This window comes from Medicago truncatula, chromosome 4 (genome assembly GCF_003473485.1).
Source record: "Medicago truncatula cultivar Jemalong A17 chromosome 4, MtrunA17r5.0-ANR, whole genome shotgun sequence".
In the NCBI taxonomy this organism is placed as follows: Eukaryota; Viridiplantae; Streptophyta; class Magnoliopsida; order Fabales; family Fabaceae; genus Medicago; species Medicago truncatula.
Window position 1 is genome coordinate 27,007,673 of NC_053045.1, and position 55,312 is coordinate 27,062,984.

The 55,312-nt window shown below is 35.6% G+C and overlaps 5 protein-coding genes, 1 non-coding gene and 1 pseudogene across 7 annotated transcripts; 4 read left to right on the forward strand and 3 right to left on the reverse strand.

Annotated features, from left to right (window-relative positions):
* The first annotated feature begins 1,890 nt into the window (after positions 1–1,890).
* On the forward strand, positions 1,891–6,506 carry LOC25492253 (bifunctional nitrilase/nitrile hydratase NIT4A-like; annotated as a pseudogene).
* A 2,388-nt stretch (positions 6,507–8,894) lies between these two features.
* LOC25492254 (bifunctional nitrilase/nitrile hydratase NIT4A) lies at positions 8,895–12,507 on the forward strand. The gene is made up of 5 exons (XM_013600336.3): positions 8,895–9,105; positions 9,330–9,509; positions 10,124–10,417; positions 10,836–11,117; positions 12,069–12,507. The coding sequence occupies exons 1-5, from the start codon at positions 8,961–8,963 to the stop codon at positions 12,218–12,220; spliced, it is 1,053 nt and encodes a 350-aa protein (XP_013455790.1). The 5' UTR covers positions 8,895–8,960; the 3' UTR covers positions 12,221–12,507.
* Positions 12,508–13,370: 863 nt separating this feature from the next.
* LOC25492255 (uncharacterized protein At5g41620) lies at positions 13,371–16,977 on the reverse strand. The gene is made up of 3 exons (XM_013600337.3): positions 15,961–16,977; positions 15,762–15,863; positions 13,371–14,866 (listed from the first exon to the last, which is right to left on the reverse strand). The coding sequence occupies exons 1-3, from the start codon at positions 16,450–16,452 to the stop codon at positions 13,541–13,543; spliced, it is 1,920 nt and encodes a 639-aa protein (XP_013455791.1). The 5' UTR covers positions 16,453–16,977; the 3' UTR covers positions 13,371–13,540.
* Positions 16,978–21,959: 4,982 nt separating this feature from the next.
* LOC25492256 (photosystem I subunit O) lies at positions 21,960–24,054 on the reverse strand. Of its 2 annotated transcripts, none has more exons than XM_013600339.3 (4): positions 23,887–24,054; positions 23,732–23,810; positions 23,242–23,421; positions 21,960–22,309 (listed from the first exon to the last, which is right to left on the reverse strand). In XM_013600339.3, exons 1-4 carry the CDS (start codon positions 23,945–23,947, stop codon positions 22,213–22,215), a joined length of 417 nt encoding a protein of 138 aa, XP_013455793.1. In that variant the 5' UTR covers positions 23,948–24,054; the 3' UTR covers positions 21,960–22,212. The 2 variants fall into 2 exon arrangements, with proteins under 2 accessions (XP_013455793.1, XP_013455794.1); XM_013600340.3 differs by having other exon boundaries at positions 23,242–23,424; positions 23,887–24,049.
* TRNAQ-CUG (transfer RNA glutamine (anticodon CUG)) lies at positions 22,438–22,509 on the forward strand. The gene has a single exon. It is a non-coding gene; the product is annotated as a tRNA-Gln (tRNA).
* A 4,707-nt stretch (positions 24,055–28,761) lies between the features above and the next one.
* Positions 28,762–29,806, forward strand: LOC25492258 (uncharacterized). Its single transcript, XM_024781910.2, has 2 exons — positions 28,762–29,511; positions 29,597–29,806. Exons 1-2 carry the CDS (start codon positions 29,074–29,076, stop codon positions 29,600–29,602), a joined length of 444 nt encoding a protein of 147 aa, XP_024637678.2. The 5' UTR covers positions 28,762–29,073; the 3' UTR covers positions 29,603–29,806.
* Positions 29,807–35,925: 6,119 nt separating this feature from the next.
* LOC25492259 (F-box protein At2g27310) lies at positions 35,926–37,181 on the reverse strand. The gene has a single exon (XM_013600342.3). The coding sequence runs from the start codon at positions 37,033–37,035 to the stop codon at positions 36,001–36,003; it is 1,035 nt and encodes a 344-aa protein (XP_013455796.1). The 5' UTR covers positions 37,036–37,181; the 3' UTR covers positions 35,926–36,000.
* Positions 37,182–55,312: the final 18,131 nt, after the last annotated feature.

Here is a 55,312-nt window from a genome sequence, read left to right on the forward strand (position 1 = left end):
CTGACAGTTTAATTTTGTATATAATATTTTTCATCTTTACAGTCAAAAGTATAGAGTCATCAATTTGACTTATGACCTGGTAATTTCTAAATTTACTTAAAATCTAATATATTTTTAAAGCACTTGTTGTCTTATTCACATGTTTAATAAGAAATAATATCAAATTACCCTAATTTATTATACATGTTATATAGTTATGTTTGAGACATGGATCATAATTAATTTGACCTATCTTCCATCTTATTTATATTGAAAAGACGAAAAGACGTAAGAATGAAGCTTACTTGATTATTAAGTTTATTAATTTGATAGGAATGGGGTGTGTTATAGTGTGTTGAAGGCTCGTTATGGGGAAGAAGGGGGGCAACTTAAGGACGGTGGCAGGACTAGTTCAGTTTGGTGGAGGGGTATGGTTGGTATTCACGATGGTATAGGTATAGGAGTGGGGAACTGGTTTGATGAAAATATTTCTAAGATAGTTGGAGATGGTCGAAGTACTTTTTTCAGGATGGATAATTGGATTGGGGAAGTCCCTTTGTGTGTTAGATTTAGTCGCTTATTTGATTTGGCTAAGAATCAAACTTGTTCAGTAGCTGAGATGCAGCAATTTGGGTGGGATGAGGGGCGTAGAAGTGGAGGAGAATGCTTTTTGCGTGGGAGGAGGATCTTCTTAGGGCCTGCTGTTTTTTGCTTCATAACAATTTTCAGTTTGGTGTAAATGATCGTTGAAGATGGTCTCTTGACCTAAGTAACGGCTACTCAGTTAGCGGTGTTTATCAAATGTTCACAACACCAGATCCGCTAGTTGTGCGGGCTAATTTGGATACTATTTGGCATGAACATGTTCCTCTCAAGGTTTCTTTATTTGTCTGGCGTCTTTTTTTCGTAACCACCTCCCAACAAAGGATAATCTCTTGCGGAGGGGAATTATCCAATGTGAGGCCGCCGTTTGTTCCGGTGGGTGTGCGGTTCAGGAGTCTGCGGATAATCTCTTCATCACTTGCAGCCACTACAGTCAGCTTTGGCCTCTTATTCAAGATTGGTTAGGTCTCTCTTCAGTTGATACATCTTGCGCTCTCGATCATTATGTGTAGTTTGGGCAGCTAGGTGGGTTCCCTCGTCAAACTCACTCTTTTTTTAAACTAATTTGGTTCTCCTGTGTTTGGACAGTTTCGAAAGAACGAAACAATCATATTTTCAATAATTCAACTTTGGCGCTTCCACAGTTGAGTGATAAAGTTAAGTTACTATGATTTTCGTGGTTAAAGGCAAACATGCCTAGCTTTGTTTATACTTATCACGAGTGGTGGCGCCGCCCGCTCCCTTGTATGGGCATCACTTTGTAATTTTATTGTTGTTTTTCGGCAAGCTTTCCTGTGTTTTTGGCTTTGCCATTTTTGTAATAACTCTTGATGACCTTTCTTAGCACACCTTCTGCGAAGGACGGTCTCTTGCATTCTTGTTAATATATATATATATATATATATATATATATATATATATATTTCATTTTGCCTTCTTAAAAAAAACTATGAAGAAATTAGTAAGTAAACTTAACCACCAAAGGAAGATTAACCAAGAAGTTTACTTAACCATGTAGATATCAAAAAGTAAATTTAGCCAAAAAAAAAACTTAACCATTAAGAAGACATAGCCAACAAGAAACCAATGAAATAATAAAAAATAAATAAAAATTATATTTCTACAATATTTTTGAGGGAATATTTCTACAATTATTTATGGATAACATTTTTTTACAAATTACCTTTTCATCCCTTTTTAATAATAAAAAATAATAATTTCTTTGTACTCTCTTGGTCATTGCCCCTTCCTAGAAAGTAAGAGTAAAAACAAAATAAAAAATAATATTCCTTTTTTCTTACATAAGTAGCCTACCTTTATAATGAAGAAATGAAAGAATAGGAGAAAACTTGAATTCTGAAAACATAAATGGCACTTGCAACAAAAACTCCAACCTTCAACGGTTGGCCGGTCTTCCCTAATGACGACATTGGTTCCGATTTTAAAGCAGTCACCGTAAGAGCCACCGTTGTTCAGGCCTCCACCATCTACTATGACACACCTGCCACTTTAGGTGCTTTTACTTCCCCACTTTGATTCATTAAACACAATGGTTATCATTCTTTTTGAATTTTTTTGACTTAATTTTAATTTTGTTTCTAGATATTATTGTGCATTTGTGGTAAATTTAGCGTCTAATTTTGTTTACACATAAAAATGTCTTACACTATAACAATCTGAGTCTCCAAGAGTGCATCGTCAACACTATACTTGTTCTGAGTTGACACTATGACTATTTTTTGTACAAATAGTGATAGTCGATAAGTTAACTGATAGTTAATAAATTCATGAAAATGCATTTATACACGGTGTTAACTTTCATCTATGTCTTCGTGTCGGAAGTGCCCTTTGTGCTGCGAACAAATGAAAATCTTTTGGCTTGAATGCTTGTTTTATTATTTGCAGTTAAGGCTGAAAGATTGGTGGCTGAAGCAGCTGGAAATGGGTCTCAACTAGTCGTATTTCCAGAAGCATTTGTTGGTGGCTACCCGCGCGGTTTCGTTTATGGTGTTTCTATGGCATACCACACAACCAATGGCAGAGAACATTTCAGAAAGTATCATTCAGCAGCCATTGATGTGCCTGGTAGGAGCTTAATTCACTTGTATGCTTAGTACAAAATATTTGACTGTGTAATACTATCAACACATTTTCTTCTTGTCAAATAATCTAGTGACGAGAATCTCGCACAGTAAAAAATTGTAAATTCGAACTTCCGTCCGAACACAACAAATGTCTTTAGAGCTATCATATGAAGAGTGCATACAAGGTCAATACAATTTTGTATGCAAAAGTATTTAAGATATATCATCAAACTTAATTTTTGTTGAAGAGTCTCACATTGATTGAGAGATGATTTGAATAATTAAGTGTTTATAAGTGAAGGCAATCATCGTCTCACAAGTCGGTATTAAGAGTTGTCTTAAGTCTAACCACATAAACTAAGATTGTTTACCAAGTGTTGAGAAACAATCTTACACGTGTTTACCAAGTGGACCCACTGTCCTCCGATGAGAAAAAATTTCGACAAACCGTGTTTCATTTTTGATTTGCCCCTCCTATATTGCCATGTTAGGCCTAACTACATATTCTAAGACAATATCTACAGCCTGTTGAGATATGTCCTTACACCGTGTTTACCTAATGGAACCACTGTGAGTTTTTTTTTATATAAACCATGTTCATCTCCGGTTTGCCCCTCGTATATTGTTCTTACACATTCCAGCATTTGTTTCAACAAATTTTCAGCCATATATCAACCAACTGTCGCCGCACCCGCTCACACGTGTCGATAACCTTCATGCACATGATTCTCATGCGCTCTGTTTCAACCACGCGTGCAAGGCGTCCGTGCGCCGTCCCTTTTCGGTGATCTTTACGCCGGCATACTTGTCTCCTTTGTGCATTTCCAACAAGACAACCTATGTTCCTAAGATTTTGTTTTGTGGGATTGTGTTAGGCCTAATCGTAATTTCTATATTATGGTATTAGAGTCTCCTTTAAGATCTATAAGGTCACCTGCCATCAGGTATCTAATATCGTACCACCCCATTCATAGCTTTGAACCAAGCATAATAGTGTTGGACATGAGAAAGTGTGTTAAAGAGTCCTACATTGATTGAGAGATGACGTGGATAACTGTTTATAAGCAGGAACAATCATCACAAGTCGGTTTTTTTAGTTGTGTTATACCTAACTATACATATTCTAAGAATTTTAAATCTCAGTTACATCCACCATCTTTTTCTTCTTTTTTTATCAAAGTTAATCTTCTAGCATTAATACTAAAGCTTAAGAAAAAATACTATATTTAATCAATAATAAGCACCAAAACAAATGTATTCTCTACGAACAAGTCAGTAATGATTAAATAAATTGTCAAATATAAAAAAAATAATATCATTTGATTTTTATATATTAAAAGATAAGTGTATTCTCTACGAACAAATTGGGTTGTTAGAAAATAAAATCTAAACTAATTTAATAAAAATATATCACTAAATAAGGAGAAATTAGTTGATATTTTTCAAGTAAAGTTTCATCACTAAATTTCCACTCATTAATTCTAACTAATTAGTCGAAGTTCATATGGGCACACACTCTTTTTATATATTAGGATTGAATGACTTTGTGGAAGAAAAGTCGGCACGACTTTCTCTCTATCTCTTTCTTATATTTCTTTCTCTCATCTTATATGTCATTTCTTTTTCATCTGTCACTCATAAAATACTCGAAAATACACTAAAATCATCATAAATTTCCCTCCATAAAATCACTCAATGCAACTCTCTCTTTTCACTAACAAAATATATATATATATATATATATATATATATATATATATATATATATATATATATATATATATATATATATATATATTACACTTACTTCTGTAGGTCCAGAAGTGGATAGATTGGCAGCAATGGCAGGAAAGTATAAAATACATTTAGTGATGGGTGTGATAGAGAGGAATGGCTACACACTTTACTGTACTGTTCTATTCTTTGATTCTCAAGGTCATTACCTAGGAAAGCATTGGAAACTCATGCCAACAGAAGCCGAAAGGCTTTTCTGGGGATTTGGTGATGGATCAACCATTCAAGTTTTTGAAACTCAAATTGGAAAACTAGGTGCTGTAATTTGTTGGGAGAATAAGATGCCACTATTAAGGACAGCAATGTATGCTTAAGGTTGGAATTTTAAACTTTAATTTTTAGTGTTCAAGTATACATACAATGTTTAATTAGATAGATATTAATCATAAAAAAATCCAACTAATTTTCTAAATTAATGCCTATTTTTGAACTTTTTTACACATTAGAGGTAAATTGTGGTTGTCACTCAATTAAGTTTTGCTATGCTTATGTCTAACCTCGTCAAAAATTAAGATTTAATTGTACTTTTGGCCCCCTATCTTTTCAAAAGTTGCGATTTTGGCCACCTAACTAATTAAATTACAAAACAGCCCTTATGTATTGGATCTTTGGCAGTTTTGGCCCGAAGCCACTTTTGACTTAGTCTTCGCTGACGTGGCACCCACAATGGCCGACACGTGGCACCTCACTTAAGGGATGTGGGTGCCACGTCAGCGAAGACTAAGTCAAAAGTGGCCTTGGGGCACAAAACTGCCAAAGATTCAATACATAGGGGTCTGTTTTGTATTTTAATTAGTTAGGGGGTCAAAATCGCAACTTTTGAAAAGATTAGGGACCAAAAGTGCAATTAAGCCAAAAATTAAATGTCTAAATCTAGCATGTAGTCTGCGATAAACTTATTTTTATGTTTGAGATTCGCTTTTTCCAAAGTTTGATATAACATGTATTTAATATGAACATATTTAAATAAGTAATTTGAATTCTATATTTTTATATATACTAATGCGTTAATAGATCAATGAAGTTAAATAATAACAAAGATCAACGAAGTTAAAACTATTGTGGGGCTTTGGTTTTAACAGGTGTGGAAATATATTGTGCACCAACAGCTGATTCTTCGAATGAGTGGCAAGCTTCAATGATCCATATTGCTATTGAAGGTGGATGTTTTGTCTTGTCAGCAAACCAGTTTTGTAAAAGAAAGGATTATCCACCCCATCCGGAGTATGTTTTCGCTAGTGCTGAAGAGGACCAAACACCAGATACTGTTGTATGTCGCGGAGGTAGTGTCATTTTATCTCCATCAGGGACTGTTTTGGCTGGACCAAATTATGATGGGGAAGCATTGATATCAGCAGACCTAGGTACTTCATTCCTCGCTAACGAGTATTTCTGGACATTCTTTAAATTGGAGTATTATATTATTAATATTTGGTTCTCTTAAAGCATTTTTGATTTAAGAGAACCAATTTTAAGCTCAAACAATGCTAGCAGTTGTATTTTTAGGTTGAATTTGAATCAAATGCATCTTTTGCAATTTTTTAATACATGTTAAAACACTTTTAATTTTCTATAATTATATACTCAAAAGTAATTTTGAACTAAAGCATAGCTTCTAATTATGCTACACCCTAATTGTTGAAATTTTTTTGCACAGATATTGGGGAAATAGCAAGAGCTAAGTTTGATTTTGATGTGGTTGGACACTATGCAAGACCTGAAGTGCTAAGCTTGATTGTCAATGACCAACCAACAAATCCAGTTACTTTTGCTTCCACGTCAACAAAAATTGAAGAGAAGTCCAAATAGTGTCTTTCTTTCATTGTCAACAACTTTCAATCCTTAAATTCTTCACACGTCCATAACATTGGATTCATCTATTTATGATTATCTAAATGTACAATAACCAGTTGCATAGAGGTTTAATTTATCATCAATGTAGCTGCAAATGTGATCTGTCTCCCATACTGATAGCTATTCTTTCATGGCCAGCTACCCCACTTTTATTGAGTAAATAGTCAATTTCTTCCTTGTAAGTTTCATCAATTATCCCCCTGAAATTTCACAACGTTAGTCAATTTATCCCCTCCGTCAAATTTATCTGTTAGTGAACATGACGTTTTGCAAATACCCCCCTGAAGTTTTGCAGTTATGTGCAAAATGCCCCCCAAACTTAAAAATTTATATTATTTTTTTCTTAAAAACAAACAATTAATAGTTAAATATTAAAGCTAACTATTAATTTTGGAGTTTGGAAAAACTACATACATATTTACATCAAAATAGGGAAAAATGTGTATTTTTAAAGTGACAATAGTGGTTATTTCTAATAGACAAATTATTATTTTTAGAGGTTTATAAACAAATTAATAATCAGATTTAAATTTATATTTTCTCCTTCACCATCTTACTCTTTTAACTCCTCCAACTCCTTCAACAATTTGCTCAAACCATTTAAACTACACAACCCCCAATATTGATCCACAAATCATCCCATTATTGTCACTTTAAAAAATACATATTTTTCCCCATTTTGGAGCCTATTTTGATGTATATATGCATGTAGTTTTCCCAAATTCCAAAATTAATAGTTAGTTTTAATATTTAACTATTAATTGTTTGTTTTTAAGAAAAAAATAATATAAAATTTTTAAGTTTAGGGGGCATTTTGCACATAAGTGCAAAACTTCAGGGAGGTATTTGCAAAACGTCATGTTCACTAACAGAAAAATTTGACGGAAGGGGTAAATTGACTAACGTTGTGAAATTTCAGGGGGTAATTGAAGTTTTGTTAATTTCCGAAAAGTAATTGATGAAACTTACAATTTTAAGGAGAAAATTGACTATTTACTCCACTTTTATTTATAGTACCTGTTCCAAACATTCCTCAATTTGTATCTCCATTCAAAAATATTATACAATTCACTAGCTCCATTCTAATCTCAATTGCCACTTCCCTAAGTACATGAAGATGTAATACATATCCAACAATTCTTTTTACGAAATTTTTTTATTCATAACAAATTTTTGTTTAAGATGAACAAAGATCAGTAAGATTTGAATCAACATTAAAAAAGATGTTATATATAGGCGGAACATCTAAAAGATAAAACCAAACACCTCGTACGACATAAACACCAATAAAGATACCATCCAAATCAAACCCCCACACAACAGCATAAACAAAACTTGAGTCAAATCCATTAAAACTCCTTCACAAATGACCTCATAAACATCTAAAAACATCTATCGCCTACTACTCATGCATATCCAAAAATTACAATTGCATCACTAAAATATTAGTGGTATCGTCTACAATCGAAGTATCATTCATTTTGGAAACTATTTTTCCTCTATTTGTTTATCAAGTTTGGTTGTTAGACTTGTCGGACTAAAAGTATCAATTTGTACGTTGGTCACGGCTACCGTAAGTTCAATTGTTATTTTTTTATAAAATAAGTTAAATTGGAAATGAGAAGCAAGTGGAAGAAATAGAATACATTGGAATGAGAGGGTTTTGGAGCCTAAAACTGACGTCTTCTATTTCTAGTTCCTTTTTTCCAAAACCCTCCTCTCCCCTCCCCTCCAAACTCCCAAACAAAGTCTAAAACTCTGTCTAATAAGGTTCACTCTAATTGGAATCATGTCACGGAGAAGTTTCAAATAAAAAACTTGGACTTTGAAAGGACAATAATTAGATTTATATTTCTTTATATTTTTTGTATGGTTCTTTACCTAACCTTTTTTTTTTCTTCTTCTTTATAACAAACTTTAAAAAAGTTGTGGATTTTTGTCTTAATAAAATATAAGCTTAATTACATTTTTGATCCTCACATTTTAACTTACTCACGAAAACGGTCTTGCCTCTTTCAAATCGAACAAAATCGTCCTTAAACTATCATGTTTTTGCAGTTTTAGTTCTACCTCCTTATTTTCAACTCTAGAAACGCATATAAATGACAGTTTTAGTCCAACTATGCTCAACCATGAAATAAATAAGGAATAAAGCATGTGGGTACAAGGAATCTATTTTATTCAGCAGATTAACCTAATTACTAAGACATGTTACATACCTGAAACATGTCTTAGAAAATTGAGTTTTTTTTTGTTAATGTGCTGAATAAAGTAGATTCCTTGTACTCACATGTTTTATTCCTTATTTATTTCATGGTTGAGCAGATGTGGTTGGACTAAAACTGTCATTTATGTGCGTTTATGGAGTTGAAAATAGGGGAGTATGACTAAAACTACAAAAACATGATAGTTTAGGAACGATTTTGTTCAAATCAAAAAAGGCATGACCATTTTTGTGAGTTGATCGCAAAGATCAAAAGTGTAATTAAGCCTAAAATATAAAAATAAAAAAAAATAAAAAACACGATTGGCTGGGAATTTGTTGTCTAATTTTATTACAAGTTGTACAAGTAGTAATACCTTCATCCCTGTAAATGAAGGAACTAGAAAGAAGTAAAAACACACTTGACTTCTCAAGAGAAAACCATGGCACTTGTAACAACCACTCCAACCATCAATGACGGACCACTCATCTCCGAAGTTGACATGGGTTCCGATTTCAATGCTCTCACTGTCCGAGCCACTGTTGTTCAAGCTTCTACCATTTTTTACGACACTCCCGCCACTTTAGGTCCTCTTACTTCTCCCTCTGTTCACCTTAGAATTAGTTACGATTAAAGTCAAACATTTTTAATGATATGACGATTATGATCGATTAACAATGTAAAAATCTTTACACTGACAGTCTGTATAAGTTAAATTTAAATCTTTTTACTTGATTGGCCTTTTATTGATAATGTTTTTCAGTATGAGCTTTCTAGAACGCTGAATTTTCGGTGTTGAGTTGGTTTACAGATAAGGCTGAGAGGTTGCTGGCTGAAGCTGCTAGCTATGGTTCCCAGCTTGTTGTGTTTCCAGAAGCATTTATTGGTGGATATCCACGTGGTTCTGGTTTTGGTGTTTCCATTGGTAACCGTACTGCTAAGGGTAGAGAAGATTTCAGGAAGTATCATTCAGCTGCTATTGATGTGCCTGGTAAGAGCTTAATTTGAAGAATAAGTTACCATTGATGTTATGTATCTTTGATGTTATGTATACTTTATCGATTTTATGTAAAATTAATGTGGTAGAGATGAAGATGTTGCGTTGGATGTGTGGTAAGATTAGACAAAATAGGATTATAAATGACAACATTAAATGGAGAGCTATAAAGCAAGGATACGGACACAACACGTGTCCGACAACGGGATACGCCTAATCTAAGGAGTGTCCGTGCTTCATAGACGGAGAGACTTGAGGTAACACCTATCGTATAAAAGATGGTGGAAACTCGGATTAGAAGACTTATTAATTTAGGTAAGATGGAGGATAGTTCAATCACTAGAGGTAGAAGAAGACCTAAAACAACTATAAGAGAAACTATTAAGAAAGATCTACAGATTAGTGAGCTGGATTGAGATATGATATATGACAAAACATTATGGCGCCGTTTGATTCATGTAGCCGACCCCACTTTGTGCGATAAGACTTCGTCGTTTTTTTATTGATTTTATGATAAAGTTTCAAACATTAATTTTAACCGATCAAATCAAAGTTGTGGGGCACATGCATTTTCAAGTAACTAATTTTGTAATATTGTTGTATTGTAGGTCCTGAGGTGGATAGATTGGCAGTAATGGCAGGAAAGTATAAAGTACATCTAGTGATGGGTGTGATAGAGAGGGATGGCTACACACTTTACTGCACCGTTCTCTTCTTTGATTCTCAAGGTCATTACCTAGGAAAGCACAGGAAAATCATGCCAACAGCACTGGAGCGCATTATCTGGGGATTTGGGGATGGATCAACCATTCCCGTATTTGAAACTCAAATTGGAAAAATAGGTGCTGCCATTTGTTGGGAAAACAAGATGCCGCTATTAAGAACAGCAATGTATGCTAAAGGTTAGAAAAGTTAACCTTTGAGTTTTTGTCATTCGATTACACCCTATTTGGAATGACCAACATTGTATAGTACGTATTAGGGTGTTGTATTTACTTGCTTGAGCTTGTGAAACTATTTTGGCGAACTTATGGAAACAACTATGACATGTTTGCAATCTGTTTTCAACTTATTTCTATAAACTCCTCAGGATAGCTTATGAAAAAAGTTTATTTTACCGTTTGATATAGAAATAGCTTATACATAAGCACTTATTCGATAAACATGTTACATGTATGCTGTAAGAATTTAATTGAGATGTTCATCCAAACAGGGCCTTTTTGCATATATTCATCTTAATTAGTAGCATTAGATTGCCTATTGCCGGTATTGGATTTGGTTATTTACATTGATAAATCAATGGATCTTTGGTTTTAACAGGTGTGGAAATATATTGTGCACCAACTGCTGATTCCAGGGAATTGTGGCAAGCATCAATGACCCATATTGCACTTGAAGGTGGGTGTTTTGTTTTGTCGGCAAACCAGTTCTGTAGGAGGAAGGATTATCCACCTGCTCCGGACTATGTTTTTGAAGGTTCAGAAGAGAACCTTACACCTGATTCTGTTGTATGTGCTGGAGGTAGTGTCATTATATCGCCATCAGGGGCTGTTTTGGCTGGACCCAATTATGAGGGGGAGGCACTAATATCAGCAGACCTAGGTATGTCTGTCATTTATGGTTGATATTTACACCTAATGGTTGAACTGTATTACAAAGAGCATTGTTTTCTTTAAATGTGTGTATAGCCGCCCCGCGAGTAAGCACAGATGTTTACCTGGCATGTTTCTGGTACACTATGCCAGACTACTGGGTTGGTACCTGGTATGAGTATTAGGAATTTAGGATATAGAATTTGAATTATTTTAGGTTTGTTATCTTATTAGGATGGCTGGACCAGCTATGTTAAATAGAGGCTATAGTGGTGCTATAGCTTTATAGCATACAGAATTTGAGCAAATTGTTATAGTTCTGAGTTACACTATTTAGTACAAAATGTTGTCAAATAGCGGCTATAACACTATTGCATAGCGTAATTTGAACAAAGTACTATTTCCTGCAGTCCACGATTGACACCACTGGGTGCACTTACATTAGTACGACAACTCTTATATGTGACATAGATTAATAATTTACTATTACATGCTTCTGTTATATATTCAAATTTGTTATTTTGATGCACTAATAATTTCAGGACTTAGTTTTATTTTATCCTGTTTTCATCCTTTTTCATCTAACCTTGTTGGCTACAATGTCAACAACCTATAAGCATGACTATGTTAGAAATTTGTGTGAAGTATTTGTGGCCTCCATTCTTTGTTTCAGTATTTTGAAGTTTAGTCGGATTAAATGTTATATTATAAAGAAGATAGTAATTCTACTTAAACTAATGGACATGATTGAGGTTGTTTGATGTTTGGCTCAAGAATTTATCAAAGGTGGTTCAAATTCAATCCGTGTTTACCAAACACTTAGGACTAATAATGTATCTTGGGCTTTCTTGAAGGTCTTTTATGATGAATTACTTTCTCTGTCTTCCATGGTTTCACTGTCATTAAGAATTTGCCATTATGAATTGAATGCTACGCCCTGATTCTTGAAAATTTTGCACAGATCTTGGTGAAATAGCAAGAGCGAAGTTTGATTTTGATGTGGTTGGACACTATGCAAGACCTGAAGTGCTAAGCTTGATTGTCAAGGACCATCCAACAAATCCGGTTACTTTTGCCTCGGCATCAACAAAAACTGAAGAGAAGACCAAGTAGTTTCTTCCTTTCATGGTCAGCAACTTCCAAACCTCCAGTTATGGATCTGTAAATTAAGCATTTGCACATAGGTTTGATTCAGTTGAACTTGTTAAAATGACTTTGGATAATTGGAATATTCTACTACAGAAGCATTTAATAAAAAAATCACATATTTCATTTATAAAAAGTGATAAATGCTCTAGTATATGTTTGTAATCTGTATGGTTATTCAAACATACTGTAAGCTTTCACAAAAGGCAAAGCAATTCAAATGACCCTTGTTTCTATAAATTATTTATTACTGATGTTTATTTAGCTTGCTTATTCTAAGTCACAGCATCTTATAACATATTTGGCTCTCTGTTGGAAAAGTTTGCAAATCACACAAATGAGTGAAAATGTTATGTTGGGAAGGTTTCAAACCACTTTCAATAAAATTAGAGGATTGTTTTTGTTTATATGTGATCTGCTGATTTACCTAATAAAAAAACTAAACATGTAATCAAGATATAGAAAAACATTTGTTTATACTGTGTATTAGGTACCTGAATAGATTGAAGTAGTCTCCTAACAAGTGTAAATGTCCTTTCTTATTTTCATAACTCATGTGTTTGTTCTCTTAGAGGGTAACCTTGGCGCAACTGGTAAAGTTGTTGTCATGTGACCGCACTTTAACCTGCATTTTACGAATACTTTTTTTCTTTCTTTCTGTTATTTCTTCATCATAAACACCGCTTTATTGTGTACAATTCTGAGGGGAAGGGTAAAAATGGAAATAAGGGGTATGTTTAATAGGTTTAGGGGTCCACCTATAAAAATTCTTGTTGTTCTAAAACAATGTGAGTGGTCCACTTACACATGGTTGATCTAAAGATCCAAACGGAGGCTACATAAGGTTACAGAATTCAAATATTTGAATAGTTATATAGAGTTGGAACTATCCTATAATAATGTTATCTGGTACAGGTTGTCACAGTCAATATTTACTTCATTTAAATCAGAACCATACATTTTAAATATAATTGAGTCCCTATAATTTCTTTAGGTAGTAGAGTCCTTTGTTCTTAGTTCATTTGTATGTAACCCAAAATGCTACATTATTATTTTTTTTCTTTTGGAACTATTAAGGAAATCACATGTGTAGTGGCTACTCAATAATTTTCATGCCGGTGGATCAAACAACTTGTTCAATATGTACATGTTTGTTTCTTGCTATATAGCTTTAACAAATATATTAGCAATGATAAGTTTTGAACATATTCAATACATGAAAGACAACATTTACAATTTGGAACAAAAATAAAAATAATAGTAGCTATCAATGATAATAAGTTACTACTAACTATCACTATCTAAACTTTTTAAGTAACATTTTGATTTTCTTCCTTCAGCTTCTTGCTTCAAATTTTCACCCTTAAAGACAAGAAGAGAATTTTCTCTTGCTTCTTCACTAGTACACTGCAAAGTTAACTGATTATCATTTCTCTGAACATGATTAGCACTTGAAATAGACCTATTGCTCGTTGTTTCGTCCTCATCATCTTGTATCCGAGCTCGAGAGAGAAATTCAATTGAACTATCGGGACGAGAATGATCTCGACCTTCTTGAATATTTGTATCCAAATCCCTCTTCTTGAAACTGGAATTTCTCTTGTTGAAGCAAATACTTCCCCATTGAATTCTCTCATAAGATTTCCTCCCTGTACTTTCTTTGTCAGTTGAAACTCTTTTTGAGTCTTTTTGAGCATCCTTTTCGCCTGGATAACTCCACTCCGATCCTCTATTGTCGTTATTCATGTTCAATTCAATTGATTGGAGATCACTGTCATCCTCATCTGAGTCATTTTGTCCTTCATACTCTGCATTTTGGAATCTCTGACAAACTTTGTTGAAATAAGACTCAAGATCGTTGAATTTCGTACACTCTGGAGAAGCATCCCCGTTTTCTTCATCTCTAGTTCTCATAAAGTCTTCAAGCTCATTTCTTAGCTTTTCTACAAAATCATTTTTCTCTTCGAATTGATACTTGGCCTCTGAAAGCTTCATCTGGACTCTCTCCTCGCGCAAAACATCCGCTAACTGAAGCATTTCCCTCTCCTTTTCCACCTCTTCACGAACTTTAACCGACTCCTTTTTCATTTCCTCCACCTGTGCTCTGTCTTCCCCAATACCTCTAGCTAGTTCATCACAAATTTGTTCGAGAATCTCTTTTGCACGTTTCTCCCTTTCAAGCTCTTCGCATACTTTCAATTGTGAAGCTTTTACACTAGCCATTTCTATGGCAATCTTCTTATTCAACCTTTCAGTTTGTTTCCTTAACTTCTTCTCCACTGTAAGCTCTTCAGCTACATTTTTAATGGCATCGTGAATCTTTTCTTTTTCTCTGCTTTTCCATGCAGCCTTTTCTTCTGCAAAACGTTTTACCATATACTCAATGTCTTTCTGGTTAGAGTTCGAGCGCTCATCTTGTATCAGTTTGTCAAGTAGGCCGCAAACCCGATCAAGCTCACTTCCGAGAGCCAAGGTGAGGGCCATTGTCGATGATTGCTTCTCTCTATGACACATTTGATTTAAAACCTTAAGAATCTTCTTCGATGTCGATAGACTACTTCTAGCTTCCTTGAGACGACTCTTCACTCCAACAGCGCATTTGCCACTATTTTTCTGCATTTCAATTTTTAAATGTAGTTCAGTTCTATCCTTTCCAACCACCAAAACATGTAATTTTAAATTAATTAGTCAGATCTATCTATATATTTTCCCTGCTGTTACTTTTTCAATTGAAATGATACATGAAACAATGAAAAAGAAATATCATACTACTAGATCAGAGTGAATAATAGTGACAGTTTAATCTTAAAAAATGATGAGATTAGTGATTTCTGAGGAGCCATGAGGTCATGGTTATTAATTACTAGTACTTTCAATTTCAAACCAATGTACCTGAAAAGCTACTAAAAATTAATTTTATTGTAAGAAAATAGGTTCTCTCAAATAAATATCTAACGGTCTCAAACTCTCATGGAAACTACTTGTGTTAATGCCATTATTGCAATCCATCTTCCTTTTCAACTGCTACAAATTAAAGCCCCCAAATTTTGACAAGAAATAAAAAAAAGGTTGAATAACTAGGTTGATGATCATGAAAATGATGAGCCAATTTTTATTTTCTTTGTTAACCATGTTATTGCCGTGAAGTATTCATCAACTTTGCCAATGATTAATCTCTATCAGGAAACTTGGTTGGCCACGTTTAGTGGAGTTTCATCCACAAGACTTGAATTTGAAACCTTGCTTAAGGGATCCCGGTCCAGTTCCAATCATACAAGCGCAATGTTGGACCAATACGATATGCTCACCACATTTCTAATTTAGATGTTATTTGAAAATTAAATAACACCGTATGTGCTTATCTCTATCTCTCTTTTACTTTTATCTTAGACATTTCAAAAGTACACATAAAAATTAAAGAAAAGTGTATTTGACATCAAAACTTTTGTATACAAAAATCATCTCTTTCTAATTAGTATGACAAATTTACATACTATAAACACTTTACCTCATTTAAACTGTCACTGGTATGGGCGTCCATACCAGAACGAAGTGGATGAGATAACCCTGACACTGTTCTGTAACCATCACTTTCAAATCCTTTCATTCTCTGCATAATCAAAAGCAAAACAAGAATCACAAAACATCATACAAACCCAATAACAAAATACAAATGAAAAAGTAAACTTTTTTTCATAGAAATTTACCTCTGAAATAGGACTGTTACATGGATCTGACATAAGTGGCCTCAACAAACCTGATCTAGACAAGCTCTTAGCTTTTTCTCTGCTTCTGTTACTTGTTTCCTTGCAGCTTCTCATTTGTTCAGCCTCAAATTCCTTCTTGACCCTTGAAGGATGCAAATCATTGATTTCCCACAAAGAAGCAGCAAGTTTTCTAGCTGAAACAGAAACCTCCTTCTCTTTATCTTTGGAGGGTAACCCTGAAGCTGAAGAATACAAAAGATGTTGTGTAGTGTTCTCCATAGAAGGTGAAGATGTAGTACTTGTCTTCCACAGTGGAACTGGTGTGGTGGACCCTCCTTTCTTTCCAACCAAAATAGCTCTCTTGAATCTGTATCTTCTTGCTAAAGAAGATGAAGATGAGGATGAACAGTTTCTCTTCCTGATTTTGTTGTGTGAAATCTCTCTAAAACCTTCTTTAAGGTTATTGTTTGTTTGATTATGACAAGAGGACATGTTGATGAAAATTGTGTGTGGAATTTGAAGTAACCAAGTTTAAGATTTACATGAAGATTTGGACATGTGATAGGTGATAGTTGTTACCATCATAGTTTACTTACTTTTTGTGTTTTTTTCAATGTTGTTTTTGTAAGATGCATATGAAAGAAAAGTGGGTCATGAAAGATTTCTTCTTCTTCTTTTTCTCTCTTGTGGTGTGTTATATGATGTTTGAAGGAGTAAAGAAATTTGGAACATGCCAAAAAATGGAAAGAAAAGGAAACTACATGTGCTAAGAAGTCTTGTGAGAGGGAAAGAAATAGTGAGAAATTTTGGTCACTTTTTTGGGTGAAAAGTAAGAGAAATCTTGTGAAGGGGAAGAGTGTAAACGGTTTAGTTTAATGGTTATTTTGATTCGTTGGAAAAGTCCCTTAAAAAGACGGAAAGAGAGGATTTGGCAGACACGTGAGAGCAGGTGCATTAAATGAGGGACATGCATGTGTTTTTTCTAGGTTCATAGAAATGTTCATCCATACTAGCATGTGGTGTGAGTGTGTGTGCAAATAATTAAATTGAAACTATAAGGTAGTAGTATTATTGACTTGATTCTTTGTATTGCATTTCATTCACTCCACTATATGATATTAAATTTATATTGTATATACTCCGTTTTGATGATATTATTTGAGTCTCTTTTAGTTTAATCAGATGTATTAATTTTGATGATATTGTTTGAGTCTCTTTTAGTTTAATCAGATGTACTAAGTTTGATCTTAATCTTTGAAATGCAACAACGTTATAATTTTTGAAGGAAAATTTTGTCGCTTTTGTAGTCCTACTCGGATCAACAAATTAGCATATACAGTTGTGTATAAAGGACATCTTGATTTTTAAAGAATTTGAATTATTTGTTAAAAAAAAAGGAATGTGTATTAGTACATTTCAATTAATCAGTTCCTTGTCCCTCATCTCACCTGGAATGTTCGTCAAATCTGTCATCAATTCATCTGTAACAGCGTTTACTTCTTGTCATTACTCCTCGAAGACATAAATTTATTCTAATTATAGTTTATAAGATCAATCATATCACTTTTTTTTACATAATTCCAATTTCCAAGATGATTAATTTGTAACCTAAAGGCTAATCATTGTCACGTGTCATATATAGATGCACTGTGAATGTTAAGTTATTACTAGTACTCTTAACTTAATGGGTTTTAACACATGGATGATTAACTGTTTTTGTTATTTGAAGGATAGAAAAACTAGGGTTTATATTTTTATATAGTAAACAACTTCATTCAATTGCTAAAGTATAGATTACAAACAAGGTGAGCCAACAGTGTAGGGACATTCCTGTATAGCAAAACAAGGATATTCAGAAGGCTTCAGAAGGCATGTGCTAAATAATCCCTTCATTCATCCAAACAAACAAATTGTTATTATTCTAGCAGAGTAGGGACTTGGATCCAGTAGTTGGAACTATCTCAAAATCACTCACACTGTCATTTTTTTATTTTTATTTATGAGCAAATGATTGTATTCTGACTTGACAAATTTGATCTTAGATATACAGTTAATTTTTGTTTTAAAACTGAAAATTTCATTGAGACTTCGGAAGTCATGTGATCTTGATCATAAGGTGCAAAAGAATGTAAATTTTAATCGTATAGCTTAAAATACCGTAGGTTGAATCGGGATAGTCCAATCTTAATTGAATTACTATCAATGTTACGAATGCGTGAATATAGAGAATCTTTGATTACAAGGGAGTTTGGTTGAAGTTTTACAATAACCACTTTCATTGATAGTTCACTATATGGACCAATACTTTTGAATTGTCCGAAATATAAACGCAATCGATGTTGTCGTTCAAATCAAAAGTTTGCGGTTGGGTTTTGAGACACATATCTGCATTTTCTTATTTTTGTTAAATTAACAATTATGAGTGACTATTTTAAACACTACAATGTAGAGAACCGTAAACTTTTAATTATGAAAGCTTATGATCATAACAGGATCGAGAAGTTGGCTCCGAAGAAGATAGAACAACATCTCATTGTATGTTGATGATGAGTGGTACCTACAAGCATTTTGGCATCAAGTAATTGTAAGGTGAGAAACGGTAAACATTTAAAGAGGTACTTATAAGAGGATTGAGGAATTTTGAGGAGTTGGAACGTTAGTTTTCAAGATCATAACGATAGAAAACTAACGTTCTTCCTTGACCTCCTCATTTGTCCCTGCCTCTATCTGTATAGTTGTTTCTACCAGCTGTTGTTGCTTTGATGGAGAAGCTTTGATCAAATTATGACCTTTTACTTCGACTAAGTTTTTTATGGATTCGGCTTAGACCCAATACAAAATTGTTGAGTCACAACGGACCAAAACCATAAGACATTGTACTTATGAGTCTACCGTTGGAACACTTTATCAAAAAGATTTTCAATACAAAGAGTCAAATGAACCTTTGGACTCGGTGCAACCGCGCAAGTGAGTTCGAGGATCAACATTGAACTCAGAGCAGCTGCACAATTGAGTTAAACACCACATATTTATCCAAAATCTTACGTGTTGAATTTATAGATCATCTCATTTATAAAGTGTTCAACCTCCACTTTTTCACACAATGTCATATTTATAACTTACATTTACTTCACAACAAAAACAACTTATGTATGTAAATCATTTTCAAATTTCGAACCACATTTTAACTACTACAATACAAAGTAGTACAAGCTTGCCATCAACAAGTCACCGACTTCCTTCACAAACAGATTGAAGAGAGAAGAAAAGAATACCTGGTGGGGGCCCTAACAAACGGCTCAATATGTTTAAGCAAATCCAATGGTCATTAATGCATCAATAGTTCATACTGCATGAGGGGCCCCACCATGGTTTATTTTGCCCGTTCTTATTAATATTCTTTCACTGAAATGGGAACATACGGTGTGGTTACATAAGGACATTTGGCCGTTATGTCTGGAAGTATATGCGGCAATATACACGGCTATTATATTAATAACAATTGTTCATGGGCCAAGCAGCTTTTAATGTTTACATTACTGCTTGCTATGTTGATATTGCCTATGATTCAGATCCATTGTATTCTCCTCAGATATACCCCGCAAGGACAGAACTTAAGAGAGCTTTTTGTAGGGAAAGGAAAATAAGAAGTTGGGACCTCTTTGTTTCATTTGGAGGGAAAATGACAAAAAAAAGGAAGGGGAGAAAGGAAAATATAGGAACCAACCGAGATTTGCTGCTACAGACCATGACTGCACGCATTTACGTAGTCAGTCGTTATGTAATCGTTTGATTGAGATCAGACAGTTCAGATTCAATTTTTAAAGGAAATCAAAATCTGCTTTAAATTTGCAACAACTAATCTCAAAAGTTATCACCAATGCATAGTAAGAACCTATCTGTTACGGGTCAAACTACAACAAAGGCAATGGACCCAAGCACTCACAAGAATGAAAAACCCAAATATGTGACTAGAAAGCCTATTTGCTGGTCTAATTATAATTAAGTCACTTAATTATTATGTTTCTAGAATTTTGTTACTATATTCCAATATATTTGAGAATGAAATAAACATGAATAAAGTTGATCCAATTCCTTATCTGATATTCTGTTTTCCTATCTTGATTTCTGAATTTTGCAAGTTCTTAAATTTTCACTTGAAACACTACCCTAACATTGGTGCTTTCATTGAGAGAGTTTGACCATGAAAAAGACTACATATAGGTTGGATTAAGGTGCTTTACCGAATACTGATAAGTGAGTGAAGCCGCAAAAAAGGGAAAGGTTATCATCGGGCTAGTGTCGATAGAGTGAATGTTGTCGTAGATGTAGGCACTTAAATGACGTGGCACATTAGGAGTCCCATATCGAGCAGATAAAAGTGTTCGACGTGGTACTTAAGCGATAAGTCTTTCTAACATAATAGACTAGTCTTTTCGGTTGAGCTCTCCTCATAGGCCTCATAACAATTGGTGCTTTCGTCATACCTACAACATGATTGGATAGGTCTTAAACTGTAATTGGAATTCCATTACAGTCCCTGATTGACGAAGCTTGAATAACACCACTTATGATTCATGTTTAGAAAGACCAAAACGGAGTTCCAACACAGTGTGAAGGTATCCCAAGTGGTGATTTGATTAGTAGTGCGTAGCAATTTGAACCACCCTAAGATTGTCTGACCTTGCATGAAAAACACACTCAAAAACAAATGTTGATGAGGAGGAAACTCAAAATACTGTTCAGCTTGAAAACCTCAATCTAATGGATTGGATCCATTAAAACGGAAACAACTTGATTTTTGCGGTCCTGGGTGTTGTGTGATTGGTATTACCATTCTGCTAAATTTGTTGCAGAGCTAGCAGAATAGATGTCGTAAGTTGTTCACGGAGGGTCGCAATTTTTGTGTATGAGATCCGACTTTTGGCGTTCAAATTCTGAGGTCATGGAATTGCGTTGTTCCTCGAGATTCAGCTTCATCTCACGCATCTAGGTCAAGCGTTGAAGGTCATGCACGAAAAAAAAATGGTTCAAGCATAAGGGAGTTTGATAACTACATTATTGTTTTGTTTAGTAAGGTTGTGTTTTTATTTAGTAATGTTTGTTTAATAATGTTTTGTTTAGTAAGGTTTATTCCATAAACTCATGTTTTGTGCTTTTCCTTTTGGCAGTTGAATCATCTTTGGGTAATTTCCATTCAATTTGAGGCTAGTGAGTGTATTGCACGAATATTGTTATGCTTGGCATATAAATTGGCTTCGGCTTTTTTGGTTTGACACCACTTACCACCAAAAACCTCTTGTACTTGCATTGTTGTTTTAATAGAGTTTTCTTATTTTTACTTTTTGCATTCTCTTTATTTTGTTTAGGTAGCTCATTCTCTTTATTTTTACTTGATGATTGAATAGTCTACATTAGTCTTGAGGTCATGGAAAGTATTCTTATGAAAAATTTCTATAATCTTTATTTCTTTTCTTTTGCTTAAGAAATGCATTTGCCTAATCTAGTTTTATAGTACTTAATCAAAATCATAGGCAACCTTCCGATAAGTGAAAGTTTGAAGCGTGAGAATATCCTACAATTTTTTGGAATGTAAAAATGGATTTTCGGATTTAATGGGTCTCACTAACAAGTAAACCATCAGAATAAGGAGCATTGTTTAAGAGACACTTCTTTGTTGTTAGAGATATAGTAAATGATACAAAAATGAATATCTCATCTTTATACTTGTATTTCTAAGGCAAAAGGAATGAATAGAAATTTAGAGTGTTTGTTATAATGATGAACTCTAATGATTTGAAGGCATTTTTCATCAATGCATGTTTCCAAAACAAAAATCAAATCATTTAACAATCAACTTGCATTCTATATATATATATATATATATATATATATAGAAACCAAAATCATTTCTTTATTTGCATACTTAGATTAGTTGTTACTTCTTTACTTAAATTAGCCTGTGAAAAAATTGCAAAACAAAAAGTTGGGGCAGCAACTAATACAAATAATAATTTACAACATTCATTATGAAGACAATATTACACCAATTTTTCCTAGTACAAGAGAAAAGGTGCCAAGTGTTCTACAAGGTTTTTTTTTTTACTCATGGTAGTAGATTACAAGGCTGAAAGTAATATAAAGGGAAAAGAAATTAATAACAGACCATAAGTTATTATGAATTAAAAATCAGAAGTACACCTGAGTTTAATTCATAGTAATAATAACTTATGAATTAAAGTTGTTATGATTTCATTTCTGAAAGTAATCTTCAGTCCTTCCTTTGAAACCAATTTGGCCAAAAGTGAGAGAGATGAACAGTCCAAGGTGCCAACAGATCAGCCATAACCTGTTCAATTCATCATGTTTATCTTAGATACATTTTTATGTCTAATCCAAAAAATATATTGAAAGACAAACAATAACTATATGTTTGTTTTAGTTTAGATAGTTTAAGTCGGTAAATGTATACAAAACGGTTCCATGGTCTAGCGGTTAGGACATTGGACTCTGAATCCAGTAACCCGAGTTCAAGTCTCGGTGGAACCTTTGTTTTATTTTATTTTTAATTCATTTTCAAAAGTTTCTTGTTTTTCTTCAAGTAGTTTAATGGTAAAAAAATTATCTTTTATGGTGAATAAGTAGGTGTACAAGGTTCAAATCCAACTGAGTAATTTTCACATGACCATATTAACATCTGAGTTAATTAAATAAAAAAAAAATTCTACTTTGACTTTAATTAAACTTTGTAGATATTTTCTATATTATATATCATTCATGAATTAAAGTTAAAATATGCAACATTCAACGACCAAGTTTTCTCTTTTACTAGGACAAGCTCAGAAGATCTAACACCTCTATCTGATTTCTTCATATCATATTTTCATTACTTTTTTTTTGTTGTTGTTAAATCATAGCTTAATTTCTCATCTTTGATTTCACTTTTATTATTATAATTATAATTATTACTTTAATTAGTAGCACTTGCTTGTGACATAAATGGATGCATTTAGCTGTTGGAAGGCACTTTGATGTGTGAATTTTTTTTTTTATTAAAATTGGCATTCTTAAACAATGAAAAAAGCAAAACTCATGCGCTCGGATCATCTGGTTGCCAACAATTCATACACTGGGTTAGTCAATACAAAATTTTGTTCTGATTTCAATTAGACTCGTTGTTAGTAGACGGTAGGATTGATCACTCGAATTAGTCAATAGAATACCAAGTTAAAAAAATAAAATGAAAGAAGCAAAATAAGATTTTTAATGGAAATGACTAACCAGAAGGGTGAAGTAAGAGCAGGAGGAGTTGGGAAGTGAGCAAGTTCAGTGCCAATGCTATCAAAGAAAAGTCCAGTCAAACTTTTACCATCTATAGCTGGTATGCTAGATGGTGCCAACCAACCTATCAACCCAAATCCAATCACATTGAAATCCCTCCTCAACCAATCCCTTTGGAAGCTACTATACACCATAACAATTCACAAAATAATGTCACAATTTATTTATCATCATAATTCTATAGTGCATAAGTAAAATACTTGCTGCATAAGTAAGATAGTGTTGCATCGTGCATAATGAGTTTGATCATATTTCACTTGATCTAACGATATGACTTATTGATCAAATAATAAAAACAAATTTGTGTATGGTAGAACGTATACTTCACTTTCGTATACTATAAAACTAGCCCAAGATAAATATTCATATGGATCAAAATTTATTATATTTGAAAACCATATATACAAATCAATCTTATAATAAAATTTACCATGTGACTCTCCCACCATTTCCAAGTGCCATAGCTTGCTTCAAAGGATTCCTAGCAATCACTTGCGGTTTCACAAATCCTACAAACAAATTACAATTAAAATAAATAGAAACATATCATAAAATCATGTTTATTATATCTTAATGACAAAATACCGGAGGTGAGACGTGATGCACCAGCCATTCCTAGGACGGTTGGAAAGGTTGTTGCTGCCATTTCAGCTGTAATCTATGATTTTGGTGTTGACAATGCAAAGAGATATGAATCAAATATGTGTGCAAAGTAGTGGTGATTTTTGTGGTTCCAATTATTATTGTTGTTTTCTACGAATAAAATAAGATTGGGTTTGGATTGCGTTTTCGTGGATGTGCTAGTTACTCAATGACATTGTGCCACATTGGAGAATTTGGGATAAAGTAGGGTCTACATTAATCCTTTGATTGGTCTCTCCTTCGACCAAGGATTGCTAAATAGGATTCACGATCCTTTCATGTTAAAACTAAAATGAAGAAATAATCTTGGAGGATATTGATCTTTAAAGAGTCTTGTTAAAAAAATTATAAAAAAAGTTAAAATTTCAATTCTCAATACATTAATTAAATAAATTTAAAAAAGAATTACTAATTAGAGGTCTTAAATAGTGTTCTCTCAAGAACACTCGTCAACGTATCTTATTTTTAAAATAGGATTTAATTACATGTTGTGTCTTATTTTAAAAATTACTTGTTGTCTCTTATCTTTAAATTGGGCATAACTCATCTTAAAATCCGACTTTTAAACACAATCAGATGTGGGACACTTTAACACATTCCCTCACGATCAACATTATTGGGTTTGGTTCATGAAAATAAGTGATGGGCGGTCAGATAGCGGAAACGTGATAGCATGTGGTCCAATGGGCCTTAACAAGGATTTGATATCATCTTAAAATTGAGCATAACTCATCCTTACAAAACCGACTTGTGAGGTGGGGATTCCACTTATAAACACATGTTCATGTTATCTTTTATTTGATGTGAACTCTTTAACATCTTATGTTCAGGCTATCAAAGGGTCATGCATAGTAATGTCATGTCTCTAGGTCCATGAATGTTGTGTTTACGATGATTGGTTTGCCATCCAAAATGGTCTGGGAAAGAAGCTTGTTACATGTTTGCCTTCTTTCATGTGTAATTAATCTTTGATATATAAATGATATAAAAACTCATTAACTTGTTTGGAAAAAAAATTATATAGACAAAATAACAAAGTCTTTAGAAACTCACATGAATAAAGGAGTCAAAACAAGGTTCGAATTCTGATCATGACGTTCGACTTAATAATTTCGATATTTTTGTCGATTATGTTTCTAAAATATAAAAATGGACAACCAACTATTTATTTAATAAAAATGATATTTTTTTGATAAAATAAAAATGATAGTTAATTTATAGATTTATGAAGTAAGAGTATGGTACACCTTAATTTACAAGTGTACTATAGAAATCTCAATTTTGCAAAGGAAAGTTTGGCAAACTTTTTAAGAAAATGACTTAAGAGATTATTTGAGGTGTGTGTGTCTTAACTGTTGGAAATATTAATAAGAAAAAGAATAGATCTCAGATAATTAGGAAAAACATAAGAGAATTGTTGTATTGTGACAAAAGTCATTGCACTAAAAGCAAATTTTCGATAGACCTCCGATATAATCCCATATTCGATTTTGCTCCTCAAAGGTTACGTAACTATGTGTCTGACCCGTGCACTCGAGGTCAACACATTGGAGCTTCACAAACAATACCCAAAAATGGTTGAGAGTATAAGAAAAAGCATTGGCTTTTATCTTTGATCATATACCCTCTGCCTAGCTATGTGTCTATATATATTCATTTATATAAGTCCCCCGTGCATGTATCATAAGCTAATCAATATATAGATTTCTCATTCTGCCCGTTGTAGGTAGCACTTCCTCCTAAATAAATGAGATTATCATGGCATGATACTAATGACAATAAATTGAGGAAGTGGTCCATTGGTTAGTAATGTTTAAGGCAGTTATCAAATGGACTTGGTGAACTCAATTATTGTTGTAAGAAGGAAATATAATTAAAGGAATATAAGATAATTGATTTTCATTATATCCAACAATCCCTCACTAATAGCCATTAAGGAAATGTTTTTTCATGCTTAAGTGTTAATGTCACGTAGTGAATTACTCTTGAACTTAATAGATTAAAGATGAGACCCCCCACGATACACGCTTTTACCTTTAAAATTGTGATAGCTCCACGATAATTATTTTCATCATAATTAAGACTTTTATCATCTTGGGCTGCTAATGAGTGCTCTAGAAAGATTGCCGAAGTCTTTCATAAAAGGTGGTCTAAACCTTCACACTAATGTAGGTAGATACATGTGCGTCTCTATAGCACCCTGCATCCATTAAGAGCTAAAAGCTCATCCTCGCATTAAGCACTACCACACGCCACAGGGATGAAATATGTAGTGCATGTAGGAGTATTCATATGACTTTGTTTGACCTCAAATTAGGTATCCACCATATTTTCCTCCACTCAAGGCTTTAAATTCATCCCCCACAACATATCCAGGACAAATTTCCTAGGTAATCCTTTCACATAAGGATCTTAAATTATAAAAAAATAAAAAATTCTCTTTTCTTTTCTCACTTCTCATATAGCGAGATAACATTATTTTTAGTTCCTTTTACAAAAGGATTTGTCTCGTCTCTCATAGACACTATTATTAGTCACATAGCTTATAGCTTGTTATCACAAGATTTAGAAGGCTTGTATATCCTCCATAAAGGTATCTCAGTCACATTGGGTCTATCAACATTATTGCTTCATGATCTGCAAATTCAAGAGCTGAAACTTTTGATTTCATTAGTAAATTTTCTCTATTTACTAGTTATCATGTAGAGATAGAATATTGTCAGAAATTGTGGTCTTCCCTTATCTCAAATTCCATTGTTTAGTAGCTTGATGAGTCATTTAATATCTATTTTTATATGTTATTTAGTTTAGTTTTAAATAAATTTTATTTTATATTAGTATTATTTCCTTTTTGAGTTAGTTTACTACAAATTGCACGTTATTATATTTCAGGAACGAATATTTGATGGATTGAGTCTTGGAGCAAAAGAAAGGGACTTGGAGCTGATTTAGTACGAAAATACGAAAATTCAGAGACAAAAATATGTCTCCCCAAAGTCAGAAGCTTGGCACGGCCCGTGCTAGCATTGGCACGGCCGTGCCACCCTCCAGAGTCACTTTTGCTGCTTTTGCTTAGATTTTAAGCTACTCTATTTTAGCCCGCAGTTTCTTGTGGAACATTCCAGTAATGTAATTGCTTAGATTTTAAGTCGAATGTATGCTATAAATAGAGTAGCTATCCATCACAAATATTCATCTTTTCTTGGAATTCAATGAGTGACAATTGCTTTTCTAATAAAAGTTCTTTTCTTTTCCTTTATTTTCTTGTCATTTACTTTTATGCTTTCTCTCTTCTTCCCCGTCCCGTGTCTACGATGAACATGAGTGAGTAGACTTCTCTTTGTCTTGGGATTGTTGGATAAGTCTAAATGACATAATCCTAATCAAACCAAGCTCTAAGCCTTAATCTTATGTAACCCTAATTTCTTATCTAAATTCACCGCTTTAACATGGATCAACCATTATCAAACTGTGGAAACGAAAGTGGAGGGTTTGATAATTGTTTATCCATTATCTCAAATATCAATTCATAAAACGAAAGTGGAGCTTTGATATTCGAACAAGTGAATTTAGACAAGGATTGCAAAGGCAGCGAAATAGTCTTTGCAATCTTTGAGACATATAGTTTCGATCTTCAAGGGAACTAATAATGATCAAGTCAGCGAAATAGGCTTGGTTGTTAGAGGAACCAAAATCTAATAGTAATCAAGTCAGCGAAATAAGCTTGGTTGCTAGAGGAACAAAAGAGAAACTGTCTTGAGAAATTAGGTCTAACATAAAGTTATAAGCTTATAGTTTGGTTTGTGAAGGACTTGTTATTTAGATGAACCAATGATCCCAAGGCTCCTTTTATTATTATTATCTTTCAATCGCTTGAAAACCCCAACTTACAACTCTTTTCTCCTCTAATCATTATCAAAGGTTAATTGAATTAAACGACTCCATGTCGGAACGATACTCTTTTCATACTACTTCGGTAAGACCGTGCATTTGCGGTTTTATCTCATCATAGCTATATGGTCGATTTCATGGTTCATATATCAGAGCCTAATTTGAGGAACCTGTGTGATATGTCTTGAACTTGTCATGTTGCAAGAATACAATTATTGGCTGTAAAGTCTCCTTCTAAAGGGGCACAACTAACTTGGCATGAGTTTTAAAGTCTCTTATATCTTTCCATATATACTCATCATTACATTCTCAAGCAGCATTACAAATCATTCACAATCACAAATAGAACTTCAAAATTTTCTTTCTTTCTTTCATACACAAGCTGTTGTATTCATCATTACTGTGTTGCAAGTATTAATAACAATACGGGATTCTGTTTACCTGGTATTAGAAGGTCATCCTCTTCCGATGTTGTGGATGATGTTCCACAATGAAGTTGTTTGTGATTTCCATTTCATTATTGAATCAACCTTAATTATGCGCTATTTCCCATCAGTCAATGTAGAATAGCGCCTACGACAAATATGTGGTATGTATTGGCCAAAAAATTGGTTTCGAGCCAAAACAAATGTTTCCTAGGCAGTGATGTTTTCAGCCAAAATCCCTAGCTATCCATTTCATCTGAAATCCCTTCGTCTACGAACCATTCCCTCAAAGAAAGGCACCTGTTTGTTTGAGGTTTGAAAAAGGAATGAATGAGATGCACGCTTGTAATTTGTACCATCTATTGTCTGTGCTAGTCAAAGGATGAGATCAAGGTAAACATTGAAATACAATTAGACAGTAGTAATAATTGTTATGAAATCTGTTTTTCAAAAGAATTACTGCACTTCGTGATACATATTAACTCGAATTTTATTACAGTAATGATAATGTTGTGTATATTAAAATTCTAGGCACTTGGCAAAAGCTAGAAATGATTTTACAATGTCTTGTCATGTCACAATATTCTCATTCTGGTAACATTTTTCCATACAAAAAAGAAGCAAAATGAAAAGTTATCACCATAGAAGATAGTGTCTTCTGTAGAAATTTTCATCAACTAACTTATCTCAGTCTCTATATTACTATGATCAACAACTCATTCAAGTTTGAAGTAAACAATTTGCCACTCACACTTACTTTACGACCAAAGTTCAAATTCAAATCTAAAAAGAAAAAAGAAAACAATTCAGAAGAATGGGTGATTTACAAATTCAACAAGAATCCATGGTGATCCCTCACAAACAGAAACAATCCATGATTATTCCAACATCATCAATGCTTCATCATCACCCTCACAACAACACTGTCAAACTCTGTTCACCATCATCATCATCTGCTCACCAACCGTCATCCAAGAAGCATTCTTTTGACGCAAGCAATCTCACCCGTAATGGCTTCTCCGCCATTACACTTTCTTTCAGTCTCCGTGGGAATACTCTTAGCCGCTGTGTCTCTGATCCATGCACCTTGCCGGATCAATCCATGCCGGTAAAAGGGCCGTCAACTGCTTTGCAGCCTCTGCCTCCAATCAGGAGATGTATATCTGAAGTTATTGATCCGTCTGATGTTAAAGAAGCAGTTGATCGTTATTTGAACTCTGCTGAAAAAACCACCCTTGAATCTGATTCAATGGTATGTGTTGAAACTTGTGTTTCTTGCTAAAAAAGTAATCTTTTTTTTGACTTGGAATAATGGGTTTTGTTTGTTTTTTGTATAGGCTTAAAAGGAATGAAGAAAGTGTGGGATGAAGTTATGGAAGACGAGGAAGAAAATGAAAAGGAACAACAAGAAGAAGAGCCCTCTCCTGATGCTGAAGATGAAAAAGATGAAAAAGAACAAGAACAAGAAGAGCACTGTCTTGACTCTTTTGTTGCTAAAGATGAAAAAGTCATATCTCAGGTACATGTCTTGAATCTTCAACTGTGATTGTCTTTTCTATTGTAATCTTCAGTGTATTTGGTTCTTTAATTGGTACTTACAAGTTATACTCATAAATTTATAAGTTTTTTCTTGTTTTTATGTATATCCTAGTTGCACTTGCTTAATTACGTAGAATCCGGGGGTTATGGGAAGGTATTGAATTTGATCATAGTTGCATTTCTAATCATAGTTTATGTGCAGCAATTTTAACAACTCAATTATATAGTCATATACGTTAATGCTAGTAAGTAACAAAGTTGTCCATCACAGATCACGGAAAGTAGTGGTTTGTTCAAATTCGGATATGCTGTTGTACTATAGCCGATATTTGGTGACATTTTGTACTAAATCGTGTATTGCAGAATAGTATCTATTCACGCCTGCACAATCGTGTAATTGGTTATATCAGAATATCTGCATAAATAATGCAGTAGAATGTAATAAGTAGACTTTCCCTTATCAACATATACATATCTGAAGTAAAAAAATTATTTGATCAACTGTGGGTTGTGCTTCCTTCCACTGCATTTTTCCTTTGGTTTTTAATTTACCGAATCTAGGTAAGAATAAATACTCTTCCTTTCAAGAATTTTGTGGGAAGTATGTTAGAGTTAGAGGCTGCATATTGAAGGGTAAAAATGCTAAATTTTAAGACAAGAACATACTGAAGAAGATGATATATTCAATTATAGTTTCATGTGTAGTGTAGCCAGCCACCTTTATTCCTGTGTTAGAATGTTTATAGCTATAACACTACCGAAACTTTTGGCCTCATTACAACTACATGTGTAGTGTAGCCACCTTTTGTTCCACTTAATTATGTAGGATATGGGGGTTTGGCTAAGAAGCATAATAAACTGTTGATGTGATCATAGTTGCACTTGTAATCATTGTTTTAAATTGCGATTGCAGTCGCACTTGTGGTCAAGATGTGAACCATTACATTGTGGGGAAATGCAGCCGATGTGACTAAAATTGTGTTTGTGACGACAACAAGTTGTTGCTTCTAAAAAGCGGCGGCAATTGCGATGTAGTTATGGCGACAACAAGTTAAAACTATATACATGAGTTTCAGATTAATAGTTTTTATGCTGAACAATTGTTTTTTGTTTTTGTAGGATCAATTGGGAAATGATTATGAAGAAGCTGTTAGTGTGGAGTGGATTGATAAGTGTTTAAGCCTTACTTTCAAGTGTCCATGTGGCAAGGGATATGAGGTTCTAATCTGTGCAAACAATTGTTACTACAAGTTGGTCTAGAAGAATCAGTATGCTTAATAGATTCTTTTGTTTATATTCTGTTTTAGTTTGGAAAAAGCTTGTCTGTTTTCATTTATGGTAGCATTTTGGTTGTCACTAGAAGAACCAATCTATATTTGTAGATCCCTTACATTTGTTTTGTAAATAAGTTGGTATATACTATCTCAACATTCTTTGAACTTAATGAATGAAAGTATTTTTATACCCATCTATCAGTTCAATGCCTTGTGAACTATATATATATATAGGCTTAATTGCACTTTTGGACCCCTATCTTTTCAAAAGTTGCGGTTATGGACCCCTAACTAATTTAAATACAAAACAACCCCCTATGTTTTGATTCTTTGGCAGTTTTGGACCCCCAAGGCAAAAAAAAATAAAAAAAATTGACACGTGGCACCTCACTTAGGGTGCCACGTCAACGTTGACCGAGTCAACAATGGACTGGGGGTCCAAAACTGCCAAAGAATCAAAACATAGGGGGCTGTTTTATATTTAAATTAGTTAGGGGTCCATAGCCGCAACTTTTAAAAAGATAGGGGTCCAAAAGTGCAATTAAGCCATATATATATATATATATATCAAAGATAAGTGTATATTTTTATATTTCAAAGAAAAAAAAAATCCAGGTTTTGATTCATTCCGCCACTTGCTTTTCATGCATGACACATATAACTTCAAAATACCATGCGGAAGGGTTTTATTCTAAACTATTTACAAAACTTCAAAATTTCCACATCGTACTTTTATAAATGTAACAAAAAAAATCAAAAATAAATTATCAATTAAGCATGCATGCATCAATTCATTAGACAACACATCAAAAGGCATCAACTGAGTCTTTCACCAGCACCTATTTTTCACCCATTCAATTGAGATCTTATTACCACAGAAGACTAGATGTAATTGGCACAAATCATGCCTAAGTAAGTCCTTTGATTTACTTATGTACATTTAGGTTACATTGCTATATGATTTATGACTATGATACAGACACATTAGATTTGCCATTTCAAAATCGACACTTAATATAATATCGTTTAATTACTTTTATTTGTGAAAAGATATTCATGTGAGTTGAGTTTCGAAGGTTCATAAAATTAAACTTGTCTTGAGGATTCGTAGCCAATAAAATTCTATGTTATCTAAAAATTCACTCATTTTTTTTCCACATTCCATCTAAGGTCAAAATTTGCACTACAAAATGCAAAACTGTAACAACGACCTTCTATTCTTTTATTGGCCATGCTAATTAATTAGCATGTCACAATTAATGCACATGTTGTTGTGAACCGGTATGTGTCGTGGCCATAATTAAGGGGACCCTCTATTTTTGCATTGGCCATACTTAGCATGCCACACTGTATACACATATGTTTGTTGTAGATAAGGATAAGTTTTTTAACAAACATTTGTAGTGGATAGGGAATGTATGTATGAGTTGGTGCATAATTTTCTAGAAGCAATTTTGGTTGTATTATTTTGTGAGAAAAGTTGTAGGATTAGAACAAAGTATAATTATATATGTTTCTTAACACCCGTGAATTAGATAAATAAGGGGTACGTAGAGGGGAGTGTATAGTTTAGGAGCAATACCTAGATTAAACTAGTTGAATCATTTTATTATAATAAAATTTTGTTCAATAATTGATATAGCTAAGAATAATATATTAGAATTAGATAAGACAATAATTTGAATCATTGAACCATAACATGAAATTATTGGTATAGCATCATATATTAGAGTTAGGTAAGTTAAGGTAATACAAGAACAAATCTTTATAACATTTTATAATCATTGTATTGTAGTGAAAAGTCAAAACATCTCATAGACCAGCCAAGTAACAAAAACCTACCCGATACCCCCATAACAACAATTTAAGGGAAAAAGAAGCATAACAACGACGGGGTAAACAACAAACAAATAAGTGGCTACCCCTTTCTACAATCATAATATATATGATTGAGACACAATAGATAAGATGTTACAAACAAAAAAAAGATACAATAGATAAGAATATATCAGTAGAGAAGAATAATAAATAATGTTTATATTAATATTATAAAATGGAAAGGATGTATTAGGATACCAGAATGAATGTGCCTGTGGTTAGTAGATAGGTGACCATAATAAAGCCGACCTTCTATTTTTTATTGGCCATGATTAGTATGCCAAGTTTCTGCACATGTTTGTAGATGATATAGGTATATGTTGCGATCATAATTATGCATGAGTTGGTGCTTATTAATTTTCTAGAAGTAGGGCTGGAAATGAGTCGAATCAGATCGAACCTGTTTGAGTTCGACTCGACTCGTCAGGAATTGGTTCAATTTGAATCTCGGTTTGAGTTTGACACGAACTTTTTTTTTAACTCAAGTTCGGCTCGTTTAAAGTTCACGAATAGATTGGTTTGACTCATTAAGTTCAATTTGTTGGTTCAAAGCACGTAACTTTAGGTATGAAAATGAGTAAAGTCACTTGAACCACGCAACTCAAAAGTCAATGAATTTAAATTTTTGACACATAAATATATTGGAATTTATACCAATTTTTAATGGACTGGATGAAATTAATTATAAATTGCTTAAGAAATTCATATTTATGGAGAATAAAAATTAATAATTAATATGTGCTTAGTCGAAAAAAAATCTATTTTTTGTGTAATGTTATATTTTAACGTCGTAAATATGCCTGAAAAACTCATGAAAAATTCAAATTCTATGTCACTTTTTTGGACTACATGTACATTAGAGGGTAAAAAATAAGAATAATCCGAAATTACAAGGCTAGAATATATGTTTCTTTTTATTTTACAGGGTCATTTTTCAAACATAGTATATATTACAAGGTTAATTTAAATAATTAACCCTATTTATTTTTTGTGAATTTTATAAAATATTGTATACTCGATATTTTTTTTTAATATATTGAGTCTTAAACACTTAATTTCTACTTCTTTTTTTCAGAACATAAGGAGTCAAATGTTCAAAGCAAAATAGAAACCTTTATAAGAAGAAATGCAAGCTTAATCCCACAAGCTGAGCAAAGGTAGAAATTATAATACTAAATTAAATATCTTTAAAAAAATAATATGTCTAAGATCATATTTGATAAGACCAATTACTTGATTAAATTAACGAGAAACATGTTAACAATGAAAACCATAGGATATAAGACATAACACGTAAATATGAGATAAAAAATGATAAAAAACACATAAAACACCTGTACCATCTTCAATCATTTTAATGGCAGAGAGAGAATTTATTTGTACAATGAATTTTTGTCCAATGAATTAATGTAATTTATATTGTTTGACTACCAAAAGATCATAATAAACACCCGGCAAAAAGCATTTTAAGTTTTAACTAAGCAAAATATAAAGCGTTGAAGATTAATTTATTAGAAGAAAATGTTAATTCTTTTTATATTTGTTTGACTAGTTTGAATATATCTTATAATTTCTTATTTTTTTTATAAGTTGCGAATTTAAAAAAAAAATATTCTATGCTAATTTACTCTTTCAAGTTTGGTCTCACCTTCCTTACAAAAAACTTGACCACCCTAAGTTTAATTCTTGACTTTGTCCTTATGTTGGATTATTTTGTGATAATTGTTATAGGTGATGATTGTTAGATCTTGTTCATGGCTATACGGTGCGAGTAGCATATCGCTATATTACTATTACAGGTGAAACATTAGATAGAACTCTTGTCGATGATGTTTGACATAAGCATATCCCTTCTAAGGTGTCTCTGTTGGTGTGGTGCCTCCTTCGTAATAGACTTCCTACTAAAGACAACTTGGTGCATCAGGGTATTCTTCCTCCAAATGACGTGGTGTGTGCTGCAGGGTGTGATAATATCGAATCAGCTACACATTTGTTTCTACATTGCAACATCTTCAGTGACCTCTGGTCTAATGTGTGGAAATGATTAGGTATTTCATCGGTACCTTCTGGTGATCTTCGACAACATTTTATTCAGTTTACCAATATGGCGGGTATGCCAAGATTTTCTCATTTATATCTAAAAATAATTTGGTTTGCAACTGTTTGAGTGATTGGAAAGGAAAAGAACAGTTGTGTATTTCAAAATACGGTGTCCACTCATTTTCTTCTCATCGAAAAAGTAAAGTTAAATTCATTCTTATGGTTGAAATCTAAATAGGTGGCCTTTGATAGTTACCACGACTGGTGGAAGCATCCATTACTATGTATGAGTGTTCACTTGTAATTTATTTTGCTTTTTGGATGATGTTCTTTTAAGCATCCTCATTCCGTAGATTTGTACATACTTTTTGGGGTGTTTCTTCCTTTTGCACGTCTTGTGCGGGTGGAAACATCTATGGGTAATATATGTCTCATTTTAATTTGTTAAAAATAAAAAAATTGTTACAAGATTAGAATAAGGAATAATTTAAATATATTTCTTTTCTTTTTTTTTTAGACTTTAAATATATTTCTCAATACCCGTGTATCTAGTAGTGATAACTAGTAGACGACAAATGTGCACATGTTAATAAACTTAATAGAAAATTAATATTCGTTTGAAATTTATTTTTTTTGAAGGGCTTCGTTTGGAAGTCTTTTATTTATTTAACTTTATAAAAAGTTAAAACATATCATACTTTTCTTACTAAAAAGAAAAATATATCATATTTTTCCAGTGCAAATGCTTTTAGAGCACAAATTTGGAAGACTACTAATTAAAAATTATTGAATCATTACATATGTTATTTATTTGTAATAAAATTTGTTAAATCATTCGTATATGCATTAGATTAGCATTAGTTAAGATAATTTGAATCATAACATGAAATTATTGGTATGGCATTATAGATTAGGATTAGAATTAGGTAAGATAATTTACACCAAGAACAAATTTTATACTAACAATTTTATAGTACAAACATTGTATTGTAGTGAAAAGTCAAAACATCTCATAAACCAGCCAAGTAACAAAACCAAACACAAACAACAAACGCAACAATGGTAGAAACACCATCACGTACCTTCTGTCTCTTAAACTTCATCTCTCTCCTCTCCCTAATCAACCCCAAGAATCTCTCATACCTCTCTTTCATCTCTCCCACTTCACTAACTTTCTTCCTCTCTCCAAACTCCATTGCCTTCATCAATATCCCAACCCCTTCTTTCCCACTAACCTCCCCTCCTTCCATATCCTCCATTACTAAACTCACCTCCCTCATGTACAATTCACCCCCAACTTTCCCACAACATGTCACCTTCACCATACACTGGACCATCTCGGTTGATCGTCGTGTCTCTCCCGCCATTGTCACCGCGAAAAGAATCTCCATGTCTCTTGTTAGCCAGTGACGTCGTACTAATACCGGCTTCCGGCTGGAAACGTTCGCTGAACGTTTTCCAGTCGGGTCGATGATAATCCAGCTTAATGATAAATTCTCTTCCAAATTCTTCATCCATTCTTCATTTTTTCTAACAAACTTCACCGGAGTTGGAACCAGCTCATTTGGTTCCAAAGTTCCAATATATAACGACGACGTGAGAAACATGTTCTTTTTCGTTTCAGTTCGCTGAACTCTGGAAAACACCGGCTTACCTTTGTAGTGTATATCCACAGCAGAGATAAGCTCTTCTGGCGGAGGAGGTGACGGAGGATGATTTGATTTTGAATGAGAAGAGAAATGATGAAGAGTGGGAAATGCGTCTGAGAAAATCGAACGGTGACCATTTGGGAAAGTGGAGATGACATGGCTGGTGGTAGAATCTAGTAACGACGGCCACGTCTCGGTGCAGATTTTTTTCCAAAGATCATTATCCATGCAGAGGTGGCGGAGGTGAGAGCAAGTGGAGGCAGTGGTGGCGAGCGTGGCGGCGTCGAGGTGGGTGAGGATGTGTGTATGGAGGATATCATGGTGCATGGTGGTGATGCTTGATGTTGATGATGATGATGACGAAACCATCTTGCTTTCGGTTGAAGCAATAGCCATGACCAATATGATACAAATATGTTAATTTTTGTTTCTAGAGATGAGAAAGGGTGAAGATATGTAAAAGTATGAAATATTTATATTGTTCCAATGGTTCAAATGGATAATAAGAAATGTTACATGATTAGGTGGAGTACAACTATAGAATATATATATATATATAATTGAAGTGGTGAATTATTATATAAGAGTATAGGAGTAAAGATATTATTAAGGTTGGAATGAATGAATGATGGTGAGTCAAGTCAATGTTGGTTGTCAAGTTTGTCCATATCTGTAAAACTTTATCACATCACAGCTAAATTGCGTTCAAACTTTTGAATGCTGCTTATTTTTTTCTTCCTATATTAAAGTTTTTGGAAATTTTATTTCTATAGCCATCTTCCACGGTGCATAATCATTATTAAGTCTTTAGAAAATTTGACATGAGAAAAAAAGATCATCATTAGAATTAGAATATATGCTCTATATATTTTTTATTAAACCTTTAATTAGATTACTATAAATTATGATCTTCAGCGTTGGCAACACTTTTTCATTAATTCTTTTTATTAAGGATAAAAAATTTAAAGATAAAGGGTGTGCAAGCTATAGGGATATAATAACGTTGACGTTAAGATGAGTTTTTTATTATGACTTTTAATGAGTTTTTGATATGATTGCTTATAAGTATAGGGTCATGCTAACTTGTGTCTTTATGACACATGTTAAGTATTAATGTCATTTCACTGATGGTAAGAATTTATTGAAAAAAATTAAGTTTAATTGCACTTTTGGACCCCTATCTTTCGAAAAGTTGCGGTTATGACCCCCTAACTAATTTAAATACAAAACAGCCCCCAATGTTTTGATTTTTTGGCAGTTTTGGACCCCCAGTCCATTAGTAAGGTGCCACGTGGCCCCCTAAATAATACACGTCGCACCTCACTAATGGACTGCGGGTCCAAAAGTTGCGGTTATGGCCCCCTAACTAATTTAAATACAAAACAGCCCCCCTATGTTTTGATTCTTTGGCAGTTTTGAACCCCCAGTCCATCAGTGAGGTGCCACGTGTATTATTTAGGGGGCCACGTGGCACCTCACTAATGGACTGGGGGTCCAAAACTGCCAAAAAATCAAAACATTGGGGGCTGTTTTGTATTTAAATTAGTTAGGGGGTCATAACCGCAACTTTTGGAAAGATAGGGGTCCAAAAATACAATTAAGCCAAAAAATTATTACTCTCCCTCCAAAATATAAGCAAAAAGTAGTCAAATAAGTTGATGTATCTGTACAAATTTTGAACCAAATACATTAACTTTTATTAACTAATGTTTGCTTACATTTTGGAATGGGAGTATTAAACATTTTGAGCAATAATTAACACAATTTTCGATACATAATTTCTATTAGTAGAATTCTTAACATGTGTCCTTAAGGTACAAGTTATCATTTCACATAAGTTTAATGAGTATTTTATTTTTAATAAAAAAAATGATATAACGACGTTAACATTTTTTTGAGCAAGACGTTGACATTTTAAACATACATGATTAAATTGATTTGTCGTCTTTGTGCGGTGTTCATTTGATTGTTGAAAGATTAGTTTTGATCAAGTACAGATTCAATCAATGACTTTTGCGTCGTCAACGTTGCAGATCCAGAAACATGAATATTTCAGTGGCTTGAATATAATCATATTTGTAGGCTATGTACTTTGTCGTTTTATGCTATCAATTTGAATGAATGAATGAATATCATTTATTTTTATCAGAAAAAAAATGTTACATGAAATTTAGTTAAGGGACGAATTGTGTTATTTTGCCTTTAATGATTTATATTAGATTAACCCAATATTTTATGAATATTTTCAAAAAAATAAAATAGTAAAGAGTCCATCTTTAAATTTTTCTTTTTTAGATCCATATTAGATACACCCGTTTTTTATTGATATAATGACTTTTAAAAATTAAAATCAACTTTGAGAGTTTGTCAAAATATATTTATTTAATATTTTATCTCGTCTATATAATTAATAGTTGTAAGGTCCAAATTTTTATATTTAATTAATTACAACACTTAAGAGTAAAAAAAATCCTTGCTATTGTTCTAAACATTTCTTTTTTAAAATGAAAGTGATTGGAGAAGAAAAGTAAACATGCATTAACATGCATGCATATAAATGTAGTAAACGAAAGTATGCTGTTAGTACGAGAATTGACTTGGTGTTGTTCATTGTCGTGGCAGACACTTCCACGAACTAGCTAACGAGAACTTCAAGTCGCATTTTGCAGCTTTTGTTCCACAATGGGTGTGTAGTTGTACCATTTTTCAACCTATTAAGGATTGCGTCATATGGTAAATCTAAGACTTTTGATCAATAATGTCAATTTAACTAAGAAATAAAAATTAAAAGCAATTATTAGCACTTTGTTACTAAAAAATAATCATTATTTCACGTATATATATGAATTTCCAATTCAATAATGGTAGGAAAATAATTTATTTTTTTCTTCCTTTGATAGTATAACACCTCAAAATTTGTATGAGTGAGACGGCCGGTCATTTGTTTGTGTCATGCCTGGTAGAGGCTTCGGTGTGGTTAAGGTGTATAGGTGGTTGGATTGGGACTTGAGAGTTACCGATGAGTGTTTTAGATCTTTTTCAATTTTTGTCATTTGATAAGAGGGTTAGGAGGAGGCTTTATGTGTGCCTGTTTGTAAGTGTCAAAATAAGATTATTTTTACTAACACTTAGCGACTTGTTTTACAAGTAAATTACATTAAAAACCTCTAATTTATTATAAATACATAATATAGGTTTTAGCCAGATAAGCTAATTTCATCTATTTCCCTTCGTTTATGTAAGCACTTGAGTTGGAAAACAAAGACAAAGCAGAAAGTTTCATAATTGTCAAAATTCAGAATGTTGTCAGCTCCGTCTAACAAATTTAGTTTGCCTAATGAATCGAATCATGTCAGCTTCGCTAGCCAAGCAGGAGGCCAGCCTAGCGAAAAACAGGCGGTTTAAAGAAAGCTGCTCATAATGTTGTGAAAGAAATTAAAAGCCATTTTTTGTCATGTGATGTACAACAAAAAGCTTGTCATATTATGAGAAAGAAAGAGCATGGAGCAAAGGAGGTTAAGGAAAACCATGAGAGAGGAAACCTTTCCAATTGGTTAAAGCGGTGGCAAGAATGCCTATAAATATGAGAACTTCTTCCCTTGGAGAGAATATGTTTTGGGAAGAAAAAAAAAAACAACCCACTTGGTTCTTTGCAAAAAAGCTCAATAAACAAGAGAGAAAGGGAGAGTGATCTAGAGGGAGAGAAAACGGAAGCGAAGGAAATTGTGTGAGTTGCTTCAACGTCAAATCTTTCTACTTCTTCTCGTTTATCATTATAAAGTTATCATGTATACCACTAGGAATCTAACGGAGATACTTAATATGGATTGTGAAATATGAATTTTATTTCGTTATATTCTTTAGTTTAAATATGTTCTTAATGTTTTGTCGATGATGTGAAGTTCTACAATTGATCTTTTAATTTAGTTTAAGTCTTAGTTGTCTTGACTATCTGAGCGACATGGTTTAAATTATGTATAGGTGTTATCGCGTTAGAGAAAGCGGATAGGTATATATCATGTACAACTATCTGCGTGTATGCCATTGAAACAATCAACTATTTTTCCACTAACGTTAACGCAACGAAAGTCAGTTGGTTCAATGGATCTCGCATCGTTAACCATAGATGGAGACGTATGCTGAGAGATAGATGGAGTTATAATTGAAATAAAAGGAGTATATAATCGATTCAGGAAGGATATTAGACAAATAGTTCATGAAGCTTAATCCCGACAGTATATCTTTCTACTTTTGTTTTATCATATACATTGGAAAGAGAATTCATGAACAAACAAACTTTTAATTTCATACTCAAAATGATGTTAGTTGTTGAAGGAATATGATAAGCTCATGAGTTTTAGTGGATTCGATATTTTATTTTTTGATAAACCAACATACTTTTTTGTTGTACGAGGATTGGAAAATCTGTAACACCCTATTTCTATTAAAGCAATTAAACATGCGAATAATTCATATATTCAAGAAATAGATGCTACTTCACCAAATCAAAGAAAACAAAATCGAATCAACGGTCGACATGCATGTATATAAAACCTCATCAGTCGCAGCGGATACAAATCATATACATCAAGCATACATGTCACATGATCTCAAAATTGCATAAGCATAAAATCTCCAAGTCCGACACATGGACAAAATCTCAAAGTATAAAAATAGTCCAACAGGATCTAGAGCTAACAACAAAACCCTAAATCAGAGCCAACTCTACTCTAAGACCCGATAGCGGAGAAAGCTCCCACTATCCACCAACATCAGGAACTCACCAAGCTACTAAACCTGCACACGTCTACCCATCCATACAGATAGGCAGGCGGTCCATCACAGATCCACTAGGGGTAAGTATTACATCAACATAAACAATAACACAAATAAGCAGGAATAGCATAATCCAAATAACAGTTAATCATGGATATTTCAATTTAAACATCTCGTACATGATCAATAATAATATTCACATGCATATACTTACATCAAAACCCCAATATCTCACATCAATAATCATCGATCATATGAACAATTATCAACTCACAATTATTCATACACAATCACCGATCACATATCATGAACAATCATTAATCATACTTCATGAACAATCACATATAACATGAATAATCATCAATCACATTTATCATGAATAATCATCAATCATATTTCCACCACTTTCATGAGTTTATCAATTCACATAGTTAATCATGACATGACACAACAATCCATCAAATACAAACATCACCATTAATCACTTACAACCACTAGTACATCAAGTAATTTCACAACTAGGACTCATGTCACCTCATGATATGATCGTAGACACGACACCTATATGCATGCGGTACCGGTCATCACCAATATTTTAGGCCGTTGCCCATCATCACCAAATCATCACCAATTGGATATATAAACATATCCGTCATCACCAAATATGTATGCATGAACATATGACTCAACAACAATGCATATGTTCACACAACAACTCACCATATCATCACCAATATTTTATTTGCATTTATGCAATCTGTTATACCCTGTTTTTGGACCTAAAAATACTGGGCCCAATTTCATTTCAAACTTTGTCAATTATCAAATTTCAACTGCACAGTTCAAATTGTCTCTGCCTCGCAGTATTTTCAATCACAATTTCACCTATGTTTTTTCTTGCATAAAACCTTTTGAAATATCTTTACTTGTCTTGTAAGTCATTCAAAAGTGTCTCTGAATCATTACATTGCTTTTTCTACAGTTTATTTCAAAATTTGCAAAAGTCATACAGAAGGGTATTTTGGTCATTTCCTGCAGTGGGACCCATTTTCATCCTTGTGACTGTCTCTGAGTCTTTTCAGATTGTTTTTTTTACATTTCATCAGTAAACCTTGTTAAATTCATTTCAAACTTGCATCTGAGTCAGTGTCAAGTCTGTTTGAGTCAGTTTAGGTCATTTTTAGCCCTAGGGGCATTTTGGTCATTTCACACGAAATTTTGGCATAGAGAGGTTACTTTGAAGTACCTCATTTAGGTCATTGGTTCGTTTTAGTCCGTTTTGTCAATTTTATTTTTGTTTCGCTTTACGTTTGATCAAATTGCGTTTTATTCAATTTTATTTTTTATTGCATTTTGGTCCAGTTTCTTTTCCAATTTGCATTTTAGTCCTTTTTATTATTTTCATATTAGTCCCTTAATTTTTCAATTTTGCAGAAAGGTCCCAAATTAATTCTAAGTCCAAGGCCGCACCATTCTTTTTTTTTTCAAGTCCAGGTGTCACTTTTTCATTTGATCAGATGCACACATGTCAGCTATAAAAGCAGTGGGTCAGAGTCAAAGCCATTAATCACACGCACACACTCACCTTAGATGTATGCATAGGATTGTATGGTTAAATAAGCGTTTAGGTTTTAAACACTTAGAGAAAATCCATCTTTTTTCAAAAAAAAACAATTGAACTTCACTTCAAAAAATTTCATAATAAATATGAAGTCAACACTTCATTTTTTTTCTTTTCTTTTTTCTTAAGAAAAATTCAATTCATCTTAATCATTTAGACTTTCTTTTTAATCACTAATCAAACCTCACTTTTTTGCTAAATCTAATGCCCTTGAGGCCTCTCATCTCTATTCTTCAAAATCTCTTTTCAAACTTAAAATCAACCAATAAAAACAAAAACCATCTTTGAGCAAGAACTACGCCGGTTTTGATCCCGTAAAACGGTACGTAGGCAATGAGTCAAAACTCATCCAAGCCGAAATAAAATCAAATTCTACTTCTTCTCACCTCCGTTCTTAACTAATCATACCTCCCCTTTTACAAATAAGCAATAAAACTAAAAGCGTAGAAATAAACTTAGGAGAGCGGTTCTTATGGAATACCATAATCGCTCCGGGTGCCTAACACCTTCCCGTAGCGAAAACGACCCCCGAACTTAGGATCTAAGGGTTTTTCTCAATTTTGCCCTTCCCAAGAAAAAATAGAGAATATCAACGGTCAAAAGGTTCAAGTCCAATTAATGGCTTGGCACCCAAAAACCATGATAACAGAAATGGCGACTTCACTGGGGACTCTTTTTAGCGGGTCGCGCCTAGTTTTCCTTAGTTTATATTTACGCTTTGTTTTATTGCTTACATATGTGAATACTTGTTTACTTTCATTTAACGTGTGGGGTGAGAATATCAAAAGTCCTAACCCGGGCTGAGTGAACTTATGTTTAGGTAGAGATATAATCGACAATTCGATCCGGGGGTTGCCTCGTGTATTGGATTATGCGATCAATCTCACATAGCTGAGGCATTTTGAAGGTGATATTGTCGGCGTGTGTTGTCATGCTTAGGCACTTCACTTTCAATTGTTCGACGAAGCTATGAACCGTAGTTACCAAACCCATCTTAGCCTTTTTAGGACGTAGTGCGGTGGCTAAATTGAGTGTTGTCTCAAACTTTAGTCGTCACGCGATACTACACTCAAACTAGACCTTCTCACAAATAATCATGGAACGGGTGTCGTCCTGTACTACCATGATATATGTGAGAGAGGTTGCAGTTTGGGAACTGTGTTAGAACCTTGGTTACTACTATCCAAAGCCTTAGTTCACCGGACGCCGTGTCCATCCGTTACTTTGAATCTCAACCCACCTTGTCCTTTGTAAACTAAACAACACCATCATGCATACATGCATTCATACATAAACATTTTTCATGCATTCATCGAAGGGTTTAAACAAATGGAAATTTTTGTAAATAATCACAGGTATGAAGAAGACTAAGTGCTACAAGTTCAAGGAAGTGGATTTGGTTAGTTTGAGAGAGTTGGCACTCAAAGTCAAGAGTCAAACAGGGTTCCGACTCCGGTATGGGGGATTGCTTACTTTGCTCCGAACCGATGTAGATGAGAAGCTAGTGCACACTCTGGTGCAATTTTATGATCCGAGCTTCCGTTGCTTCACTTTCCCGGACTTCCAGTTGGTTCCTACTCTCGAGGCTTACTCCAATCTAGTGGGTTTACCTATAGCCGAGAAGACGCCTTTCACCGGTCCCGGGGCTTCTCTCACTCCTCTGGTTATTGCTAAGGATCTCTATCTCAAGACTTCCGACGTCTCCAACCATCTTATTACCAAGTCTCACATCCGGGGGTTCACTTCGAAGTATCTTCTTGATCAGGCTAATCTCGGTACCACTCGTCAGGACACACTCGAGGCTATTCTTGCTTTGCTTATCTACGGGCTCATTCTCTTTCCGAACCTCGACAACTTCGTGGACATGAATGCTATCGAGATCTTTCATTCCAAGAACCCGGTTCCTACTTTGCTAGCGGATACTTACCACGCCATTCATGACAGGACTCTCAAGGGCCGTGGGTATATTCTTTGCTGCATATCTCTCTTGTATAGGTGGTTTATTTCGCACCTTCCGAGTTCCTTCCATGACAACTCGGAAAACTGGTCCTACTCGCAGCGGATTATGGCCCTCACTCCTAATGAGGTCGTCTGGCTCACTCCGGCCGCTCAGGTGAAGGAAATCATTATGGGTTGCGGAGACTTTCTCAATGTACCTCTTCTTGGTACCCGTGGGGGAATCAACTACAATCCCGAGCTTGCTATGAGACAGTTTGGCTTCCCTATGAAGTCAAAACCCATCAATCTTGCTACATCTCCAGAGTTCTTCTTCTACACGAATGCTCCTACCGGACAAAGGAAAGCTTTCACGGAGGCTTGGTCCAAGGTTCGAAGGAAGAGTGTGAAGCATCTAGGTGTGAGATCCGGTGTCGCTCATGAGGCCTATACTCAGTGGGTGATAGATCAAGCTGAGGAGATTGGTATGCCTTATCCAGCTATGAGATACGTGTCTTCATCTGCTCCATCCATGCCTCTACCTTTGCTCCCCGCGACTCAGGATATGTATCAGGAGCATCTAGCTATGGAGAGTCGTGAGAAGCAAATGTGGCAAGCTCGGTACAATCAAGCTGAGAATCTAATCATGACTTTGGATGGTAGAGATGAACAGAAAACTCATGAGAATCTAATGTTGAAGAAAGAACTAGCTAAGGTCCGGAGGGAATTGGAAGAGAAAGACGAGCTGCTTATGAGGGATTCCAAGAGGGCCAGAGGACGACGAGACTTCTTTGACAGATACTGTGGTTCAGACTCCGAGTCCGATGATCTTCCGACCACTTCCTATGCTTGAGAGCTTCATTTGTTTATCTTGTTGGAAATGATATGTTGTTTTGTTTATTTGCAAGATTTCTAATTTGTTTAAAAATCCTTCGATGAAAAAATAAGTCTTTTGCATTTGCATTTGCATATCATGCATCATATGCATCATGCATTGGTCACAAAGGCTTCCAAGTGCTCACTATCTCCTGGTTCCTCTGCCGCAGTGTGAAAAGTGGCTCGTGCTCAGAGGGTCTACGAACCTGATAGAATTGATCGAACCAGAGAATACAGAAGAAAGAAAAGGGCTATGGAAGAAGAGAACGCTCAGCTTCGCACCGAATTAGCCACTCTAAGGGAGGAATTGGCTAAAGCTAATGACGTCATGACTGCTCTGCTAGCTGCTCAAGAGCAATCAGCTACAGCTATCCCTACAACCACAGCTGCACCGGTGACTACAAGCGTGCTCCCAACCACTTCTGCGGACACTCGCTTTGCTATGCCAGTGGGGTTTCCGTATGGGCTTCCACCGTTCTTCACTCCCAGTACTGCAGCGGGCACTTCGAGCACTGCTAACAATGTTCTGATCTCTGCAACAAATGCTGCCTCCATCAATGCTACTTTGCCACAAACAACAGCGGCTGTCACTGAGCCTCTTGTGCATACCCTGCCCCAAGGTGTTAACATCAACACACAGCACGGAAGTATCCCCGTAACCAAGACCATGGAAGAGATGATGGAGGAACTTGCTAAAGAACTCCGTCACGAGATCAAGGCCAATCGAGGGAATGCGGACTTTTTCAAAACTCAAGATCTTTGCTTAGTGTCAAAAGTGGATGTTCCTAAAAAGTTCAAAATTCCGGATTTCGACCGGTACAACGGGCTAACTTGCCCTCAAAACCACATCATCAAATACGTCCGAAAGATGGGCAATTACAAAGACAATGATTCCCTTATGATCCACTGTTTTCAGGATAGTTTGATGGAGGATGCCGCTGAGTGGTATACTAGTTTGAGCAAGAATGACATCCATACCTTTGATGAATTAGCCGCTGCTTTCAAGAGCCACTACGGGTTTAACACTCGATTGAAGCCGAATAGGGAGTTTCTCAGGTCCCTATCTCAGAAAAAGGAGGAAAGTTTCCGTGAATATGCGCAAAGGTGGAGAGGGGCAGCTGCCCGTATCACTCCTGCTTTAGATGAAGAAGAAATGACCCAGACATTCTTAAAAACCTTGAAGAAAGATTATGTTGAGAGGATGATCATCGCTGCCCCGAACAACTTTTCAGAGATGGTCACTATGGGAACCCGTCTTGAGGAAGCCGTCAGGGATGGAATCATCGTGTTTGAGAAAGCTGAATCCTCTGTAAATGCGTCGAAGAGATATGGTAATGGACACCACAAGAAGAAAGAAACGGAAGTGGGGATGGTGTCAGCTGGAGCCGGTCAATCAATGGCTACCGTTGCTCCTATCAATGCAGCTCAAATGCCTCCGTCATACCCATACATGCCGTACTCTCAGCATCCGTTCTTCCCACCGTTTTACCATCAGTACCCCCTGCCGCCGGGTCAACCTCAAGTGCCCGTCAATGCAATTGCCCAACAGATGAAACAACAGTTGCCGGTTCAACAACAACAACAACAACAACAGCAGCAGCAATATACCAGACCAACTTTTCCTCCTATACCAATGTTGTATGCAGAACTTCTTCCAACTCTACTCCAGAGAGGGCATTGTACAACTAGACAGGGCAAGCCACCACCTGATCCGTTGCCTCCAAGGTTCAGGTCTGATCTCAAATGTGACTTTCATCAAGGTGCCTTAGGTCATGATGTCGAGGGGTGTTATGCTTTGAAGTATATCGTGAAGAAACTCATTGATCAAGGGAAGCTGACTTTTGAGAATAATGTTCCACATGTCCTCGACAATCCGCTACCAAATCATGCCGCTGTGAATATGATCGAAGTGTGTGAGGAAGCTCCTAGACTTGATGTCCGCAATGTCGCAACTCCTCTGGTGCCTCTGCACATCAAGCTGTGCAAAGCTTCTCTGTTCAGCCATGATCATGCCAAGTGTCTAGGATGCCTCCGTGATCCTTTGGGTTGCCATGCTGTTCAAGACGACATCCAAAGCTTGATGGATGATAATCTTCTGACTGTCAGTGATGTTTGCGTGGTCGTGCCAGTTTTTCACGATCCGCCTGTCAAGAGTGTACCTTTGAAGAAGAATGCTGAGCCTTTGGTGATAAGGTTGCCAGGACCAATTCCTTATGTTTCGGACAAGGCAGTGCCATACAAGTACAATGCTACTATGATAGAAAATGGAGTAGAGGTGCCTCTAGCCTCCTTTGCCACAGTAAGCAATATTGCCGAAGGGACTTCTGCAGCGCTAAGAAGCGGGAAAGTCCGTCCGCCGTTATTTCAGAAGAAAGTAGCTACACCGACCATTCCGCCAGATGAAGAAGCAACTCCAACCGTTGTTTCACCCATTGCTACAGATGTGAACCAGTCAGGAAAATCTATAGAGGATTCAAATTTAGATGAGATTCTAAGGATAATAAAGAGGAGCGACTACAAGATCGTTGATCAGTTGCTGCAGACTCCTTCGAAGATATCTGTCTTGTCATTACTCTTGAGCTCTGAGGCTCACAGGAATACCTTGTTGAAAGTGCTGGAGCAGGCATATGTTGACCACGAAGTTACGGTAGATCGGTTTGGTGGCATAGTGGGAAATATTACTGCTTGTAACAACCTCTGGTTCAGTGAAGAAGAGTTGCCAGAAGTGGGAAAGGGTCACAATCTGGCTTTGCACATCTCGGTGAATTGCAAATCAGACATGATATCAAATGTGTTGGTGGATACCGGTTCCTCCCTCAATGTAATGCCCAAGACGACTCTAGACCAGTTGAGCTACCGTGGGACCCCTTTGAGGAGGAGTACTTTCTTGGTCAAAGCTTTTGATGGATCTCGAAAGAATGTGCTGGGAGAGATAGACTTGCCGATAACCATTGGCCCTGAGAATTTCTTGGTTACTTTCCAAGTGATGGACATTAATGCATCCTACAGTTGCCTGCTGGGAAGACCGTGGATACACGATGCAGGTGCGGTTACTTCCACCTTACATCAGAAGTTGAAATTTGTGAAGAATGGAAAGCTCGTTACCATTCATGGTGAAGAGGCATACTTAGTCAGCCAGCTGTCTTCCTTTTCTTGTATTGAAGCAGGGTCTGCTGAAGGGACTGCTTTCCAAGGATTGACCATTGAAGGTGCGGAGCCTAAGAAAGCTGGGGCTGCTATGGCTTCATTGAAAGATGCTCAGAAGGTTATCCAGGAAGGTCAGACTGCCGGATGGGGCAAGGTGATACAGCTCTGTGAGAACAAGCGTAAAGAAGGTCTCGGGTTCTCCCCGTCGTCAAGGGTTTCCTCAGGAGTCTTCCACAGTGCTGGGTTTGTTAATACTGTCTCTGAAGAAGCAACTGGATCTGGTCTCAGGCCTGCATTTGTTACACCAGGAGGCATTGCGAGAGATTGGGATGCCATTGACATTCCTTCAATCATGCATGTGTCCGAGTAATGTGTCTTGTTGCTTTAGCGCTTTGTTTTCAAAAATAACAATCATCTCGCTCTGCCCAAAGCGAGAGTGATATTTTCTGTAAGGGCATGTTTGTTTCGGCATTGCCGTTGATTAATAAAATTTTGTCGTTTCTTCCACGACTACTTTTTTTTAGTGCTTTTTTTTCCCTTGGAAACAATGGTAATGCCAGAAAAAACCAAAACATCTGTATTTTCTTATTAATTTCAAAAAAAATCTGCATGAAAAAAAAAACTCTTTCTAAAATCATCCAATCATTATATGCAGGTTGAACCATAATAAACCCGTTGAACACAGTAATCTTACGGTTCCTCCAAGTTTTGATTTCCCTGTGTATGAAGCCGAAGATGAGGAAGGTGATGACATACCGTATGAGATCACTCGGTTACTTGAGCAAGAAAAGAAAGCCATTCAGTCTCACCAAGAAGAGATTGAGCTTATCAACATAGGTACCGAGGAAAACAAGCGAGAAATCAAGATTGGTGCTACTCTAGAGGAAGGGGTTAAACAGAAGATCATCCAGCTCCTCCGGGAATATCCGGATATTTTTGCATGGTCCTATGAAGATATGCCAGGTCTAGATCCTATGATTGTGGAGCATCGGATCCCCACCAAGCCTGAATGTCCTCCCGTCAGGCAGAAATTGAGAAGGACTCATCCTGATATGGCTCTCAAGATTAAGAGCGAGGTTCAAAAGCAAATTGATGCGGGTTTCCTCATGACAGTTGAGTACCCTGAATGGGTTGCTAATATTGTGCCCGTGCCAAAGAAGGATGGTAAAGTCCGGATGTGTGTTGACTTCAGAGACCTGAACAAAGCCAGTCCAAAAGACAACTTTCCATTACCTCATATTGATGTGCTTGTTGATAATACTGCTCAATCTAAGGTGTTCTCCTTCATGGACGGTTTTTCCGGCTATAATCAGATCAAAATGTCTCCTGAAGATAGAGAAAAGACATCTTTTATCATTCCATGGAGTACTTTCTGCTACAAAGTGATGCCGTTCGGCCTAATCAATGCTGGTGCTACCTACCAAAGGGGAATGACCACTCTGTTTCATGACATGATTCACAAAGAAGTTGAGGTATATGTGGATGACATGATTGTGAAGTCAGCAGATGAGGAGCAGCATGTTGAATATTTAACAAAGATGTTTGAAAGGTTGAGAAAATACAAGCTACGATTGAATCCCAACAAATGTACATTCGGCGTCAGATCCGGCAAGTTATTAGGCTTCATTGTCAGCCAAAAGGGCATTGAAGTCGATCCTGATAAAGTCCGGGCCATCCGAGAAATGCCAGCTCCACAGACAGAGAAGCAAGTCAGAGGTTTCCTGGGACGCTTGAATTACATCTCCCGATTCATATCTCATATGACTGCAACCTGCGGGCCGATCTTCAAGCTACTTAGAAAGAACCAGCCTGTTGTATGGAATGATGAATGCCAAGAAGCTTTTGATAGCATCAAGAATTACCTGCTGGAACCACCTATCCTTGTCCCACCCGTGGAAGGAAGGCCTTTGATTATGTATTTGGCAGTATTTGATGAATCCATGGGATGCGTACTTGGTCAACAAGATGAAACCGGAAAGAAAGAACATGCTATCTACTATCTAAGCAAGAAGTTCACCGATTGTGAAACTCGGTATACAATGCTTGAAAAGACTTGTTGTGCTCTAGCTTGGGCTGCTAAACGCCTGCGTCATTACTTGGTGAATCATACAACTTGGCTGATATCCAGAATGGATCCGATAAAGTATATCTTTGAGAAAGCGGCCGTTACTGGGAAGATCGCACGCTGGCAGATGCTTTTGTCTGAATATGATATTGTGTTCAAAACTCAAAAGGCAATCAAAGGCAGCATCCTCGCCGATCACCTTGCTTATCAACCTCTTGATGATTACCAACCAATTGAATTCGATTTCCCTGATGAAGAGATCATGTATTTGAAATCCAAAGACTGCGACGAACCGTTGATTAATGAAGGTCCAGATCCCAATAGCAAGTGGGGTTTAATCTTTGATGGTGCTGTCAATGCTTATGGTAAAGGAATTGGGGCAGTCATTGTATCCCCGCAGGGGCATCACATTCCTTTTACCGCCAGAATTTTGTTCGAATGTACCAACAATATGGCTGAGTATGAAGCATGTATCTTCGGGATCGAGGAAGCAATTGACATGAGAATCAAACACCTCGACATCTATGGAGATTCTGCGCTCGTCATCAATCAGATAAAGGGTGAATGGGAGACCCACCATGCTAAGTTGATTCCTTATCGTGATTATGCGAGACGTCTTCTGACATATTTTACAAAGGTTGAGCTGCACCGTATTCCTCGTGATGAGAACCAAATGGCTGATGCTCTTGCTACTCTATCCTCCATGTTTCAAGTAAACCATTGGAATGATGTGCCAATAATTAAAGTGCAACGCCTTGAAAGACCTTCGCATGTGTTTGCTATTGGGGATGTGATCGATCAGGCTGGTGAAAATGTGGTTGACTATAGACCCTGGTACTATGACATCAAGCAGTTCTTGCTGAGCCGTGAGTATCCGCCAGGTGCTTCCAAACAAGACAAGAGGACCTTGAGAAGATTGGCCGGTAGATTCCTGTTAGATGGAGATATTCTGTACAAGAGGAACTATGACATGGTATTGTTAAGGTGTGTTGATGAACATGAAGCAGAGCAGTTAATGCATGATGTACATGATGGTACCTTCGGGACCCATGCTACAGGGCATACTATGTCAAGGAAGTTGTTACGAGCAGGTTACTACTGGATGGCCATGGAGCATGATTGCTACCAATACGCCAGAAAATGCCACAAATGTCAAATCTATGCTGATAAGATTCATGTGCCTCCGCACGCTCTCAATGTTATGTCATCCCCATGGCCGTTCTCAATGTGGGGCATCGACATGATTGGAAGAATTGAACCGAAGGCTTCAAATGGTCATCGTTTCATCTTAGTGGTAATTGACTACTTCACCAAATGGGTTGAAGCAGCATCTTATACCAATGTGACCAAGCAAGTGGTAGCTAAGTTTATCAAGAACAACATCATCTGCCGATATGGTGTTCCCAGTAAGATTATTACCGACAATGGTACCAACCTGAACAGCAATGTGGTGCAAGCTCTTTGTGAAGAATTCAAAATTGAGCATCATAACTCTTCTCCTTATAGACCTCAGATGAATGGTGCAGTTGAGGCCGCCAACAAGAATATCAAGAGAATCGTCCAGAAGATGGTAACCACTTACAAGGACTGGCATGAGATGTTACCCTATGCTCTGCATGGCTACCGCACTACCGTGCGCAGTTCAACCGGGGCAACCCCTTTCTCTCTTGTATATGGTATGGAAGCAGTTCTTCCTTTGGAAGTGGAGATCCCATCTCTCCGTGTGATAATGGAAGCAAAGTTATCTGAGGCTGAATGGTGCCAAAGCCGGTATGATCAGTTGAATTTGATTGAGGAAAAACGTATGGATGCCATGGCTCGTGGACAGTCATATCAAGCAAGAATGAAGACTGCCTTTGACAAGAAAGTCCATCCTCGAGAATTCAAGGTAGGGGAACTTGTATTGAAAAGGAGGGTAAGCCAGCAACCCGACCCAAGGGGCAAGTGGACGCCTAACTATGAAGGTCCTTATGTTGTCAAGAAGGCCTTCTCCGGTGGTGCTTTAATCCTTACACACATGGATGGTGTAGAACTTCCAAATCCAGTGAATGCTGATATAGTCAAGAAATACTTTGCCTAGAAATATGAAAAGAACAGCGTGGTAGGTCGAAAACCCGAAAGGGCGGCCTAGGCAAAAATGCGCTTCCCGGTGGATCGAAAACCCGAAAGGGCGGTCCAGGCAAAAATAAGGGACAAAAAAATATATATGAAAAGCTCGCTGAGATTGTACGCAACTCAGGCAAGAATGAGCGTCTCGATGAGCCGAAAACCCGGAAGGGCGGTTCATGCAAAAATGAGATTGAAACAAAAGGCAAGTAACTATACCTGGCTAACCACCGTCCTCCTTGGGGCATCTGCAGCTGTTAATGACCATCTTCATCTGAAGCTTCTGTACTTGTGAATTCAAAGTTTTTTGGGAAATGTAATGATTACTGTGTTCAATGTACCACCAACCAATAAAATTACCATTTTCCAAGCTTTGTGAATCCGTGGAGTCACGCCTTCGGCTGACCACCACTCTTATACATCAAATTGAGCCTGTGCTTTTGTTTAAAACTCTACTTTCTTCTATTTTCAAAGCTATATACAAATCATTTTCCTTCTATTTTGATAATGACAATGCTTGAAACAAACATTTTGAAAATTGAAAACCTTTTGTCTATTTTGAAAAGCAAACCTGAGCAACAGGGTACATTCAAATGAAACATGCACGAGCGAGAGTATGTTGATGTCTATTTCAATATATGTTACAAGCAGGTTCTCCTCCAGGATAGTCTGTGGTCAATGGCAAGAATGAAAAAACAGAATGAAAATGCATGAAAATAAATGAGCTCGCTAAGTTGAAAACCCGAAAGGGCGGCTTAGGCAAAAATGAGCACCCCGCTGGATTGACAACCCGAAAGGGCAGTTCAGGCAAAAATGAGGCATTGAAAAGAATTTATTTCCCCGATGGATCGAAAACCCGAAAGGGCGATCCAGGCAAAAATGGGATGCAAAAAAAAAAAAAAAATGAAAATGAATGAAAATTGAGAAAATAACATGCAAAAAGCATTGACCACAGATGCAATGTCTACAACGTACCCAGCACTGAAATGCCCAGCACAACGGCGTTTTCCCCAGTAAAGTCTTCCAAGATTCTATCTCCAGCAAGTTGCATACCTGCCTGCCCTCAGCCTTGGCTCCGATACGTCTCCCAACGACGTCATCTCCAAAGAGGATTTCCAAGAATGTGTAATATAGCACGAGCCACTACGTGCCCAATGATCTGATGTCTTGTCTTCCCCGTGAAGTCGTGCCTACAAAATGCCAACAGTCATGCATTACAAGCATTCATACATGTATAATCATGCATATTACGTACCCATGCATATTAATGAATCTGTTATATCATCCATGCATATTGCATTTCCAATGTCAACATCAGTCTCAATTCAATACTCATGTCAGGTTCTCTGTCAAAACCTTGTGAGCCAATAATATCGGTCAATTTCTACCTTTCAAATCAAATCGACGTCAAGTCAATCTCAATCTACATTTTGCCAACAAACCAATCCCCAGTGAATATGTTTCTGTTTGGTCAAGTGGCTAGTTCAAGTCCAAGAACAGCTTGTACCTATCAATTTGCTTATGTTATCGGTCGAGTGCCCAGCTCAATCCAAGAGCAGCTCGTACCTGTCAATATGTTTCCGTTTGGTCAAGTGGCTAGCTCGATCCAAGAGCAGCTTGTACCTGTCTATCTGTTTCTGTCCGGTGGAGTAACCAGTTCGCATCCAAGAACAAGCTCGCACCTGTCTATTTGCCTTGCTTTCAGTCGAGTAACTAGTTCGAATCCCTAAGAACAACTCGTACCTGCCAATTTTACATGTTTTCAGTCGAGTCACCAGTTCGAATCCGTAAGAACAACTCGTACTTGCCAATTTTCTCTTTTTCCCAGTCGGGTCACCAGTTCGAATCCATAAGAACAACTCGCACTTTCCAATATCCCCAAGTGAGTTACCAGTTCGAATCCATAAGAACAACTCATGTTTGTCCAGTAACCTCTATCCCCTGTGAAGTGACCAGTTCGAATCCATAAGAACAACTCGCAGTTGTCTGTTTGTTTCATCCCCGGTCAAGTGGCTAGTTTGAATCCAAGAGCAGCTTGTACCTGTCCAACTTGTTTCTAGTTTCCCGTTGCTCCGCTATTCACTATCTTTGTCAATGTCTACCAATCCCGCAATGGATACGACATATTTTGTTAATTCCAATCCCCA

Excerpts from the sequence above, each read along its gene's own strand:
- LOC25492254 (XM_013600336.3), top strand. The coding sequence starts at position 8,961 with ATGGCACTTGTAACAACCACTCCAACCATCAATGACGGACCACTCATC. Across the intron at positions 9,106-9,329 it reads CGACACTCCCGCCACTTTAG|ATAAGGCTGAGAGGTTGCTG; the intron begins GTCCTCTTACTT and ends GTTGGTTTACAG. Across the intron at positions 10,418-10,835 it reads AACAGCAATGTATGCTAAAG|GTGTGGAAATATATTGTGCA; the intron begins GTTAGAAAAGTT and ends TGGTTTTAACAG.
- LOC25492258 (XM_024781910.2), top strand. The coding sequence starts at position 29,074 with ATGGGTGATTTACAAATTCAACAAGAATCCATGGTGATCCCTCACAAA.
- LOC25492259 (XM_013600342.3), bottom strand. The coding sequence starts at position 37,035 with ATGGCTATTGCTTCAACCGAAAGCAAGATGGTTTCGTCATCATCATCA.
- LOC25492255 (XM_013600337.3), bottom strand. The coding sequence starts at position 16,452 with ATGTCCTCTTGTCATAATCAAACAAACAATAACCTTAAAGAAGGTTTT. Across the intron at positions 15,864-15,960 it reads GTAACAGTCCTATTTCAGAG|AGAATGAAAGGATTTGAAAG; the intron begins GTAAATTTCTAT and ends TTGATTATGCAG. Across the intron at positions 14,867-15,761 it reads CCAGTGACAGTTTAAATGAG|AAAAATAGTGGCAAATGCGC; the intron begins GTAAAGTGTTTA and ends ATTGAAATGCAG.
- LOC25492256 (XM_013600340.3), bottom strand. The coding sequence starts at position 23,947 with ATGGCAGCAACAACCTTTCCAACCGTCCTAGGAATGGCTGGTGCATCA. Across the intron at positions 23,811-23,886 it reads TGCATCACGTCTCACCTCCG|GATTTGTGAAACCGCAAGTG; the intron begins GTATTTTGTCAT and ends ATTTGTTTGTAG. Across the intron at positions 22,310-23,241 it reads GCTCTTACTTCACCCTTCTG|GTTATGGCTGATCTGTTGGC; the intron begins GTTAGTCATTTC and ends TGAATTGAACAG.